Below are 72,089 nucleotides of genomic sequence, written 5' to 3'. Positions count from 1 at the left end.
TCAAGGAATGTTGTGGAGATCACCAACCTGGCTGCCCAGGGTATCCCAATGGTGGTGGTTGGTGACTTTAATTGTATCCAGAGTGCGAGTGAGAAGCGGGGAGGTGCTGCCTTCACGGATAGAGTGGACAGGAGGGAGTTTCGTGATTTTGTATCACGAAACGGCCTGGTAGATTTAGGTTTCTCCGAACCTCAGTTTACCTGGTGTAATAATCAGTAAGGCAGTGCTAAGATTTGGGAGCGGTTAGATAGGACCTTTGCGTCTCCAGATTGGATCCTTCGATTTCCTACCTGTTGTGTCAGTCATTTACCTCGGATTGCATCGGACCACTGTCCTCTGCTGCTGTCCACTTCATCTAGATCTAGACATCATAGCCCCTTCCGCTTCGAAAAGGTCTGGCTATCGTACCCCCAGTCTTGGGATATTGTCCGCGACGCGTGACGCCTCCCGGTGCATGGGGATGCTATGCAGCAGGTCACACGTAAATTAGAATTGACTAAGAGGCGGCTCCGCCGTTGGAACCGCGAGGTAGTGGGCAACATTTTTAGGAGACTGGAGGGCGTAGAGTTTGCTATTGCTGAGTTGCAAAGGAAGGAAGACCTAGGAGGTGTGCTCCTGGTGGACGATATGGTCGACCTTCGAGGGCTGCTAGCGACCCACCACTCGTTGCTACGGCAGCATGAGATCTTCTAGCTACAGAAATCTCGTATACAGTGGGTACGTGAGGGTGATCGTAACACTAGGTTCTTTCACCGGACGACAGTTATTCAGAGACAGCGGAGTATGATCCATTCTCTGCGAGATGGGTCTGGTCATCGGGTGGAAGGTGAGCCTGCCGTCCGACAGGTCTTACTGGACTTTTTCGTGCCCGATGGACGAAGGAGGAGGATGCTGGTGAGGGAGACCACCCGTTGAGGGTGGATATGGTTATTGATGATGATGAGAATGCATCTCTGATCCAGACGGTGTCGGCACAGGAGTGCAGAAGGCAGTCTGGGCTTTGGTAGCGGACAAGGCATCGGGACCTGATGGTTTCCCCCCTTTCTTCTTTCGGTAGTATTGGGGTATCATTTGGGGAGCTGTGGTGGGGACTATTCAGCGTTTCTTCACCCAGGCAGCGATGCCTGAGGACTGGAAGGCCACCTTCATCACGCTCATACCGAAGCGTTAGGATGCGGCTGAGCCTTGTCACTTCAGGCCCATTAGTTTGTGCACAACCTTATACAAGGTTGTGACAAAAATAATGGTGGGCAGGATGAAAGCCCCTATTGCCTGGCATTATCAGCCGTGAGCAGGGGGCTTTTGTAGCCGGCAGGAACATTTCCCACAATGTCATGCTGGCCCAGAAGATGATGTGGGATCTTCAGCGAGCATCGCAGTGGAAAAGCTTGATGGCAGTCCAGCTGGATATGGAGAGGGCTTATGACAGGATCAGGTGGAGTTTTCTTCAGCATGTACTGGAGGCATATGGCTTCCATAGGCAGTGGATTGGATGGGTTATAGGGTGTGTTCGGGGGCCAAGGTTTTCTATCTTGGTCAACGGCTCTCCATCATCTTTCTTCGAGTCCACCATGGGTTTGCGTCAGAGATGTCCATTATCCCCATATTTGTTTATTATTTGTGCTGACACTTTGTCTCGTACCTTGCAGAGAGTGTGCGCCAGCCGAGAGCTGGAGGCCTATGCTCCGGCACCAGGGGCTGGGCCTATTTTCCACTTACTCTTTGTTGATGACTGTCTTCTTCTGACCAGGGCGCGGGTTACTGAGGCACGGGTCCTTCGCAGGGTGTTGGCGGGCTACTGCGCGGCGTCCGGCTAAAGAGTGAACTTCTTGAAGTCAGCAATTTCCTTCAGCCCCAGCACGGAGACCAGAGTCAAACAGGAGATCCGAGGGATATTGCAGATACCGGAGCAGGAGGGGACGCTGACCTACCTAGGAGTCCCTATCACTGACCGGAGGCTACGGGTGGCAGAGTGCTCGGGCCTGGTACAGTGGGTCCAGAGTAGGCTGGAGGGATGGAGGGCGTCCTCCCTATCCATGATGGGGAGATTGACGCTGGTCAGATCGGTATTGGGGTTCATGCTGGTGTATCTCATGGCCAATACTGTGGTACCAAAGACGGTTCTGTTGAGAATTGAGCATCTTCTTCGGAGCTTCTTGTGGGGCTCACACAGTGGAGGTCATGGGGTGCATCTGGTGGCCTGGGAGCAGGTCTGTCTGCCCACCAGCAAGGGCGGCCTAGGGGTGCAGTCCCTCTTGGAGAGGCGTAAGGCATTCATTGCTCCGCATGCAGTTCGGTTCATGTTAGAGCCACACGGATTCTGGAGTCAGGCAATGGCAGCCAGATACGGTCGAGGGGGTTCAGAGGTGCCACGGAGGAGTCGTCGAGTCTCCTTCATATGGCGCAAGATCGGGAGGTACCTGTTGACAGCGTCGGCGAACACCAGGTGGCTGATAGGCGATGGGCAGAGCATTGATGTGACTAGTGATCCATGGGTGGACTCCCTTCCTTTGAAGTGCTGGCCGACCACGGTTGATACAGAGGCAGTGGAGGGGCTGCGGGTGTGCGACTTCCTAGCACCAGGAGGGGCAGAGTGGGACGAGGCCAGACTTCGACAGCTGTTCAGGACACATCTAGCTGACAGGATCTATTCTATTCCGGTACCAAGTTGTGCGGGGCCAGATGTCAGAGCGTGGGATACCTCGTGTCGGGCCAGTGTTAGATTGGGTGATCTCTCCCATGTTATCCAGCAGCAGCATGAGCTGGGGCCGGATTGCACCTGGATTTGGCGGTCCGGGCTTCACCCGAGGGCAACCCTATTCTTATGGAAGGTGATTTGGGATCGCCTTCCGACGAGAGGAGTGCTGAGCAGGCATGGCTTTGGGCTCCCCGCAGAGTGTGGGACATGTGGAGCTGAGGAGTCGGTGGACCATGTGCTCTTCCAGTGCACATGGGCGAGGTCGACATGACAGTGGTCAGGGATCCCACAGGAGGCTTGAAGTGCGAGGACACAGTTTCTACAGGTGATGAGACAATGGCTGGTCAGTTCGCGGACTTGTCAGGAGGCTATTAGAGCAACTTGCACGGCACATCAGATCTGGCTGGCAAGGAACGCTCGTATATTCGGTGAGCGTAGGGTGTCACTGAAGTTTGTTGCGGAGTTTGCTCGGGCACAGGCTATGGAGATCAGGCTCACCCACCCTTCAGATAGACCTTTGTTAGCTTGGGACACCTGGGGTTCCTCCTCTGCTTCGGCAGCTTTCCAGACAGTGTTTTTCACCTGAGAGCCCCCACCCCCGAGCTTATTCAAGGTCAACTTCGATGGGTCGGTTCTCGATGGCGGTATACAGGATGGTGCAGGTTTTGTGATTCGGGATCCGCACTCTAGGATGGTAGCGGCAGGTGGCTGCCAGCTGTTTGACACATCGGTTCCAGGGGCAGAGTTGCGAGCAGCCTGGGCGGGCCTTCGACATGCGCGGGTGGTGCTACAGGCCCGTTCGATCATCTTGGAGGGCGACTCGGCCACAGTCATCGGATGGATTCAGAGGGGGTCGAGAGGTTGAGCACAGACCACCCCCTGATCCGAGATATAGGGATGATGATGAGAGATGGGGGGCCTTCCAAGCCAAGCATGTATTCATAGAAGCCAACGGGGCGGCCGACTGGGTGGCTGCCTATGCGGCCTACCACTCAGAGTATACCCTTTGGTCTGGGGAGGGAGAGTTGCCATTGGCACTCCATGAGCTTTTGTATTTTGACTTTATTGGGTGTATTCGTACACGTACTGTATGAAGCACCCGTTCTAAGCAAAAAGAAAAAAAGAATGTTGTGGACGCAGAATATGACCCAAACCCTCCATCCTCAACGAAAACGAACTTTCCCATTTTTTTTTTCTTCTCTTCTCCTCTATTTTTTTTTTCTCTTCGATCCACTTTCGATTGAATCCCCTTTGCAATACTACTCACCCAAGCCTTATCTTTATGAGGTGAGTCCCACGCGAGGAGGGACCACACCAAGAGATTTAACAACATTGCCAAATGATATGAAAACTTCCTAGAAAATGTTACGGATCAAAATTCAGAGTATTGATCATCTATAAAACTCGCATAAGAAAAAACAATAGAAATGAAAGATTGTCGTACACACCCGACACTTGTTGATGGTTTGAAGTTTTAGGCACTTTTTCTTTATTGAACTTCCTCCTTAAATACTATTCCCACTTGCCGGAACATGAACGCATAACTTGCTTTTGAGAAAAGCAAATTCCAATTCCCTGTAAAGAAAAAACTCCGAGATAAAAAGAGAGAAGCCTGATGCTGTGCTGACATTAACTGCACCGTCCTCGGTCATCACTTACTCTCTTTTCTGGAGTAGATAAAGAAGCCACTTGCAGTTTCCCACAGAGGAATGTTCCTCAATATGGCTCCTGCATCGATATGGTTAACTATGGAGATCAAACGGGAGCAGTGAAGCGACATGCCCACCCCCAACCGCACTGAAACCTCTCTTTTCCATGTGGACACCTGCAAACCACAATACTAAAGTGGATGTTGAGCAAGGCACATAGATAGGGAGAGGAAGAGCCATTTTTGTCGAAATTCTTCTTGTACTTAAGTGTAGGCCACGCGGTTTCCTTGATTCGCCATCCACATCATTTTCAGGAGACATCTTTAGAAGGCGTTTCGTATAGGGCCAGCGTCCCAAAATCAAGGATCATACGTATGGAGGCGGCAAAATGATCATATTTAGTTGCACTATAATGATTCTAAATCATCTCCATTTTTTTAAATTACTATCAAGCCCGATGTGAAAAATCAATCATTGAGGTCGGACATCCAAAGTCACTCTAGGGGATGATCAGGGGCTAAAATTTAGGGATAAGAATGCCACTTAATTCAATGAAAAAAATTGGTATATCGATGCATCATTAATATATAATATCAATATTATATATATATATATATATATATATATATATATATATATATATATGACAGTATATTGTATTAATGATATATATTATATTATAATATATCATTAATTATATTGTTGTTATATTATTATTCGATTGTAATTTCTAATTATATAATAGAAATATATTATTATACTTTATTTTTACATTATAAAATTATTTAGCATATTACTTCTATTTATCTTTTTTCTGATCCAAATATATATTAGTATTAAAATATTAATATATAAATAAAATATTAATTTTGTAATAATTAATATTTTGTAAAATATTAGTATTGAAATACTAATGGCGAGCGTGCCATTATCGTATGTCTCTGAACACCAACTTATTTCAAAAGCAATGGGAGGCAATAAGCAAGACAAGTTCTTCAAGTAAGCATATTAAAAAATTTTAATCTATAAAACTTGGATGAATGATCTCATACTTGGTTTGCAAATGGACTTGGAGTAGCTCCACTAGCCACATGCGGAAGGGATTGCACTAGCTTCTAGATATGGCTCTGTGATTCGCATTAAAGATTCCTTATGGTGTCTTAATTGAAGTCCATTCTTCCCAGCCTACTACTTAGTGGATCTAAACTATTCAAGCCAAGAAAATTTTTAGATTAAATTATACAAACTTTTTTGAAGTTTATTTTATTTATTCTTACATCCAATAGTTTATAAAATCAGAAGCTTGCTCGGCAAGAACATAAGTGGCAAATCTAAATATGCTATTCAATTTAATTTACGAAGATTTAGGAAGGAGGCTCCAGCTGTTAGAAGTATGCCCTAAAAGCCAACGTGGCTGACGCATATTTGTAATCTGGGGCATAAATTTGTAATTTGGCACTTATTAATAAATAAGATTGGGCAATTTATTTTTTATTCATATTTATATGTGTCCATGAATCGTCCAAGAAATTAATAAATGATGACACATAATTTCAAAGAGTTGAGAATTTGAGGTATGTGTCATTAGGGATTAATTTCTAAATGCTCCTGATCGATGGATCCATCACGAGGGACGGTGATCGATCCGTTGAGATTAGTGCACAGATCACTTAGTCAGCTGGACGAGTCTCGAGTCCATGGTGTAGAGACACTGGAGTGATTATGCAAGTACTTGTTAGAGAACAAGGTACTGAGCGTGACCAAAGATAGTAGTCACATGGATGTCTATCCATTCGTCAGTGACTACTTATGCTGCAGTTGTATGACTGGTCCTTTGACCTGCGATGCTTCAGCTATTCACTATGAGGTTGCTGTAGTTTGACGAGCATGTGAACTTGGGCCCTAGCCATTCGGGTCCTTGTAGTGCGAATTGGCTGAAGTAGGTTCATTTTGGAATAGGGTTGCATCTAGATGGGATCTATCGACCTTGATAGATTAGGAGTGATCCTATGTGATTTATGAGACTGAGTTCGATAAATTTCTGGCTAGATATTTTGAAAAAAGAGTTTTCCATATCTCGAACTGAAAGTCGTATAAATTTGACATATGACGGACGATGGGGTTTGACGAGATATCCATAACCTCCGTCACGTCGGGATCCATGATAGAGGCACTGTATCATACGCTAACTGCACCAAGAGGTTCAGATATTCCATTTTGCTGGGTTGCCACCACATACTGCTAGGTGTCACTAGTGGATTGTGAGACTCGAAGGCATTTACTTGGTGATCAGTGAACCCTAAGAGTAGAACTGAAATCGTTTCAGTCCACTGAAAGGAGTTTCAGTGATATTGAGATGAAGATCTCAATATTTCTCACTACCAGTCAGAATAGAACCTACAGTGTCACACACATCGAGAATTTAATTAGTCAGACTATCATAATTATGATTTGGAATCATAATAGAAATCAATCATCAATATGATTGGTGATTGAATTAACCCACTAAGTGTTAGTGAGTTAATGGAAGAAGAATTAAGTGAAATTGATTGCAATTGGATTGCAATTGGGCTGATTTAATGAGCCAAATCAAATTGGGTTTGACCCAAATTGATTTGGGTTCATGATTGGGTCAATTTGATTAAACCAAGATTTGTGCGGATTTTAAAAACTATATATCGTCGTAGGATGAATATGACTTAAGTCATGTTCACACTATGCGGACTTTAAAGTTCACATGGCGTCGTAGGATGCATGCTCCCAAATCAATTAATTCTCCTAATGAGATTAGGAATCCTAATGTGATTAGAAAATTAATCAATTGATTAAATAGACACATGTCATGCATCTATGAGCACAAGGATTGGACACTTGGCATTAATCCAAGGGTGGGTTATAGTCCCATACTCCTAATAAGATTAGGAGGAGCCCTAAACCCAATCTATAAAAGGATAGCAAGGGAAAAGTTATGAATTTAATTTTCTCCTCTTCCTCTCCACGCCTCCTCTTCTTTCTTCCTCCTTCTCCACGGCAGCAAGGGGTCTTCATCCTTCTCTTCTTCTATGGTAGTAAGGCAAGGAAGATCCACATGCAAGGTTCCTCCTTCCTCTTCCTCCATCGCGAGTAAGGTTGAAGAAGAAAGGGCTCTTCTTTAAGGAGGTATGTTGCACATTTTTATCTTCTAATCTATATGATAGTCATGAGAGGTCTTTGCAAGGAGCTAGTACTCCGGTAAGACCCTATCTCAGATGATTAGATCCTCATGTGGATACCTATAGAAGTCGGACAATTGTGTGGCTCAAACAGAAACCTAGATAGATCATCAGGCTGCGGTGTTCTTCACCTGCAGAATTTTTGAAGATGAAATCTTCAAATTAATATCTTCTGATTTTAGTTTCAGTTTTATCAATCTTAATCAACCTTCCTCAGATCCTAATCTCCCCTCCCTAATGAATTCAAAGATCTTCTGAATTTGGATCCAGAAAAATTTTTGAATTCTATGATCCGAGGCGCGTTCATGCGATGAACGACGTCCCGTTCGAATTCCGCTGCGAACGTCGCATCGAACGGGGTGTAACTCAGCAGTGGTATCAAAGCCATTGTTCTAGGGAGCATGATTAAGACCAAAGGATTGATTACCATATTTTTAATCTGATTTTTAAAGGAATTATGCTTGCTGGATTTTCTGCGTGCTGAAATTTCAGGTTGCTGAAATTTTCAGCATGCAGATTTTTATTTGCTATGATCTTGCAAATTATTTTAGAATTGTAATTAGATTACAATATTTGAAATCAAGTAATGCATGATCTGAAATCCAGAGAATAGCATAATAGGTTTAAAATTTCAAATATGAAAATATATATGAGATGCATATGGTAATCATAATGTTCATACTTGTTTAAGGTTATGTTTAAAATAATGTATGCAGGAGATGTATATATTAGTTAAACAAAAATTTATTAGCATGAGATGCAAATAAAATCCTTAAACAATAGGACATTTACATAAGATGTAAACTGAAACAATTATGCCATTTACATAAGATGTAATCACATAATATATGAAAGGATTTCATAATTACATAGGAGGTAAACCTGAACCAATGTGACATTTACATAAGATGTAAATCGAATGACATATGGTATGGGGTAGATGGTTACATTAGATGTAAATCCCAAGAGACCTAAAACCTCCCTAAATCAATCGAGAGTAAACGATACATTGAGCTAGCCATATTTGATTAATTGATCTAATTAGTGTCTAGGCAAGCTCAAAGGTAGTTACTTAATTAGGACCTTACTCTCTGAGTAAAGGGAGCCTCCCACCTGCTTACCTGGTCAATTGATCGATTACCTCCTATGGAAAGCTTAAAGTTGGAATCACTAAGATCTGATTACCCAATATTAAGTCGATTGGTCTTCCACTGTAGTAGAGTTGCTAAGATCTTTCCAGCGTTGATTAGTCTCGGCTGGATATAGTGGGCTAGTTGCATCGGAGGATTGGACCTCTCTATTAACATGAGATGTTGTGGGGTAAAGATGGGGTTGGGCTCCAATAACTGTTTGGTGAGGACCCAATCACAGCTTTATTTTTGCGGAATATACGGTGGGTCTGACTTAACCAAAGAATGGGTCCAATAACTGTTAGGTAAGGTCCTTATGACTTGGAGACCATGTTAGCTCAATATGCTTACGAAACATTATACAAGAGTTGTACACTCATCGTCTATGTGTCTCCAATAACTGTTAGATGAGGTGACATGTAGATTGGTGGGACCGCAGCACCCCACTCGAAACCCTAAGTCGCAGGTTTCCGTATCTTTACCAGGGGAGTGTGAGAGATCCGAAAAATAGTGGGAGGATTTGATCCAATTTTGTTTTAAAAGTTCCTAAAACAAATTAATGTCAAATACAAATTTCTTATTAGAATCTTTACTGTGAAGGCCCACATTTGAGTTGGGCCGGCCCTTGAGCAAGGGCGGCCCAACGCGTGCAAGGGGGAGGGAGTCTCCCGATTGAAACGCCCTCCCTCCCCTGTTTTTCGGAAATCCTCCTCCCCCTCCTCCCGAATCCACCGGAAAGGGGGATCTTAGGGTGATAAAAACCCTAGCAACCGGGCCAAGACCTCCCCTCTTCCTAGGGCATCCGTCAAGAGCCATCCACACACACAAAAAAAAAAAAAAAAAAAAGAAAGAGATTGGGTTTTACCTTGCCGCGGGAGGAATCGACGCGGTCGCCGTCGATCCGGTCGGGAGGACCTCGCCGGAGGCAAGGTGAGCACCTTCTTCTCCTCCTTCTTCGTTTTTGGCCTTTGTTTCTTTGGGAATGTAGCCCGAAAGCCGCTGGGTTGATGGAGAAGCCGATGCCTTGTTCGGCCTTCTCCTCCCTCGTTCCGGCCGGCCGTCGCCGGGCGTGGCACTGCCGGCACCACCACACAGGCCGACGACCAGGGAACGTCGCCGGCCGTGGGCCACCTACGGCCGAGCCCCTTCTCCCCTTTCCGTCGGGAAGAAAGAAGAAGAGGGAAAGAGAGAGGGTCCTTCCACTCCCTTTCTCTCATTATACTTTCCTCTTATTATAATATTTGTTATTGGGTTCTCTTCTTACACATGGATCCGGAGAGATCATGGCTTTGAGGACTCTAGATAGTTTTGGGATGCTAGATTTTAGAGGACCCTTTAGAGGATTAAACATGATCCTAGATCATCATATATCTTTGATAAATTTTAATGATGACTTGGTTCTGTAGGGGAACAATCTATTGGACGAGAGGACGCTGAGCAGAGTCCTGCTTATTCCGGTTCATAGATCGCCGTGAGGGCGGGTGATTAGTTGTTTGAGTTTTCAATAAAGGGTAAGAATCCTTGTACGCCAATCCTACATGATATACATATTTTTGCACTATATATGTTTGATATGCTATGATCCAGACAAAGCAAAATAGTTTTTTATTTAATTATATTTTGATCGTGTTGGCTTGTGGTTGGTAGTGTGATGGATGCATGTATGTGCATAACTTATACCTGCATAATTAAATTTATGGATGTGGTGGTATGGACTAACCATGTTATAGTGATTGCCCTGTCACGGGCTGGAAACGTGACCATGGTTAGTCTAGGTCGGATAAAGTGGAAAAGGGAATGGATGTGTGTTTGTGAATTGATTAAATGAACAGGGACTTTGGGCTTATCTCGTTATTATTGATTGCCCCATCACAGGCTGGAAATGTGATATTATCGATTACCCTGTCACAGGCTGAAAATGTGATACTATCGATTGCCCCGTCACAGGCTCGAAATGTGACACTATCGATTGCCCCGTCACAGGCCGGAAATGTGATACTATCGATTGCCCCGTCACGGGCCGGAAACGTGATCGGGATGTAGCCCAAAGTCGGAAAGATAATTGATCCGGATCAAGTTAACATGAAATGAAAAGAAAAAGCATTGAAAACAGTCATAGTGATTTATAAGCTATATATACTATATCATTCTTATGTGGCTGGACTTTCATTGATGTTTGACGTATAATTATGGGCTTTCATTGATGCTTGATGTACATAATTATATTGATTATTTGAGTCTTTTGGAAACTGCTTATGATTTCATGAAATGTGCATCGATTTGTCGTGGTTTTCAAATTCTTAGTATTATTGTGTTGGTATGGATGTGTAGGGATTCTTACTGGGCTGTAAAGCTCACCCCCCCCTCTTCTTCTTTTTTTTTACCAGAGTTGCAGGATGCATAGATTTGGATGGGATGGGCGCAGAGTGCGAGTACCAGAGTTATTAGTTAGTTTGTTTATCCTTCTTTGATGTCGATGAACATTTGAAGACTTTGTAATTGAACCAATTTGTTTATTTGGACATGTCGGATTTGTCTATTTGAATTATTAAATTAGTTGTGGATTTATTGGAATTTTTGTTAATCATAGGCCTTGCATGATCTTTAGGGCACTGCTCTAGGGCTCATGCGGCCGATCGCGTACCGGACCCGGGTGCTAGGTTCGGGGCGTGACAGAGTGGTATCAGAGCTTAAGGTTTAGGTATCCTAAGGTTTAGGTTCAGACGAGTGTGAGTGGGGGGAAAAATATCTAATGACTTATTAAAGTACCCTCTAGATACATTTTCTTTGCAATCTTAAAATGTTAAAAGTAACTTGTGTAGGTTGATATGGCACGAGGGAGTGGACGTGGGCGTAATAGGAGGCCGACTCACTTTGCCGATGGCTCCGCTGCTTGGACGCCCTCCGAACAACAAGAAGGTGCTCCACCCTCGCCGGCCAGGAGTATGCACCCGCAGGAACAGCACGTCAACCCTATTGGTAGTGCTTTGGAGATGGGAACCCCGGAAACTCCAAGGACAGGAACCTCGGGTGAGCCTAGAATTCAGCCTAATGAACCACTGAGTGCTTCTCAGATGATGCAACAACAAGCTACTTCCCGTTCGGACATGATGAGAATGATGGAGATGCAACAACGCTTCATGGAACAGCAGCAACAATTTATGCAGCAACAGTTACAACATCAGCAGCAACAGGTGACTCCTCAGTACCTACAGGGGGCTACGAGTCGGCAGGAGCATCATGTTAGTTTGGCAGAATTCAAAAAGTTTGCACCTTCAGCTTTTAAAGGCACTTCTGACCCTTTAGAGGCTGAGACTTGGCTGAATGAAATGGAAAAGGTTTTCAATGCTCTGAGATGCCCTGACGAGGATAGGGTTACTTTTGCTACATTTATGCTGCTGGGAGAAGCGGATATTTGGTGGAATGTGGAAAGAGGAAAGATGGGACAGAACGCTACATCTTTGACTTGGGAAGGATTTAAGGAGCTTTTCCGTGACAAATATATTCCTCAAAGCGTGAGACGGTAAAAATTTCGAGAGTTTATCCGATTAGAGCAGGGGAATATGACGGTCGCAGAGTATGCTGCAAAGTTTGAGGAACTGGCCAGGTATGCCCCAGGACAGGTGGAGAATGAAAGAGAACGAGCTGAGAAGTTTGAAAGTGGACTTAGAGCCCGAATCAGACAACAGGTGTCTACCTTCGAGCTATCTTCCTACAAGGATGTGGTTAACAAAGCTTTGGTAGTTGAAAGGGGCTTAAATGATACTCAAGAAGAGAGGGAAAGAATTTTGAAAAAGAGGAATAGACAAGCTGAGCTACAAAATAAACAGGGCAGAAATACTGAATCCAAGCCCAAGAAACAAACTACTGTGAATGATAAAACTCAGCACAAGGATACTGTAAAATGCTATAGATGTGGTGGCCCCCACTATCGAAGAGACTGTCACTGGTTTAATGGGAATTGTTTTTCATGTGGCCAACAGGGCCATAGGGCAGACACTTGTCCTAATCGCAGAGAGCAACAAACTCGACAGGCATCTCAGCCTATTCAGGGAGCTCCAACCAACCAAGCAACTCAGAATGAACAACAACGAGGAGGACAGCAGAGGCCTAGAACCCAGGGGCGAGTCTACGCTCTTACACAACATGATGCCGATGCCTCTAACACCGTGGTGACAGGTACAATTGAAATCTCATCCACGAATGCCTATATTTTGATTGATCCTGGAGCTACTCATTCTTTTGTATCTGCTGATTTTGTTGGAAGAAATAGTACATTGATTTCTTTGCCACTAGAGACTGAACTGTGTGTCTCCATACCTAATGAAGATATAATCTTAGTTAACTCTGTTTGCAAAGATTGTATCTTGAATATTGAAGGCAGGGAAATGAAAGTAGATTTACTAGTCCTAGGGATGAAGGATTTCGACATGATCCTTGGGATGGACTGGTTGGCAGCATATCATGCCACTGTTGACTGCTTCGAGAAAACAGTAAAATTTTAAATTTCGGGTCAGCCAGAGTTTACTTTTAATGGCAACAGAATGTTACCTCCGCCAAAAGTAATTTCAGCCATACAGGCCAAGCGACTCCTTCGGAAAGGTGATGAAGGATTCTTAGCCATGGTAAAGGGCACCCAGCTGGAAGAACTCAAACTAGAAGACATTCCTATTGTGAGAGAATTTTCTGATGTCTTTCCAGAGGATTTGCCAGGATTACCCCCTGATAGAGAGGTTGAATTCTCCATTGATTTGATTCCTGGCACTGGACCGATTTCTAAGGCCCCATACCGGATGGCTCCAGCTGAATTAAAAGTGCTAAAGGAACAACTACAGGAGCTGTTGGATCAGGGTTTCATCAGGCCTAGTGTTTCTCCTTGGGGTGCCCCTGTATTATTTGTGAAAAAGAAAGATGGCAGTTTTCGGCTTTGCATTGATTATCGAGAAATAAATGGAGTAACAGTGCGGAACAAATACCTTTTACCGAGAATTGATGATTTGTTCGATCAGCTGCAAGGGGCACAAATCTTCTCAAAACTTGATCTACGCTCCGGATATCACCAGTTGAGAATAAGGGCTGAAGACATACCGAAGACAGCATTCAGAACTAGATATGGACACTATGAGTTTTTGGTTATGCCCTTCGGGTTAACAAATGCACCAGCGGCCTTTATGGATCTTATGAATCGGGTGTTCAAACCCTACCTGGATCAATTTGTGGTAGTATTTATTGATGACATTCTAGTCTATTCAAAAAGTCCACAAGAGCATGAGGAGCATTTGAGGATAGTGTTACAAACTCTTAGAGAAAACAAGCTTTATGGCAAGTTGCAGAAATGTGAGTTCTGGTTAAACAGTATCACCTTTCTCGGGCACGTGATCTCTAAGGATGGCATCTCTGTCGACCCAAAGAAAGTAGAGGCAGTAGTTGATTGGAGTAGACCTACTAATGTGTCCGAGGTGCGCAGCTTTTTGGGAATGGCGGGATACTATCGGAGATTCGTTGAGGGATTCTCTCGTATTGCCACGCCTCTATCTCGCCTAACCCAAAAGCAAGTAAAATTTGAATGGAAGGAGGATTGTGAGCAGAGTTTTCAGGAGTTGAAAAGACGATTGGTGACAGCTCCGATATTGGCCCTTCCATCTGGATCAGGAGGCTTCAGCATCTATAGTGATGCATCACGCAAGGTGTTGCCCAGATAGACAACCCAAGAGGGGGGGGGGGGGTGAATTGGGTTTTAAAATAATTTTGCAATTAAAACATTTGAGGATGACTAATTAATACTTTTGCAAGATGATTAATTAGTTGCTATGTGCTGTGAGTGAAATGAGAGTGAGAGAGAGAGACACAAGCAATCACAAACACAATGTTTATAGTGGTTCGGAGCTATCCCTTGCTCCTACGTCCACTCCCCAAGTCTCACTTGGGAATTCACTATAACCCCTTGGATTACAGCCGGTTGTTTTACAAGCTCACAACCCAACTTGTTGTTTTACGAGCTCACAACGAACTCGGTCGGTTTTTCCAGGCTCACCGACTAGAACCACCCCGATTGTTTTTCCGGGATCACAATCGAACCCTTACACGTTGGTTTTACCCTCGGCTCACCAACCAACCTCTACACTCTTGATTCAATCCCCTGATTGAATCAAGCAAAGACAAGATGGAAAGAACAAGGACAAACAGAAAAAACAGAGCTTCTAAAAAGCAGATATACAGCAATATAAACTAGAGAGAAGTTAAGAGCCCTCAAACACTTTTGAGTTGGAGTAGAGAAGGGCTTCTTGAACTGTGAGTCTCCTCTTGAATGTCTGGTCGACTTGAAGGCAGGAGGAGACTTCTTTTAAATGCTGGGAAGAGGTAGCTGGATGGAGTTAATGGCGCTCTTCCTTCTTTTCTGTTGAAAACCAGTTGGCAGAGATAGGATGCTTGATTTCTTTGAGTGGAATGGTGCTTGTTTTTCTTGCTACAGTCCTCTGTGGCTATTTAAGCCATCCCCCACGGAAACTAGCCGTTAGACACCTTTTTCTGCCCGTTCTGCACACTCTGCATATCCTGACAATATGTCCGTTGGGGTCGGAGTCGACTCGCGCGATCTAGAGTCGACTCGGCTGTAGCGGGAGTCGACTCATGCTTTTCTGGTGTCGGCTCGGCAACTGTTCCGGATTTGAATTAAAGTGACCTCCACGACTGGGAGTCGACTCGACTTAACCCGGAGTCGACTCGCCAACTTTTGGAGCTGACTTGCCATTTTCGGAGTCGGCTCATCCCATGAAGTCCATGGAGCTAATTTTTCAACTTGGCCCACTCGAGTCGACTCGACAATCCTGGGAGTTGACTCGGCGCTCAGAGCCCGAACTCCCGATCTTCTGTCTTTTGGCTCGTCCAGTCTTGGAGTCGACTCGAACTATTCCGGAGTCGACTCGGCTCTCAGTTTCCGAAACACAGCCTTCTGCCTTTTTGATGTAGCGCTGCCTTGGAGTCGACTCGAGCTATCTGGGAGTCGACTCGGCTCTCAGAGACAATAATTCGGTCTTCTGTCTTTTTGGGGTCGCGCTGTCTCGGAGTCGACTCGCGCATTGCGGGAGTCGACTCGGATCTCAGAGTCCGAAAACTGCTCTCTGACTTTTGCCTTGTGTACCACTGAGAGTCGACTCTCGCTTTCTTTGAGTCGACCTGCCAACCATCGGAGTCGACTCGTGTTCCACAGGAGTCGACTCGAATCTCAGGGTCGAAAATCGCTCTCTGACTTTTCTGTTTGTAACTCCTTGGAGTCGACTCATACTACTCCGGAGTCGACTCGGTACTCATTGGAGTCGACTCGCGCACTTCAGGAGTCGACTCGCTGACAGGTTTTGAGTTGAGTCTTTCTGTTCGTCTGTCAGTTCTCAGTCGGAGTCGACTCGTAATGATCCGGAGTCGACTCGAGCCCGTGCCAGTGATTCTGATACGCTTGGAGTCGACTCGTAATATCCCGGAGTCGACTCGAGTCTCAGACTTTGGTTCAAACTGACTTCTTAACTTATCCAAAATATCTTGAACCAAGTCTAGAAACACTTAGACAAGATTTTCACTGAAACACTCAATTGAATTCATTAGTAAACAAAAGATATACTCAATTGTTTGAGCTCATCAAAATCAAATAGGGTTTTAATCAATCACTCCACAATCTCCCCCTTTTTGATGATGACAAAACATTGAGTATATGTAAAGTGAATTGCTCAATAAACAAGGAAATGAAATCTATAAATGAATTCAAGTGTTTGGTTTTTTAATTTATCCAAACTTGAAAGGTGTGAAACAATAAATTTTGGAGTTAAAGCTCCCCCTTTCATTTGGAATTATATAAGCCTTCATGTCATGCACTCAATTGTTTGGCTTATATATATTTAATGATTTGACTTTCTTAAAAATTCAGATTCTCCCCCTCAACATATGCATTCTACTTTGTTTTGATTCTCTGAATTTTCTTTTAATGCATTGAAGTTTTTGAACTGAAATTTTTGGTTTTTAGAGGGAAAATCTGTCAATTTGTTCTTGAGTAGGATTCAACTAATCTCCGAATATCCTTCGAATAGATTCTGGAGATTACTCCATTAGGAGCCCCAACAGAGAGATAATGATCCTCGAGGTACCAAATCCACTAAGAACAAATTATGTTTTAATTTTTGATTTCTTTTATGTTGATTCCATTTACATATCTATTAAATATTTCTCCCCCTTTTTGTCATCGTATCAAAAAGGAAGTGAGTATAACACGCAATCAATTGGAGAGCAAATTGTACAAAATTGAAGAGAATATGTCTACTCATTGTATTGATGTGTATGTAAATACATTTGTGAATACAATAAGTAAAGCAAAAGGAATACATGTCAAAATACAAAAAGATATCTAAGGCTTCCTCAAGGAGGATGCGGCTCCCCGGGGCGTGCGCTCTGCAAGTAGTGTGACTGCATTGGTGACGTGCTCGAGCTGTCGGATAATGGCCGAGGTGGCCCTGCTATGTGTCGTATCGAGCTCGGTCACCGACTGCTGAAGTGTGTCAAGCTTGGCGATGAGCACATTCGCCAAGCGCTCGGCCCCCTGGGTAGTGGTGCCCATGTCGTGTCGCATGTCATCGCGCATCTTCCGAATGGTGCTCGTGACTTCGCTCATGCTGTGGAACTGGGCTTGGATCAGGAACCTTACATTGTAGATCTCTTCCCGCACATGGGCCGTCATCTCAGCCACGGCTGACAGGGAAGGGACCAACGCTGAAGAAGGTGCAGGAGAAGGAGCAGGCACTGAGCCCTGGAGCTCCCTAAGTAGGTCGTCCCGGAGATCTCTAACTATCTCCTGCCGCAACTCCCGGAGCTGCTCAAGAGCGATCCGGACCTCCATGGGCTGAGTAGGTGGAGCTGAGGAGGAGGGTCCGGCTGAGGTAGTGGGAGCAGAAGTGGAGGGAAAGGTAGGATAGTCTGAGTCTGGGTCAGGACTGGGGGAATGTCTGGTGGTATGTGTGGAGGTGGATGATTTCCTAACCCAGGTTCCCTCAACCTTCCGAAACCCCATCCTGTGTAGGGTTCCCGGACGCATGCGATCTGTCCATCGCAATGCGCGAGAGGGTTCCCCCTCAGGAATGGGAATCTCGGCCTCCCTAAATAGAAAAGGGAACATCATGCCATAGGGGAGGGTGAGCCTAGGTCTATCTAGTGGCTCACATAGGTATCTATACATCATCTTGGGAAAGTTGATTGGGGTGTCCTGGAGGATGTAGAACATAAGAGCTAGGTCTCTCTCAGATATAAAATCGAAGCGGCCAGTCTTCGGAAAGAGGGACCTAGAGATGATACTCAAGAGGAGCCGCATCTCAACTGAAAGTGAGCTAGCGGACACCTCATCTAAGGGGACTGAGGTGGATGTCCTAGAATGGCTGTAAGGGCCTCAGTCCTATCCTCGGGATGTGTGGGAGCCACCCCTACTTGTGGAAGATGGAGGACCTGAGCAATGATATCCTCCGAAATGAACAATGGGACACCGGCTACCGTGCCCTCGATACCCCCATCGCCCCTATGGACGGTACCGTAGAACTCCCTAACTAGGCCAGGGTATGTGGGGAGATCTAGGGAACAAAAATACTCTAAGCCCTGGGCCCGCAGTCTCTCTCCTATAGTAAAGCCCTCCTGGGAGAGATAGTCGAAATCGACGTATCTCCCGGTGGAGACCGCCTTCCCGGCGCACGGCCTCGAGGGAACCTCCCTCGGCGGGGAACGAGCCGGAGGTTGTGGCCTCGCGGGATCGTTCCGAGCCTTGGAACGCCGCTCGGCACCGGTCGCGGGTTGGGGTCTCTTCCGGACAACGGCTTTACGAGGCATTTTGACCTAGGGAAGAGGAAGGAACCTAAAGAAGCGAGGAAGATGGACGGTGTTGCCCAGTAGATACAACCCAAGAGGGGGGGTGAATTGGGTCTTTTAAAACTTTTATGCTACTTCTAAAACTTTTTGATTTACTATGCTAAGTTGTATAGATGCACAGTGAAAGTTAAACTTAGCAAGGGTTTGATGTATAGACTTCGACTTGATTAAATATGCTTGCAACTAAAGGATGCGCGGATAAGAATTAAGCAAGCAATTTATCTAAGTAAGTAAGTGTGTTAGTTAGACAATAACTAAAGGCATTACAAACACAAAGGACATATAGTGGTTCGGTGCACCCCAGCACCTACATCCACTCCCCAAGACCTCTTGGGAATTTCACTATAATCCTACCGATTACAGCCGGTTGTTTTACAAGCTCACAACCCAACTTGTTGTTTTACGAGCGCACAACGAACTCGGTCGGTTTTTCCAGGCTCACCGACTAGAACCTCCCCGATTGTTTTCCCGGGATCACAATCAAACCCTTACACGTTGGTTTTACCCTCGGCTCACCAACAAACCTATCACCGTTGGTTTTCCCTTTGGCTCACCAACAAACCTTAACACCGTTGGTTTTTCTTTGGCTCACCAACAAACCTTAACACCGTTGGTTTTTCTTTGGCTCACCAACAAACCTTAACACCGTTGGTTTTTCTTTGGCTCACCAACAAACCTTAACCCCTTGATTCAATCCCTTGATTGAATCAAGTTACAAGATATTAAAACAAAGTATAAAACAAAACAAAGCTTCTTTAACAAGCAAATATGACAATATAAACAAATAGAGTAAAGAGAAGCCCTCAAACGAGTTTTGAAGATGGAGGAGCTCGGCTTCTTCTTTACTTGATCCTCCTCTGATTTGGCATGAAGTAGAGGATCCCCGAGGCAGCACACGGATGGAGAGGAAGCTTTCGGATTCACTTGGATGCTCTTCTTCTCTCTATTTCGTTTTGGATGGCCCTTTTGTGCTTATGGGAGATTTCCTTTGTAATCTCTTTGAGATCTCTTTCCTAGATGATCTCTCCCACTTCCATGAGTTCTCCCCTAGCTCTCTTCTTGTTTTTATAGCTTTAGATGGCGTGGAAACAAGAATATAGCCGTTAGAGACAAGAAAAAGAGCCGTTGGACACAGTCTGCATTTTCTGACAATGTTACCGTTGGGATCGGAGTCGACTCGCGCGATCAGGAGTCGGCTCGCCTGTTGCAGGAGTCGGCTCGTGTTTTACCGGAGACGACTCGGCCACTGTTCCAAATTTGAATTAATGTGCTTGCCTCGACTGGGAGTCGACTCGTCTTAACCTGGAGTCGACTCGCCAACTTCTGGAGCTGACTTGGCAATTTCGGAGTCGGCTCATCCACTGAAGTCCGTGGATCCAATTTTGAATTTTGTCCTCTCGAGTCGACTCGACTGTCCTGGGAGTCGACTCGAATCTCAGAGCCCGAACTCCCGATCCTTTGTCTTTTGGCTCGTCCAGTCTTGGAGTCGACTCGAACTTCCTTGGAGTCGACTCGGCTCTCAGTTTGCTAAACACAGCCTTCTGCCATCTTGGTGTAGCGCTGCCTTGGAGTCGACTCGAGCTGTCTGGGAGTCGACTCGAATCTCAGAGGCAGTAACTTGGTTTTCTGTCTGTTGATGGTCGCGGAGTCTCGGAGTCGACTCGTGCAATGCGGGAGTCGACTCGAATCTCAGACCCGAAAACTGCTCTCTGACTTTTCTGCCTGTGACTCCTAGGAGTCGACTCATACTTCTCCGGAGTCGACTCATACTTCTCCGGAGTCGACTCGAATTCCACTGGAGTCGACTCGAAGACTGTTCTTTTGAATTTTTCTTTTGATTTTACTCCTCCAATTTGAATCCTTTGAACTTTAAACTTGGGCCAATAAATTGTAGCTTTCTTCCAACTTGAGAGCTTTGGAGGCCTTCTTGTGTTCTTCCAACTTGCTATGTTCCTTGCAAAATAAATATCTTTCTCCTTGCAACATAAACATTAGTATCTATACTTCAAGGTTTTGTGATCATCAAAATCAATCTATGAATCAATCTTTGGGTCATCAATCTCCCCCTTTTTGATGATGACAAAACTTGGAGTATATGCAATATAAAAGATATTGTATTTCTAGAAGTAATACATAGCTAAGTTGCATGAAGTGGAAAAACATATATATTTAAAAACATACTTCATGATAATGCTTTAGATTTAATCAGCTTAACACAATCAACATATTTAAATTTTAAGCTGATTTGTATTCAATTCAAAGTAATAAAGCATTCTGAGTATATAGCATATACTTAGATATTTCTCCCCCTTTTTGACAACATCAAAAAGATAGTGAAACATTAAGTACAAAGATCAGATCAGAACACATCGAGTGTGAATTCAAGAGATTTTCTAATTTGATACCACAGATAGTTTTCTAATCAAGTGTAGGTGGAATCTTCCTTAGGTTAATTCAAGAAGTACCACAAATGATATTCAAGGAAAAACATGAGTGGAAATCTAACCTCTCTTTAATAATAAGTATGAAAGCTTGTTCATTGAAGAACGTTTGCCCAATCTATTAAGTATTTTATCAACATGAGAGCAATTTAATTGATTTTCAGAGTAAAAGATCAAAACTTATATACTTGAAAAACATATCATCATGTTGGATCATGACTTCAAAGTTCTTTTTATGATAATAAGAGCATTGGGGCACAAATACCAAAATATGAATTCATGCAATTTATGATATATCTTAGAGCTCTTTTAAGGACTTTCTTTTATTCCTTTAGAAAATAAGCACGATTTGATACATATATAAAAATATGAATTGGCACAATATTGAAGTTCTAAAGAGCAAGCCAATTAGGACTCATTAGTGAATTCCAAAATAGATTTTCTACGAGATACTCAAGAAAATTTAACACGTTATTCTCCCCTTTTTTCATTAAATTAGAGGCTCTTAAGATCAACTATTTGAATTGCAATTTGGTTCATGATTTGTGCAGAAGATATATTAACCAAATAACATGCCTCAAGGTGTATCATAAAGATTTTCAGATTTAAATTTCAGATGATACATATTGGAGAGTATTAGGATCACTTTTCATTTAGTATTCTTTCCCTCTCCTATAGATTTATGTAATTAAGTTCCGTGAGACCTCTCCTTCTGAAATTTTCTTTCTCCCCCTCTATTGATCATTCCATTTAAGAGTTTAGAATTTGAAGATAATGTTCAATAAAATTGTCAATCTCAAAAATATATTTTCTATAAGTTTCAGCTCATTTTCATAAGACTCAAGGTTTGAGATAAGACAGCCTTTATAGAACTCATCTCAAGGTAATTAAAGCATGTCTTGCAATATAAGGAGGTTCATCAAAATCAATCCATAAAATTCAAGGTATGCATCAAATTAAAGTTTCTTTAGGATAAGATACTGAATATCTAAAGCTCCCCCTCAAAAGATGCATTCTTCTTTAATCATTCTTTTCTTTGGTTGAATTTCAGAATTTAATAATAAACGTGAATAAAACTGAAATTCTATGTTATCGAGAATGTAGAGTGATCTAGAATTATTCAAAATTTATAGTATTCACTCTATATATATATTCTGATGATAGTTTCTAAGAATGTAGGAGAGAAAAACATATAGATGATCATTGAGGTATGTGTATTTATAGAATTCAATTTCTTAATCACAGTTCTTCAGCAATGTATACATGAAGCTCAATAAATTTTTTAAATATTAAAATAAAGTCATATATTTTAAAAATATTTACTTGCAATCAAGATCATCGTAAGACACATCATTTAAATCAAAATTAGTATACTTTGAAGGTAAGAAATGATATGTTTCGGATGCGTATCGGAGCAATCAAAATAAATTCTGTTTTTCTTACATTAACATTTTATTTAGTAATCATATGGAGTTTAAACTTTTATACAAAATCGAATTCTGAATTACATAGGATTTTCAATAGAAGCTTTTTAAGTCATAATATGAGATATGTATCTTTCACAATGTAGCTCATCTTAAATTGTTACGATTGAAAAATACATATTTCAATAACATTAAAGCACTTTCAGAATCTTTGTGTTTAATTTTGAGTTTCGATACAAAATAAAGGATATTTTAACAAGTATTAGGACATTATGTATCAAAGTTAGGCAAGTAGAAAGATAGATCAATATCAGTTTATTTTTCCTAAATAGAGATGTTCTTCTCTTCTCCTTTCTACAATTTTATTTAGCTTTCAGATTTTAACAATGATTGTGAATGACAAATCTGAAATTTCTTTTCAATAAAACTAAACAAAAGATGTTATGTAGCAATTCAAACATTCAATCAAATTGTCCAAGTATGAAACATTACAAAATATTGAGAATCCATAAATCAAGACATCATACCATATGCAAAATATACCATGTGTTAAGTCATGCATTAAAATACTAAGTACAAGAATGTCAAGGATCAAAATCAATTCTTTTCAAATAAACTCCCCCTATTTAAATATAATCTTGCAATGATTTCATCCTTAAAGTGTGTTTTCAAGTGATTAAAAATTTGACTTAATTCTACTTTCATTTACTTTGTTTTTCATTTATAACTTTCTTATGCTCTATACTCTATTTGCTCTCTATCCGGTGGAGTTGGGAAGGGGCACGAGGTACTACCACTAGCCTCCCTCTTGTGCCGTCCCTAATATGCCCTACACCGAATAGTTGGGTCAAATAGTGCCGGGTACTACCACTAGCCTCCCCATTGGCACCATCCCTATGATAAGCAATATAGAAAGGTTAAAATGTTTACTTCAAAACCTCCCTATTTAAGTGTAATTAATTATGGATTTTATCTCTTCCAAAAGAATGCTCACACAAGTCTCACAAATGTGTCGAATATATTAAGTTTGTTTTGCTTTTCCTTAAGGTTGAAGTGTTTGCCTCTACTTGGATTTTATTTCTCTTGAATAATATCCATTTTCTTTTCTTTATCTCTCTCTCTTTTTGTTATTCTCAAGTAATTTTCATGAGAGAGCAGAATAGAGAATTAATCTTACGTATCATATATATGTATATCATGCAAACAACATTTTCATTATGCTCAAGGTTTCATAACTTCTCACAAGTTATTTTACATCAACATTTTAAGCATATACTTGTGTATTTCATGGTTATGACATAGGCAAAGATATATTTTAGTTTGGGCAAACCATGAAATAATTTCTAAAAGTATAAGTCAGTCAATACACATATAGACATGATATCAAAAATTAATAATTAAAGAATTTAATCATGCCATAATAAGATTTAAGTTACTGACTTTGCTCAACTAATTTGTGAGAAAGGTATCTAAATTACCTATTCATTATATGTTCTTCAAGCCAAACTAGATTTCTTATGTGTGAACTTTTGGCTGAAGAAGATCCTCTCTCTTGTTTGCATGTGAATGTTTAGTGTATCTTACATGAAGATATCCTTCAAGTTGAAATTTCTCATTTTTCTTTCTTGAAGGAAGGTCATTAGTTTCTTTAAGATACAAAGCATTCATCCAACATATATATTTTTTTTAACTAGATGACTCAATATAAGATATGACAATAGTTGCATGTTGAGTCACTTTACTCAAGAGATTGTCTAAATATAAGCAAGCACATATCATTTGAACTAAAGAGATAGATTCATTAACCAAGATAGTTTAAGTCAATTTAGTTTAGATTCTATTTGCTTAAGATAATTATCAATAAGATATGTTAACTATGTTTTAATCAATTTATCTTAAACATTTGTTTCTATCAAAATTCAGATTATGATTTATTTGTTATCAATAAAATATGATTAATTAAAGTTAGATTGAAGTCTTGCACAAGGTCACATAATGAGCATACAATCTGGTCTACTAGCAGTAAAATAATTATTCTATCATGCTTCAATACAGCTTTAACACAATAGATCTACTTTGCTCATCCTTTTCAAATTCTACAAGATGGGGTCATAGATATACCTTCTTCATGCCAATCTTCTATAAGAGTTTTCTTGTGGACTAACGTTGGTCAATGAAGATCCCCTTTCCTGTTTGTCTTAATTTGGAGTTTGAGAGAAGATGTTAATTCATTCATCATATTTCAAACTCACTTTGCAATATAACTCTTCATTAGTAGAACCAAAAATGATGTCATCAATGCATACTTTGAGCAAATAAGATATCACAAATTCATCTTTTTGATGCATAGATTTATCACTATTACTTTCTATCAAAAAGGTTGCTTAAGCTTTTATATATCATGCTTTTGATGCTTGTTCTAAATCACATATTGCTTTATCATATATGTAATGTGTATTTTTAAATATGGTGGTTATTTTTCATAGATCTCCTTTTTAATGAAGTAACCACATAGGAGTGACTTCTACACATTCATTTGACAGAATATAAAGCTCATGAAGCAAGCACATGATAATGATGATCTTTACTTCTAATCATGCAAGAATCTTTATCAAGATCTATTTCCTCTTTTCTTGATTTAGTCTTTTAGTAGTCATCAATTTTTCTTCATTAAGTGCATATGTAAAAGATTAACCATATAATTTGATTTTAGTATTTTGATAATAAATCATTAGTCTCATAAAGAATAAAATGAATTGATACTTCTACAACTAGAATTTTTCATGAATGTTCTATATGCATTGCTTGATGAATGATATCCAAGGATAGAAGTATCTTTATCAGATTTGGCATTATTTTCATAATAACATGTACGACTGAAAAATATGAAAGATATGCAATGGTTCATTTTCCATTTTTCAGAAGATCAAAATTTTCATCAAAAATAGAAATCATATGTATGACAAGCAGTGATGATAGTCTTTTAAAAATTATTTAAGTAGATGACTATCATACATAATTGTCTTTTTCATTTCTTCAAGAATTCTATTAATCCTATTTTGCTTATGGTGTCCTTGGTGCTGAAATCATTGGATTTAATATTATTTTCTGTATAACCTTTATCAGGATTTTGGTTTTCAACACTGTGCCATGATACTCTTTATCTTCACAGTTTGGAAACCTTTATCATTTGAACCACTTTTACAAGATTTAGTAAATACAGAAAAATACTTCAGTTTTATTTTTCAAGAATAAATCCAATGTAAGCTTTTGAAAAACTTGGAGATGGAAACAACATCTTTAGATTTAGAAATGATTTTTGTTTGTTTCCTTAGTTAGCATGCATAGCAAAACTTTGACCTTTAAGTAGATAATCTAAGTAAGCCTATGGCAAGGTCTTTTGAGATTAAGTACATACTAGCATGAGTTGATTTTATATGCCAAGGATGGTTTCTTGGTATTCATAGTGCATATATTCAAAAGCATACCAAGTACACATTATCATATCTATGATCAATAAATAATAATGCCATGGATAATAACTCTCAATCAAGCATATAGAGAATTCATAGAGTTATTCTTAATAAATTGATTAATCATTTAGCAACTTATCCAATAGTGAGTAAAGTATACTAAAAAATGAAGAGATTTGATTATATTTCCAAAAGTATTTTCTATATCACAAAATTGATCACTACTAGCAAATCATATCAAATACTAAAGCACAAATAATGATGAGATGCAAGAATTACTGATTTCATTATTATTTTTTTGTTAATAACTTTTTAAGTTTCTTTATGTTCCATAGGTACCTTGGTACACCTATGTGTACATCCTCATTTTCTCATTTTGGGTACCCAAGCTTGCTTGAGTCCTTGAGAGTTAGGACATATGGTTCCTTTTGCAACCCATATCTGTTTAATAGTAATAACTTTACCATTTGATTTAATTATACTAGAACGATAGGTAAAGTTGTTATTCCCATCCTTTTCATTTTTGAAATAAGTTATCTTATTTAATGGTTTGCTTGGTAAATTGATAACCTTTTTCTCTAGAGATTTATGGCTAAGTGAAGGAGTCAAGCTAAATTTTGATTTATCAAAATCAGCATGTTGGCTTTCAAACATCATTTTTAATCTTTCTGAACTCACAGTGAATTTGTTAATAAAACATCTTAATTGGTTAATTTCATTACTTAAGTTTTGATTTTCTTTAATTAAGCTATGATTTTTCTGAATCAATTCTTCTGAAAATGACCTTAAGCTTTCATTTTCAGAATTTAGTTTCTTAAGATTTTTATTCTTTACAGATAATTTTCTACAATCACTATACAACTCATGAAAAGCATTTAATAATTCATCATAAGAGAATTCTTCTTGAAAATCATTTGAGGTAAGAGTAGATTCAGATTTTACCTTGTCTTCTTGTGCCATAAAGCACAAGTCAGTTACCTCTTGTAGTTTCTTGGAGCTAATATCATCATTGTTGCTCCTAACCTTTATTTTTTGGCTTGACTCTTTCTTGGTCAAGGCTTTCTTCCTTTTTATCTCTTTCTTTCTTTCTTCTTGCTTCCTCTTTTTCTTTGTCTTTAGGAAGCTGATTTGCCTCGGAGTCGACTCGGACCTTATTGGAGTCGACTCGACTAACTTGGGAGTCGACTCTGAGCTACTTGGAGTCGACTCGACTGAGGGAGATTCATCACCCTTTTCTGCAGTCTCATTGTTAGTATATAATTGAAGCATATGAGAGCTAATCTGAGATTTATCATAGATATTTTCTAAAGTATCCCAGATCTCCTTAGCAGATAAGCATGCAGAAATTTCATTAAACTTTGTTTCTTGAATAGCACAATATAATATGTTCATAGCATTAGCATTTAATTGTGCTAAGTCCTTCTCATTAATATGAGAGAGTGTGTGAAGGTCATTTGTTATGATTTTCCATAAATAATAGTTTTGTGATTGAATAAAAATGCGCATGCGTATTTTCCAATGTGGGTAGTTTATACCATTAAACAGTGGAGGTGTATCAATTGATTGTCCTTCTCCTAGAAAACTATCTATTTGAGTTGTCATGATCTTTGGCTCTAGTCGGTTAAGACTACAAATAATATTTGAGCACCTGCTCTGATACCACTTATTGCCCAGTAGATACAACCCAAGAGGGGGGGTGAATTGGGTCTTTTAAAACTTTTATGCTACTTCTAAAACTTTTTGATTTACTATGCTAAGTTGTATAGATGCACAGTGAAAGTTAAACTTAGCAAGGGTTTGATGTATAGACTTCGACTTGATTAAATATGCTTGCAACTAAAGGATGTGCGGATAAGAATTAAGCAAGCAATTTATCTAAGTAAGTAAGTGTGTTAGTTAGACAATAACTAAAGGCATTACAAACACAAAGGACATATAGTGGTTCGGTGCACCCCAGCACCTACATCCACTCCCCAAGACCTCTTGGAAATTTCACTATAATCCTACCGATTACAGCCGGTTGTTTTACAAGCTCACAACCCAACTTGTTATTTTACGAGCGCACAACGAACTCGGTCGGTTTTCCCAGGCTCACCGACTGGAACCTCCCCGATTGTTTTTCCGGGATCACAATCAAACCCTTACACGTTGGTTTTACCCTCGGCTCACCAACAAACCTATCACCGTTGGTTTTCCCTCTGGCTCACCAACAAACCTTAACACCGTTGGTTTTTCTTTGGCTCACCAACAAATCTTAACACCGTTGGTTTTTCTTTGGCTCACCAACAAACCTTAACACCGTTGGTTTTTCTTTGGCTCACCAACAAACCTTAACCCCTTGATTCAATCCCTTGATTGAATCAAGTTACAAGATATTAAAACAAAGTATAAAACAAAACAAAGCTTCTTTAACAAGCAAATATGACAATATAAACAAATAGAGTAAAGAGAAGCCCTCAAACGAGTTTTGAAGATGGAGGAGCTCGGCTTCTTCTTTACTTGATCCTCCTCTGATTTGGCATGAAGTAGAGGATCCCCGAGGCAGCACACGGATGGAGAGGAAGCTTTCGGATTCACTTGGATGCTCTTCTTCTCTCTATTTCGTTTTGGATGGCCCTTTTGTGCTTATGGGAGACTTCCTTTGTAATCTCTTTGAGATCTCTTTCCTAGATGATCTCTCCCACTTCCATGAGTTCTCCCCTAGCTCTCTTCTTGTTTTTATAGCTTTAGATGGCGTGGAAACAAGAATATAGCCGTTAGAGACAAGAAAAAGAGCCGTTGGACACAGTCTGCATTTCCTGACAATGTTACCGTTGGGATCGGAGTCGACTCGCGCGATCAGGAGTCGGCTCGCCTGTTGCAGGAGTCGGCTCGTGTTTTACCGGAGACGACTCGGCCACTATTCCAAATTTGAATTAATGTGCTTGCCTCGACTGGGAGTCGACTCGTCTTAACCTGGAGTCGACTCGCCAACTTCTGGAGCTGACTTGGCAATTTCGGAGTCGGCTCATCCACTGAAGTCCGTGGATCCAATTTTGAATTTTGTCCTCTCGAGTCGACTCGACTGTCCTGGGAGTCGACTCGAATCTCAGAGCCCGAACTCCCGATCCTTTGTCTTTTGGCTTGTCCAGTCTTGGAGTCGACTCGAACTTCCTTGGAGTCGACTCGGCTCTCAGTTTGCGAAACACAGCCTTCTGCCATCTTGGTGTAGCGCTGCCTTGGAGTCGACTCGAGCTGTCTGGGAGTCGACTCGAATCTCAGAGGCAGTAACTTGGTTTTCTGTCTGTTGATGGACGCGGAGTCTCGGAGTCGACTCGTGCAATGCGGGAGTCGACTCGAATCTCAGACCCGAAAACTGCTCTCTGACTTTTCTGCCTGTGACTCCTAGGAGTCGACTCATACTTCTCCGGAGTCGACTCATACTTCTCCGGAGTCGACTCGAATTCCACTGGAGTCGACTCGAAGACTGTTCTTTTGAATTTTTCTTTTGATTTTACTCCTCCAATTTGAATCCTTTGAACTTTAAACTTGGGCCAATAAATTGTAGCTTTCTTCCAACTTGAGAGCTTTGGAGGCCTTCTTGTGTTCTTCCAACTTGCTATGTTCCTTGCAAAATAAATATCTTTCTCCTTGCAACATAAACATTAGTATCTATACTTCAAGGTTTTGTGATCATCAAAATCAATCTATGAATCAATCTTTGGGTCATCAGACGGAAAAAACCTTAAGGTCGGCCGGAGACGCTCTAGGAGTCGGCTCTAGGGCTTGTGAACAGTGGCGGCGGTGAATAGAAGTGTTGAGTAAACGATGAAGTTAGGGTTAAAAAAGTCGGATCCCGACTGCGAGTCGACTCCTCTGAGTCGCGAGTCGACTCGACCTCGAGTCGACTTGTTGCCCAGTAGATACAACCCAAGAGGGGGGGTGAATTGGGTCTTTTAAAACTTTTATGCTACTTCTAAAACTTTTTGATTTACTATGCTAAGTTGTATAGATGCACAGTGAAAGTTAAACTTAGCAAGGGTTTGATGTATAGACTTCGACTTGATTAAATATGCTTGCAACTAAAGGATGTGCGGATAAGAATTAAGCAAGCAATTTATCTAAGTAAGTAAGTGTGTTAGTTAGACAATAACTAAAGGCATTACAAACACAAAGGACATATAGTGGTTCGGTGCACCCCAGCACCTACATCCACTCCCCAAGACCTCTTGGGAATTTCACTATAATCCTACCGATTACAGCCGGTTGTTTTACAAGCTCACAACCCAAATTGTTGTTTTACGAGCGCACAACGAACTCGGTCGATTTTCCCAGGCTCACCGACTAGAACCTCCCCGATTGTTTTCTCGGGATCACAATCAAACCCTTACACGTTGGTTTTACCCTCGGCTCACCAACAAACCTTAACACCGTTGGTTTTTCTTTGGCTCACCAACAAACCTTAACACCGTTGGTTTTTCTTTGGCTCACCAACAAACCTTAACCCCTTGATTCAATCCCTTGATTGAATCAAGTTACAAGATATTAAAACAAAGTATAAAACAAAACAAAGCTTCTTTAACAAGCAAATATGACAATATAAACAAATAGAGTAAAGAGAAGCCCTCAAACGAGTTTTGAAGATGGAGGAGCTCGGCTTCTTCTTTACTTGATCCTCCTCTGATTTGGCATGAAGTAGAGGATCCCCGAGGCAGCACACGGATGGAGAGGAAGCTTTCGGATTCACTTGGATGCTCTTCTTCTCTCTATTTCGTTTTGGATGGCCCTTTTGTGCTTATGGGAGATTTCCTTTGTAATCTCTTTGAGATCTCTTTCCTAGATGATCTCTCCCACTTCTATGAGTTCTCCCCTAGCTCTCTTCTTGTTTTTATAGCTTTAGATGGCGTGGAAACAAGAATATAGCCGTTAGAGACAAGAAAAAGAGCCGTTGGACACAGTCTGCATTTCCTGACAATGTTACCGTTGGGATCGGAGTCGACTCGCGCGATCAGGAGTCGGCTCGCCTGTTGCAGGAGTCGGCTCGTGTTTTACCGGAGACGACTCGGCCACTGTTCCAAATTTGAATTAATGTGCTTGCCTCGACTGGGAGTCGACTCGTCTTAACCTGGAGTCGACTCGCCAACTTCTGGAGCTGACTTGGCAATTTCGGAGTCGGCTCATCCACTGAAGTCCGTGGATCCAATTTTGAATTTTGTCCTCTCGAGTCGACTCGACTGTCCTGGGAGTCGACTCGAATCTCAGAGCCCGAACTCCCGATCCTTTGTCTTTTGGCTTGTCCAGTCTTGGAGTCGACTCGAACTTCCTTGGAGTCGACTCGGCTCTCAGTTTGCGAAACACAGCCTTCTGCCATCTTGGTGTAGCGCTGCCTTGGAGTCGACTCGAGCTGTCTGGGAGTCGACTCGAATCTCAGAGGCAGTAACTTGGTTTTCTGTCTGTTGATGGTCGCGGAGTCTCGGAGTCGACTCGTGCAATGCGGGAGTCGACTCGAATCTCAGACCCGAAAACTGCTCTCTGACTTTTCTGCCTGTGACTCCTAGGAGTCGACTCATACTTCTCCGGAGTCGACTCATACTTCTCCGGAGTCGACTCGAATTCCACTGGAGTCGACTCGAAGACTGTTCTTTTGAATTTTTCTTTTGATTTTACTCCTCCAATTTGAATCCTTTGAACTTTAAACTTGGGCCAATAAATTGTAGCTTTCTTCCAACTTGAGAGCTTTGGAGGCCTTCTTGTGTTCTTCCAACTTGCTATGTTCCTTGCAAAATAAATATCTTTCTCCTTGCAACATAAACATTAGTATCTATACTTCAAGGTTTTGTGATCATCAAAATCAATCTATGAATCAATCTTTGGGTCATCAATCTCCCCCTTTTTGATGATGACAAAACTTGGAGTATATGCAATATAAAAGATATTGTATTTCTAGAAGTAATACATAGCTAAGTTGCATGAAGTGGAAAAACATATATATTTAAAAACATACTTCATGATAATGCTTTAGATTTAATCAGCTTAACACAATCAACATATTTAAATTTTAAGCTGATTTGTATTCAATTCAAAGTAATAAAGCATTCTGAGTATATAGCATATACTTAGATATTTCTCCCCCTTTTTGACAACATCAAAAAGATAGTGAAACATTAAGTACAAAGATCAGATCAGAACACATCGAGTGTGAATTCAAGAGATTTTCTAATTTGATACCACAGATAGTTTTCTAATCAAGTGTAGGTGGAATCTTCCTTAGGTTAATTCAAGAAGTACCACAAATGATATTCAAGGAAAAACATGAGTGGAAATCTAACCTCTCTTTAATAATAAGTATGAAAGCTTGTTCATTGAAGAACGTTTGCCCAATCTATTAAGTATTTTATCAACATGAGAGCAATTTAATTGATTTTCAGAGTAAAAGATCAAAACTTATATACTTGAAAAACATATCATCATGTTGGATCATGACTTCAAAGTTCTTTTTATGATAATAAGAGCATTGGGGCACAAATACCAAAATATGAATTCATGCAATTTATGATATATCTTAGAGCTCTTTTAAGGACTTTCTTTTATTCCTTTAGAAAATAAGCACGATTTGATACATATATAAAAATATGAATTGGCACAATATTGAAGTTCTAAAGAGCAAGCCAATTAGGACTCATTAGTGAATTCCAAAATAGATTTTCTACGAGATACTCAAGAAAATTTAACACGTTATTCTCCCCTTTTTTCATTAAATTAGAGGCTCTTAAGATCAACTATTTGAATTGCAATTTGGTTCATGATTTGTGCAGAAGATATATTAACCAAATAACATGCCTCAAGGTGTATCATAAAGATTTTCAGATTTAAATTTCAGATGATACATATTGGAGAGTATTAGGATCACTTTTCATTTAGTATTCTTTCCCTCTTCTATAGATTTATGTAATTAAGTTCCGTGAGACCTCTCCTTCTGAAATTTTCTTTCTCCCCCTCTATTGATCATTCCATTTAAGAGTTTAGAATTTGAAGATAATGTTCATAAAATTGTCAATCTCAAAAATATATTTTCTATAAGTTTCAGCTCATTTTCATAAGACTCAAGGTTTGAGATAAGACAGCCTTTATAGAACTCATCTCAAGGTAATTAAAGCATGTCTTGCAATATAAGGAGGTTCATCAAAATCAATCCATAAAATTCAAGGTATGCATCAAATTAAAGTTTCTTTAGGATAAGATACTGAATATCTAAAGCTCCCCCTCAAAAGATGCATTCTTCTTTAATCATTCTTTTCTTTGGTTGAATTTCAGAATTTAATAATAAACGTGAATAAAACTGAAATTCTATGTTATCGAGAATGTAGAGTGATCTAGAATTATTCAAAATTTATAGTATTCACTCTATATATATATATTCTGATGATAGTTTCTAAGAATGTAGGAGAGAAAAACATATAGATGATCATTGAGGTATGTGTATTTATAGAACTCAATTTCTTAATCACAGTTCTTCAGCAATGTATACATGAAGCTCAATAAATTTTTTAAATATTAAAATAAAGTCATATATTTTAAAAATATTTACTTGCAATCAAGATCATCGTAAGACACATCATTTGAATCAAAATTAGTATACTTTGAAGATAAGAAATGATATGTTTCGGATGCGTATCGGAGCAATCAAAATAAATTCTGTTTTTCTTACATTAACATTTTATTTAGTAATCATATGGAGTTTAAACTTTTATACAAAATCGGATTCTGAATTACATAGGATTTTCAATAGAAGCTTTCTAAGTCATAATATGAGATATGTATCTTTCACAATGTAGCTCATCTTAAATTGTTACGATTGAAAAATACATATTTCAATAACATTAAAGCACTTTCAGAATCTTTGTGTTTAATTTTGAGTTTCGATACAAAATAAAGGATATTTTAACAAGTATTAGGACATTATGTATCAAAGTTAGGCAAGTAGAAAGATAGATCAATATCAGTTTATTTTTCCTAAATAGAGATGTTCTTCTCTTCTCCTTTCTGCAATTTTATTTAGCTTTCAGATTTTAACAATGATTGTGAATGACAAATCTGAAATTTCTTTTCAATAAAACTAAACAAAAGATGTTATGTAGCAATTCAAACATTCAATCAAATTGTCCAAGTATGAAACATTACAAAATATTGAGAATCCATAAATCAAGACATCATACCATATGCAAAATATACCATGTGTTAAGTCATGCATTAAAATACTAAGTACAAGAATGTCAAGGATCAAAATCAATTCTTTTCAAATAAACTCCCCCTATTTAAATATAATCTTGCAATGATTTCATCCTTAAAGTGTGTTTTCAAGTGATTAAAAATTTGACTTAATTCTACTTTCATTTACTTTGTTTTTCATTTATAACTTTCTTATGCTCTATACTCTATTTGCTCCCTATCCGGTGGAGTTGGGAAGGGGCACGAGGTACTACCACTAGCCTCCCTCTTGTGCCGTCCCTAATATGCCCTACACCGAATAGTTGGGTCAAATAGTGCCGGGTACTACCACTAGCCTCCCCATTGGCACCATCCCTATGATAAGCAATATAGAAAGGTTAAAATGTTTACTTCAAAACCTCCCTGTTTAAGTGTAATTAATTATGGATTTTATCTCTTCCAAAAGAATGCTCACACAAGTCTCACAAATGTGTCGAATATATTAAGTTTGTTTTGCTTTTCCTTAAGGTTGAAGTGTTTGCCTCTACTTGGATTTTATTTCTCTTGAATAATATCCATTTTCTTTTCTTTATCTCTCTCTCTTTTTGTTATTCTCAAGTAATTTTCATTAGAGAGCAGAATAGAGAATTAATCTTACGTATCATATATATGTATATCATGCAAACAACATTTTCATTATGCTCAAGGTTTCATAACTTCTCACAAGTTATTTTACATCAACATTTTAAGCATATACTTGTGTATTTCATGGTTATGACATAGGCAAAGATATATTTTAGTTTGGGCAAACCATGAAATAATTTCTAAAAGTATAAGTCAGTCAATACACATATAGACATGATATCAAAAATTAATAATTAAAGAATTTAATCATGCCATAATAAGATTTAAGTTACTGACTTTGCTCAACTAATTTGTGAGAAAGGTATTTAAATTACCTATTCATTATATGTTCTTCAAGCCAAACTAGATTTCTTATGTGTGAACTTTTGGCTGAAGAAGATCCTCTCTCTTGTTTGCATGTGAATGTTTAGTGTATCTTACATGAAGATATCCTTCAAGTTGAAATTTCTCATTTTTCTTTCTTGAAGGAAGGTCATTAGTTTCTTTAAGATACAAAGCATTCATCCAACATATATATTTTTTTAACTAGATGACTCAATATAAGATATGACAATAGTTGCATGTTGAGTCACTTTACTCAAGAGATTGCCTAAATATAAGCAAGCACATATCATTTGAACTAAAGAGATAGATTCATTAACCAAGATAGTTTAAGTCAATTTAGTTTAGATTCTATTTGCTTAAGATAATTATCAATAAGATATGTTAACTATGTTTTAATCAATTTATCTTAAACATTTGTTTCTATCAAAATTCAGATTATGATTTATTTGTTATCAATAAAATATGATTAATTAAAGTTAGATAGAAGTCTTGCACAAGGTCACATAATGAGCATACAATCTGGTCTACTAGCTGTAAAATAATTATTCTATCATGCTTCAATACAGCTTTAACACAATAGATCTACTTTGCTCATCCTTTTCAAATTCTACAAGATGGGGTCATAGATATACCTTCTTCATGCCAATCTTCTATAAGAGTTTTCTTGTGGACTAACGTTGGTCAATGAAGATCCCCTTTCCTGTTTGTCTTAATTTGGAGTTTGAGAGAAGATGTTAATTCATTCATCATATTTCAAACTCACTTTGCAATATAACTCTTCATTAGTAGAACCAAAAATGATGTCATCAATGCATACTTTGAGCAAATAAGATATCACAAATTCATCTTTTTGATGCATAGATTTATTACTATTACTTTCTATCAAAAAGGTTGCTTAAGCTTTTATATATCATGCTTTTGATGCTTGTTCTAAATCACATATTGCTTTATCATATATGTAATGTGTATTTTTAAATATGGTGGTTATTTTTCATAGATCTCCTTTTTAATGAAGTAACCACATAGGAGTGACTTCTACACATTCATTTGACAGAATATAAAGCTCATGAAGCAAGCACATGATAATGATGATCTTTACTTCTAATCATGCAAGAATCTTTATCAAGATCTATTTTCTCTTTTCTTGATTTAGTCTTTTAGTAGTCATCAATTTTTCTTCATTAAGTGCATATGTAAAAGATTAACCATATAATTTGATTTTAGTATTTTGATAATAAATCATTAGTCTCATAAAGAATAAAATGAATTGATACTTCTACAACTAGAATTTTTCATGAATGTTCTATATGCATTGCTTGATGAATGATATCCAAGGATAGAAGTATCTTTATCAGATTTGGCATTATTTTCATAATAACATGTACGACTGAAAAATATGAAAGATATGCAATGGTTCATTTTCCATTTTTCAGAAGATCAAAATTTTCATCAAAAATAGAAATCATATGTATGACAAGCAGTGATGATAGTCTTTTAAAAATTATTTAAGTAGATGACTATCATACATAATTGTCTTTTTCATTTCTTCAAGAATTCTATTAATCCTATTTTGCTTATGGTGTCCTTGGTGCTGAAATCATTGGATTTAATATTATTTTCTGTATAACCTTTATCAGGATTTTGGTTTTCAACACTGTGCCATGATACTCTTTATCTTCACAGTTTGGAAACCTTTATCATTTGAACCACTTTTACAAGATTTAGTAAATACAGAAAAATACTTCAGTTTTATTTTTCAAGAATAAATCCAATGTAAGCTTTTGAAAAACTTGGAGATGGAAACAACATCTTTAGATTTAGAAATGATTTTTGTTTGTTTCCTTAGTTAGCATGCATAGCAAAACTTTGACCTTTAAGTAGATAATCTAAGTAAGCCTATGGCAAGGTCTTTTGAGATTAAGTACATACTAGCATGAGTTGATTTTATATGCCAAGGATGGTTTCTTGGTATTCATAGTGCATATATTCAAAAGCATACCAAGTACACATTATCATATCTATGATCAATAAATAATAATGCCATGGATAATAACTCTCAATCAAGCATATAGAGAATTCATAGAGTTATTCTTAATAAATTGATTAATCATTTAGCAACTTATCCAATAGTGAGTAAAGTATACTAAAAAATGAAGAGATTTGATTATATTTCCAAAAGTATTTTCTATATCACAAAATTGATCACTACTAGCAAATCATATCAAATACTAAAGCACAAATAATGATGAGATGCAAGAATTACTGATTTCATTATTATTTTTTTGTTAATAACTTTTTAAGTTTCTTTATGTTCCATAGGTACCTTGGTACACCTATGTGTACATCCTCATTTTCTCATTTTGGGTACCCAAGCTTGCTTGAGTCCTTGAGAGTTAGGACATATGGTTCCTTTTGCAACCCATATCTGTTTAATAGTAATAACTTTACCATTTGATTTAATTATACTAGAACGATAGGTAAAGTTGTTATTCCCATCCTTTTCATTTTTGAAATAAGTTATCTTATTTAATGGTTTGCTTGGTAAATTGATAACCTTTTTCTCTAGAGATTTATGGCTAAGTGAAGGAGTCAAGCTAAATTTTGATTTATCAAAATCAGCATGTTGGCTTTCAAACATTATTTTTAATCTTTCTGAACTCACAGTGAATTTGTTAATAAAACATCTTAATTGGTTAATTTCATTACTTAAGTTTTGATTTTCTTTAATTAAGCTATGATTTTTCTGAATCAATTCTTCTGAAAATGACCTTAAGCTTTCATTTTCAGAATTTAGTTTCTTAAGATTTTTATTCTTTACAGATAATTTTCTACAATCACTATACAACTCATGAAAAGCATTTAATAATTCATCATAAGAGAATTCTTCTTGAAAATCATTTGAGGTAAGAGTAGATTCAGATTTTACCTTGTCTTCTTGTGCCATAAAGCACAAGTCAGTTACCTCTTGTAGTTTCTTGGAGCTAATATCATCATTGTTGCTCCTAACCTTTATTTTTTGGCTTGACTCTTTCTTGGTCAAGGCTTTCTTCCTTTTTATCTCTTTCTTCCTTTCTTCTTGCTTCCTCTTTTTCTTTGTCTTTAGGAAGCTGATTTGCCTCGGAGTCGACTCGGACCTTATTGGAGTCGACTCGACTAACTTGGGAGTCGACTCTGAGCTACTTGGAGTCGACTCGACTGAGGGAGATTCATCACCCTTTTCTGCAGTCTCATTGTTAGTATATAATTGAAGCATATGAGAGCTAATCTGAGATTTATCATAAATATTTTCTAAAGTATCCCAGATCTCCTTAGCAGATAAGCATGCAGAAATTTCATTAAACTTTGTTTCTTGAATAGCACAATATAATATGTTCATAGCATTAGCATTTAATTGTGCTAAGTCCTTCTCATTAATATGAGAGAGTGTGTGAAGGTCATTTGTTATGATTTTCCATAAATAATAGTTTTGTGATTGAATAAAAATGCGCATGCGTATTTTCCAATGTGGGTAGTTTATACCATTAAACAGTGGAGGTGTATCAATTGATTGTCCTTCTCCTAGAAAACTATCTATTTGAGTTGTCATGATCTTTGGCTCTAGTCGGTTAAGACTACAAATAATATTTGAGCACCTGCTCTGATACCACTTGTTGCCCAGTAGATACAACCCAAGAGGGGGGGTGAATTGGGTCTTTTAAAACTTTTATGCTACTTCTAAAACTTTTTGATTTACTATGCTAAGTTGTATAGATGCACAGTGAAAGTTAAACTTAGCAAGGGTTTGATGTATAGACTTCGACTTGATTAAATATGCTTGCAACTAAAGGATGTGCGGATAAGAATTAAGCAAGCAATTTATCTAAGTAAGTAAGTGTGTTAGTTAGACAATAACTAAAGGCATTACAAACACAAAGGACATATAGTGGTTCGGTGCACCCCAGCACCTACATCCACTCCCCAAGACCTCTTGGAAATTTCACTATAATCCTACCGATTACAGCCGGTTGTTTTACAAGCTCACAACCCAACTTGTTGTTTTACGAGCGCACAACGAACTCGGTCAGTTTTCCCAGGCTCACCGACTAGAACCTCCCCGATTGTTTTCCCGGGATCACAATCAAACCCTTACACGTTGGTTTTACCCTCGGCTCACCAACAAACCTATCACCGTTGGTTTTCCCTTTGGCTCACCAACAAACCTTAACACCGTTGGTTTTTCTTTGGCTCACCAACAAACCTTAACACCGTTGGTTTTTCTTTGGCTCACCAACAAACCTTAACACCGTTGGTTTTTCTTTGGCTCACCAACAAACCTTAACCCCTTGATTCAATCCCTTGATTGAATCAAGTTACAAGATATTAAAACAAAGTATAAAACAAAACAAAGCTTCTTTAACAAGCAAATATGACAATATAAACAAATAGAGTAAAGAGAAGCCCTCAAACGAGTTTTGAAGATGGAGGAGCTCGGCTTCTTCTTTACTTGATCCTCCTCTGATTTGGCATGAAGTAGAGGATCCCCGAGGCAGCACACGGATGGAGAGGAAGCTTTCGGATTCACTTGGATGCTCTTCTTCTCTCTATTTCGTTTTTGATGGCCCTTTTGTGCTTATGGGAGACTTTCTTTGTAATCTCTTTGAGATCTCTTTCCTAGATGATCTCTCCCACTTCCATGAGTTCTCCCCTAGCTCTCTTCTTGTTTTTATAGCTTTAGATGGCGTGGAAACAAGAATATAGCCGTTAGAGACAAGAAAAAGAGCCGTTGGACACAGTCTGCATTTCCTGACAATGTTACCGTTGGGATCGGAGTCGACTCGCGCGATCAGGAGTCGGCTCGCCTGTTGCAGGAGTCGGCTCGTGTTTTACCGGAGACGACTCGGCCACTGTTCCAAATTTGAATTAATGTGCTTGCCTCGACTGGGAGTCGACTCGTCTTAACCTGGAGTCGACTCGCCAACTTCTGGAGCTGACTTGGCAATTTCGGAGTCGGCTCATCCACTGAAGTCCGTGGATCCAATTTTGAATTTTGTCCTCTCGAGTCGACTCGATTGTCCTGGGAGTCGACTCGAATCTCAGAGCCCGAACTTCCGATCCTTTGTCTTTTGGCTCGTCCAGTCTTGGAGTCGACTCGAACTTCCTTGGAGTCGACTCGGCTCTCAGTTTGCGAAACACAGCCTTCTGCCATCTTGGTGTAGCGCTGCCTTGGAGTCGACTCGAGCTGTCTGGGAGTCGACTCGAATCTCAGAGGCAGTAACTTGGTTTTCTGTCTGTTGATGGTCGCAGAGTCTCGGAGTCGACTCGTGCAATGCGGGAGTCGACTCGAATCTCAGACCCGAAAACTGCTCTCTGACTTTTCTGCCTGTGACTCCTAGGAGTCGACTCATACTTCTCCGAAGTCGACTCATACTTCTCCGGAGTCGACTCGAATTCCACTGGAGTCGACTCGAAGACTGTTCTTTTGAATTTTTCTTTTGATTTTACTCCTCCAATTTGAATCCTTTGAACTTTAAACTTGGGCCAATAAATTGTAGCTTTCTTCCAACTTGAGAGCTTTGGAGGCCTTCTTGTGTTCTTCCAACTTGCTATGTTCCTTGCAAAATAAATATCTTTCTCCTTGCAACATAAACATTAGTATCTATACTTCAAGGTTTTGTGATCATCAAAATCAATCTATGAATCAATCTTTGGGTCATCACGACTCCAAAGTATGCGCGAGTCGACTCTCCTTATGCGCCTATTGACCTCGAGTCGACTCTCGACTGAATGCGAGTCGACTCCCCCTCTGCTGCCATCGATCTCGAGTCGACTCCCGTAAATGTACGAGTCGACTCTCCGTTACGAGCCGACTCTGAAACTTGCTCGAGTCGTCTCGAACTCTGGCACGCACCTAAAAATCATGCTATGTTCGTGCCGAATGAGGAAAAATCACTAAGTTATGATCTGATTTGATGATCATTGTAAAGAAACTCTAAATTAGCCACAATCTAATCATCAAAATCAATGAACTAGTGGAAATTACCACTAGGATGGATCAATCACTCCCAATCCCCTCCTAAGCACACTAAATCTCTCTTCACTTAAGGGTTTTATAAAAATGTCAGCTAATTGATCATCAGTGCAAACAAATTGAAGTGTCACATCACCATTTAGTACATGATCTCTTATGAAGTGATGTCTTATCTCAATATGTTTAGTTCTTGAATGCTGAATTAGATTTTTAGTTAGATTAATGGCACTTGTATTATCACAATTAATGGAAATTTTATCTTGTTTAATGCCATAATCTTCTAATTGTTGTTTGATCCACAAGATTTGAGCACAACAACTCCCGGCTGCAACATATTCAGCTTCAGCAGTAGATAATGCCACCGAGTTTTGTTTCCTGCTAAACGATGAGATTAAATTTTCTCCTAGGAATTGACATGACCCGCTGGTGCTTTTTCTATCAAGTTTACATCCAGCAAAGTCTGAATCTGTGTATCCTATTAAGTTTAGGCTAGATTCTTTAGAATACCATAACCCTATATTCTTTGTTCCTATTAGGTATTTAAAGATTCTCTTGACTGCAGTTAGATAAGATTCCTTAGGATTAGACTGATATCTAGCACACATGCAAACACTAAACATGATATCAGGTCTACTTGCAGTAAGATACAATAAAGATCCTATCATATCTCTATATAGTTTCTGATCTACAGATTTACCTGATTCATCTTGGTCTAATTTGCATGATGAGCTCATGGGGGTGCTGATTGACTTGTTCCCCTCCATATCAAACTTCTTAAGCATCTCCTTGATGTATTTAGCTTGATTGATGAAGATGCCTTCTTCAGATTGTTTGATTTGAAGCCCGAGGAAATAATTCAGCTCTCTCATCATGCTCATTTCAAATTCACTCTGCATCAAGTCAGCAAATTCTTCGCAGAGGCGATTGTTAGTAGCACCGAAAATAATATCATCAACATAAATCTGCACTAACAATATATTTTTGTTTTCCTTCTTTAGAAACAATGTTGTATCTACATTACCCCTAGAAAACTCATGTTCTAATAGGAATTTGCTAAGCCTCTCATACCATGCTCTAGGTGCTTGTTTCAAACCATAAAGTGCATTGTTCAATTTGTATACATGATTAGGGTATTGATGATTTTCAAAACCAGGAGGTTGTTCTACATATACCTCCTCATTAATATACCCATTTAAGAATGCACTTTTTACATCCATTTGAAATAATTTGAAGTCCTTAGAGCATGCAAATGCTAGTAAAAGTCTAATTGCCTCAAGTCTAGCTACAGGAGCAAAGGTTTCATCAAAATCTATACCTTCTTCTTGATTATAATCCTTTGCTACTAGTCTAGCCTTATTCCTTATTACAATTCCATTTTCATCAAGTTTATTTTTATAAATCCATTTGGTACCTATAATTGAATATTCAGTAGGTCTTTCAACTAGATTCTATACTTTGTTTCTAGTAAATTGGTTTAATTCTTCTTGCATTGCATTTATTCAATTTACATCTTTTTCAGCTTCTTCTATGTGTTTGGGCTCAAAATGTGAAACGAAAGCTAGATGATTGTTTAAGTTCCTAAGAGATGCTCTAGTCCTAACAGGTTGAGATGGATCATCTAGAATTAATTCCTTAGGATGCCCGTGAGCAAACCTCCAAGCCTTAGTCAGCCCATGATCCATAATAGCCTCTTGGCTTGATGATGCATTTCCAATTAATTTTTGATTATCATCTTGTAATGTCATCTCATCTATCTTCTCTTCAAGAATTTCACCATCATCATCAAAATTAACTCTCTTGCTAGAAGAGATATCACTAAAATCATCAAAAACAACATGTATGGATTCTTCTATAACTAGGGTTCTTTTATTAAAGATTCTATAGGCTTTACTAGTTATGGAGTACCCCAAGAATATACCCTCATCAGATTTAGAGTCAAATTTTTCTAGATTATCTTTCCCATTATTATGAACAAAACACCTACATCCAAAAATATGAAAATAGTTCACTTTTGGTTTTCTGTTTTTCCAAAGTTCATAAGGTGTTTTCTTTATGATGGATCTTAATAAAACTCTATTTAATATATGACAAGAAGTATTGACGGCTTCTCCCCAAAAGTACTTAGGGAGGTTACTTTCACACAACATAGTTCTAGCCATTTCCTCTAGAGTTCTATTTTTCCTCTCCACAACTCCATTTTGTTGTGGTGTCCTAGGTGCAGAAAAATTGTGTGTTATCCCCTTTTTACTACAAAACTCATCAAATAAATGATTTTCAAATTCGGTACCATGGTCACTTCTAATAGCTATTACTGAAGTATCTCTAGCATTTGTTACTTCTTTATGAAATTTCTTGAAAATTGAAAATGCTTGATCCTTATGGCCTAAGAACATGACCCAAGTATATCTAGAGTAATCATCTACGATAACTAGACCATATTTATTTCCACCTAGACTTGTGGTTCTAGTTGGTCCGAATAGGTCCATGTGTAGTAGTTCTAGAGGTCTAGAGGTAGAGACACAATTTATAGATTTAAAGGAGTTTCTTGATTGTTTGCCAAATTGACATGCTTCACATATTTTATTCTTTTCAAACTTTAATTTTGGCAAACCTATCACAGAATCTCTTTTAACTAGTTTAGATATGGTGTCCATGCTTGCATGACCTAACTTACGGTGCCATAACCAACTAGCATCATTATCCTTAGTTTCATTAACAACTAAACATGGGTTGTGTTTGGCAAGATCCTCAAGGTCTACAACATACACATTTTCACGTCTTATTCCTTTAAAAATTAAACTATGGTCATTTGGGTTTGTTATGATGCATAGTGATGGTTTAAACATAACATTATAACCTCTATCACATAATTGACTAATGCTTAATAAATTATGCTTAAGACCATCAACATATCGAACATTATCAATAAAAGTTGAAGGAATAATTTGTACTTTACCTATACCAATGATGTCCTTGGTTATTGTCTCCAAAAGTCACAACACCTCTCTTCTTAGCTTCAAGGGTGAAGAATTGATCCTTGTCACCCGTCATGTGTCTTGAGCAGCCACTATCCAAGTACCAACAATTTTTGTCGATCTTGGCTGCAAGACACTCCTACACAAGCAAATCATATAATCTTAGGTACCCAAGTTTTCTTGGGTCCTTCATGGTTAGTAATGTTGGTTCCTTTTGGAACCCAAACCCTCTTAATTTTTCTTTTAGTTTTCTCTTTCCTATAATTACACACATTTGGTTTATGTCCTAAAGTTCCACAACAAAAGCAGGTTATTTTCTTAGTTTTACTTTCCCCTGCTTTAACAAAGAAGTTACTAAGAAGTTTTTGCTTATGTTTAGGTTTATACCCTAAACCCGCTCTATTGAATACCGCTCGTTGACTATTAAGTATCATATTCAATTTTTCAGAACTATATATAAATTTTTCAACCAAGGGTTTGTATTTTTCAAGTTCTTTAGTTAGTGTTTGTTTTTCTGCTTTTAGATCATTTAGTTCTTTTGTGAGACTCTCATTTATATGTTTATTGTTTTTGGGTTCTAATGTTTCTTTGTTCAGCCTTTCATTTTCTTTAGTTAAGGTATTATTCTTTTGTATCAAGATTTGGTTGCTTGTTTTAAGTTCTGCATTTTTTTTGATAAGAACATCTTTATCCTTAACTAATGAATCATACTTACGGAGATGAGTTTGGTTAGTTACTTTTAGTTCTTTGTTTTTGACGTTTATTGTTTTGTATTCATCCATTAATTCATTGAAAGCATCATATAATTCATCGAAAGTAAAATCTAAATGTGGTGCGGATGTTACCTCATTTTCATTGGCCATGAAGCAGAAATTGGCCTTTTCTCCTTGTTCCTCATCCGATGATGATGATGATGTGTCGGAGTCCGATAGGGTGGTGACAAGGGCTTTCTTCTTCTTGTACTTGCTCCCCTTCTTCAGTAAAGGATACTCAGCTCTAATGTGTCCCAGCTTCTTGCACTCATAACATCCAATCCCCTCATTTTCCCTTTCCTTACCTTTATCCTTTCGATAGAAATTTGAGGGGCCTCTCCTTTAATGAAAGGACTTCTTTTGGTTGATGAATCTTCTGAACTTACGTACGAGAAGAGCCTCATCATCCTCTCCCTCGTGATCTTCTTCTTCACTGCTGCTACTGCAAGACAAGTCTTTGTTAGATGATGTAGATTTGAGAGCTATTACCTTTTTCTTATGGGAGGACTCTTCTTCGCTGTGTTGCTTCATTGTTAGCTCGTGCGTCATTAGGGATCCAAGAAGCTCCTCAAGTGGTAGCTTGTTCAAGTCCTTGGCTTCTTGGATTGCCGTCACCTTGGCTTCCCATGACCTTGGTAGACAGCGAAGAATCTTCCTGACAAGATCACTGTTAGTATAGTTTTTGCCAAGGCTTTTTAGGCCATTGACAATGTCAGTAAATCTAGTGAACATGCAAGTGATTGTTTCATTAGAATCCATCTTAAATAGTTCATACTTATGAACCAATATGTTTATTTTGGATTCTTTGACTTGATTCGTGCCCTCATGGGTCACTTCAAGTCTATCCCAAATCTCTTTTGCAGAATTGCAAGTAGAGACTCTATTGAATTCATTCCTATCTAATGCACAGTAAAGCACATTCATTGCTTTGGAATTGAGTTGTGCCTTTCTCATGTCATGGTCATCCCAATCCTTTTCGAGTTTGGGTACAGTGACACCCTCTATATAGATGGATGGGATGTATGGTCCATTTACTACAATGGTCCACATCTCATAGTCTTGGGCTTGGATAAATATTCTCATCCTAGCCTTCCAATATGAGTAGTCGGATCCATTAAAGAATGGGGGTCTTTGGGTGGACTGACCCTCAACGTGGGAAGATCCAAATGGGGTTGTCATTTTGATCTTTTACTCTTAGGGTAGAAGAGTTTAGGCTCTGATACCACTTGTTGCCCAGATAGACAACCCAAGAGGGGGGGTGAATTGGGTTTTAAAATAATTTTGCAATTAAAACGTTTGAGGATGACTAATTAATACTTTTGCAAGATGATTAATTAGTTGCTATGTGCTGTGAGTGAAATGAGAGTGAGAGAGAGAGACACAAGCAATCACAAACACAATGTTTATAGTGGTTCGGAGCTATCCCTTGCTCCTACGTCCACTCCCCAAGTCTCACTTGGGAATTCACTATAACCCCTTGGATTACAGCCGGTTGTTTTACAAGCTCACAACCCAACTTGTTGTTTTACGAGCTCACAATGAACTCGGTCGGTTTTTCCAGGCTCACCGACTAGAACCACCCCGATTGTTTTTCCGGGATCACAATCGAACCCTTACACGTTGGTTTTACCCTCGGCTCACCAACCAACCTCTACACTCTTGATTCAATCCCCTGATTGAATCAAGCAAAGACAAGATGGAAAGAACAAGGACAAACAGAAAAAACAGAGCTTCTAAAAAGCAGATATACAGCAATATAAACTAGAGAGAAGTTAAGAGCCCTCAAACACTTTTGAGTTGGAGTAGAGAAGGGCTTCTTGAACTGTGAGTCTCCTCTTGAATGTCTGGTCGACTTGAAGCCAGGAGGAGACTTCTTTTAAATGCTGGGAAGAGGTAGCTGGATAGAGTTAATGGCGCTCTTCCTTCTTTTCTGTTGAAAACCAGTTGGCAGAGATAGGATGCTTGATTTCTTTGAGTGGAATGGTGCTTGTTTTTCTTGCTACAGTTCTCTGTGGCTATTTAAGCCATCCCCCACGGAAACTAGCCGTTAGACACCTTTTTCTGCCCGTTCTGCACACTCTGCATATCCTGACAATATGTCCGTTGGGGTCGGAGTCGACTCACGCGATCTGGAGTCGACTCGGCTGTAGCGGGAGTCGACTCATGCTTTTCTGGTGTCGGCTCGGCAACTGTTCCGGATTTGAATTAAAGTGACCTCCGCGACTGGGAGTCGACTCGACTTAACCCGGAGTCGACTCGCCAACTTCTGGAGCTGACTTGCCATTTTCGGAGTCGGCTCATCCCATGAAGTCTATGGAGCTAATTTTTCAACTTGGCCCACTCGAGTCGACTCGACAATCCTGGGAGTTGACTCGGCGCTCAGAGCCCGAACTCCCGATCTTCTGTCTTTTGGCTCGTCCAGTCTTGGAGTCGACTCGAACTGTTCCGGAGTCGACTCGGCTCTCAGTTTCCGAAACATAGCCTTCTGCCTTTTTGATGTAGCGCTGCCTTGGAGTCGACTCGAGCTGTCTGGGAGTCGACTCGGCTCTCAGAGACAATAATTCGGTCTTCTGTCTTTTTGGGGTCGCGCTGTCTCGGAGTCGACTCGCGCATTGCGGGAGTCGACTCGGATCTCAGAGTCCGAAAACTGCTCTCTGACTTTTGTCTTGTGTCCCACTGAGAGTCGACTCTCGCTTTCTTTGGAGTCGACCTGCCAACCATCGGAGTCGACTCGCGTTCCACAGGAGTCGACTCGAATCTCAGGGTCGAAAATCGCTCTCTGACTTTTCTGTTTGTAACTCCTTGGAGTCGACTCATACTACTCCGGAGTCGACTCGGTACTCATCGGAGTCGACTCGCGCACTTCAGGAGTCGACTCGCTGACAGATTTTGAGTTGAGTCTTTCTGTTCGTCTGTCAGTTCTCAGTCGGAGTCGACTCGTAATGATCCGGAGTCGACTCGAGCCCGTGCCAGTGATTCTGATACGCTTGGAGTCGACTCGTAATATCCCGGAGTCGACTCGAGTCTCAGACATTGGTTCAAACTGACTTCTTAACTTATCCAAAATAACTTGAACCAAGTCTAGAAACACTTAGACAAGATTTTCACTGAAACACTCAATTGAATTCATTAGTAAACAAAAGATATACTCAATTATTTGAGCTCATCAAAATCAAATAGGATTTTAATCAATCACTCCACACAAGGGCCTCGGTTGTGTTCTTATGCAGAATGAGAAGGTGATAGCCTATGCTTCTAGACAGTTGAAACCATATGAGCTGAATTACCCTACTCATGATTTGGAGTTAGCAGCTGTGATCTTTGCTTTGAAAATATGGAGGCACTATTTATATGGTGAACATTGTTAAATTTTTACGGACCACAAGAGTTTGAAGTATATCTATACTCAAAAGGAGCTGAATTTGAGGCAAAGAAGATGGTTAGAGCTATTAAAGGATTATGACCTAACTATTAATTACCATCCAGGAAAGGCAAATGTTGTGGCCGATGCTCTAAGCAGGAAATCTTCAAGTAAATTAGCGGCTCTGATCACTACACAAAGAAACATTTTGTTGGACTTGGAGAGATATGAAATTGAAGTACGACTGCATGATCCTCAAGTACGACTTGCTAATCTTATGGTGCAGCCTACCTTGATTGAAAGGATTAAGTCATCTCAAAAAGAGGATTTAGAATTACAGAGGGTAAGGGGAACAGTTGAGTCTGGTGTTCAAAGCGAATTCCATATGCATGAGGATGGTTCCTTAAGATTCGGTAGTAGATTGTGTGTCCCTAAAGTCCCAGAATTAAGAAATGAAATTTTAGAGGAGGCTCATAGCTCGGCTTATACAATGCATCCAGGAAGCACAAAGATGTATCAGAATTTAAAGAAACATTTTTGGTGGAGTGGTATGAAAAAGGATATTGCTCAATTTGTAGTTCAGTGTCTAGTATGTCAGCAGGTAAAAGCAGAACATCAAAGACCTGCGGGACCATTACAGTCTCTACTTATTCCTCAATGGAAGTGGGAGCATATCACCATGGACTTTGTGACTAGCTTGCCAAAAACCCTACAAGGTAATGATGTCGTGTGGGTAATTGTTGACTGGCTAACTAAATGAGTACACTTTTTGCCTTTCAGAGTTGGTTTCTCCTTAGAGAGATTGGCAGGCTTATATATAGAGCATATTGTGAAGTTGCATGGGGTCCCAGTTACCATTGTGTCAGACAGAGACAGTAGATTTGTATCACAGTTTTGGAAGAGTCTTCATAAGGCTCTTGGAACCAAATTGAGCTTTAGCACAGCTTTCCACCCCCAAACCGATGGACAGTCAGAAAGAACCATCCAGATCTTGGAAGACATGTTGAGAGCCTGTGTTATGGATCTAGGAGGAGCGTGGGATAGCCACTTATCACTAGTAGAGTTTGCTTACAATAATAGCTATCAAGCAAGTATACAAATGGCTCCTTTTGAGGCGTTGTATGGCCGGAAGTGCCGATCTCCTATTTGTTGGGATGACGTGGGCGAGAGAAAATTATTAGGCCCAGAGATAGTACAACAGACTGTTGATAAGGTGCAAGTGATCAGAGAACGACTCCGTACAGCTTAGAGTCGCCAAAAGAGTTATGCTGATAATAGAAGGAGAGAACTGGAATTTCAAATTGGAGATCATGTTTTCTTAAGAGTGTCACCTACAAAAGGTGTGATGAGATTTGGGGTTCGTGGCAAATTGAGCCCTAGGTATGTTGGGCCGTTTGAGATTTTGGACAAAGTTGGGGAGGTGGCGTATCGACTGGCTTTACCACCGGCTTTGTCTAGTGTGCACAATATTTTTCATGTGTCAATGTTGAAGAAATATGTCCCAGATCCGAGTCATGTGGTAGCATATGAACCATTACATCTTCAGGAGGATTTAACCTATGAGGAGTTCCCGGTACAAATTGTGGACAGGAAGGATCAAGTACTACGACATCGAACCATTCCTTTTGTGAAGGTACAATGGAATAATCATACGGAAAGAGAGGCTACTTGGGAGCTCGAAGAAGAGATGAAAATCAAGAATTTGCAGCTTTTTCAAACCTCAGGTATGTCAATTTCGAGGACGAAATATTTTTTTTAGGGGGGGAGAATGTGAAGGCCCACATTTGAGTTGGGCCGGCCCTTGAGCAAGGGCGGCCCAACGCGTGCAAGGGGGAGGGAGTCTCCCGATTGAAACGCCCTCCCTCCCCTATTTTTCGGAAATCCTCCTCCCCCTCCTCCCGAATCCACCGGAAAGGGGGATCTTAGGGTGATAAAAACCCTAGCAACCGGGCCAAGACCTCCCCTCTTCCTAGGGCATCCGTCGAGAGCCATCCACACACAAAAAAAAAAAAAAAGAGAAAGAGATTGGGTTTTACCTTGCCGCGGGAGGAATCGACGCGGTCGCCGTCGATCCGGTCGGGAGGACCTCGCCGGAGGCAAGATGAGCACCTTCTTCTCCTTCTTCTTCGTTTTTGGCCTTTGTTTCTTTCGGAATGTAGCCCGAAAGCCGCCGGGTTGATGGAGAAGCCGATGCCTTGTTCGGCCTTCTCCTCCCTCGTTCCGGCCGGCCGTCGCCAAGCGTGGCACCGCCGGCACCACCACATAGGCCGACGACCAGGGAACGTCGCCGGCCGTGGGCCACCTACGGCCGAGCCCCTTCTCCCCTTTCCATCAGGAAGAAAGAAGAAGAGGGAAAGAGAGAAGGTCCTTCCACTCCCTTTCTCTCATTATACTTTCCTCTTATTATAATATTTGTTATTGGGTTCTCTTCTTACACATGGATCCGGGGAGATCATGGCTTTGAGGACTCTAGATAGTTTTGGGATGCTAGATTTTAGAGGACCCTTTAGAGGATTAAACAGGGTCCTAGATCATCATATATCTTTGATAAATTTTAATGATGACTTGGTTCTGTAGGGGAACAATCTATTGGACGAGAGGACGCTGAGCAGAGTCCTGCGCATTCCGGTTTATAGATCGTCGTGAGGGCGGGTGATTAGTTGTTTGAGTTTTCAATAAAGGGTAAGAATCTTTGTACGCCAATCCTACATGATATACATATTTTTGCACTATATATGTTTGATATGCTATGATCCAGACAAAGTGATAAGTGCTAAATAATGCATAAATTAATATCTTTTTCATAGCACTTATCATCATTTTAATACACATATTTTATATTTAAACATGAAAAAACTAAATGTTCCCTTTCATCATTTTATTAAAGTATTAAAAATAATTCAAGTTTGATTTTTTTGGTTGAACCCAAAAATTGATAGTCAACTTTAAAGACCACGCAATAGCACGTATCTGGTAGGATAGTGATTACGGGTATCGATCCACAGGGATTGGGGTACAGTTGTTTTTCTTTAAAAATAAAAATATTTAAAATGATGAATTTGTGAAGACTATTAAACTAAGAAATTTAATAAAAGAAAATGCAATTAAAAGGATATCAGTTTAAGAGAACCTAGGGCAAGGAATTCACCACTAACATCGGAACAAGGGTAATTTATATTTTATTTTGTTCTTGGATTAACATGCAAATTGGCTACAAGCCTAATAAGCATTTAAATAAAAAGTCACAAAAGTAATTTGGGCATAATTCATCTTCAGTTGGCATGAAATGTCTACCCTAATCTAAGGTGGTAGCACACTGCATCTTCCTTAAGCATGGACTATCTTATATTTACCTAGTGATCATAAAGAACAATTGTATAAACGTCATATTTAAAATCACAGAAATTAAATATGAGGACTCCTGCTAAGAAATTGAAAAAAATGCAATAAGAAAAAAAAAAATGCAAAAATGACCTACGAAAATTAATTTCTTCTTCTAATTTGCTCGAGGACTAGCAAAATGTAGGTTGGGGGGTGTGATAAGTGCTAAATAATGCATAAATTAATATCTTTTTCATAGCACTTATCATCATTTTAATACACATATTTTATATTTAAACATGAAAAAACTAAATGTTCCCTTTCATCATTTTATTAAAGTATTAAAAATAATTCAAGTTTGATTTTTTTGGTTGAACCCAAAAATTGATAGTCAACTTTAAAGACCACGCAATAGCACGTATCTGGTAGGATAGTGATTACGGGTATCGATCTACAGGGATTGGGGTACAGTTGTTTTTCTTTAAAAAAAAATATTTAAAACGATGAATTTGTGAAGACTATTAAACTAAGAAATTTAATAAAAGAAAATGCAATTAAAAGGATATCAGTTTAAGAGAACCTAGGGTAAGGAATTCACCACTAACATCGGAACAAGGGTTATTTATATTTTATTTCGTTCTTGGATTAACATGCAAATTGGCTACAAGCCTACACTACAAGAAAATTGCCCTTTCCCGACCCTTTTTTCCCGACGCTAGGGAGAAGCGTCGGGAAAAAAGGGTTCCCCGCCAAAATATGCCGACGCTTTAGTAAAGCGTCGGCAATTCTCAAGAAAAGACGACGCTTATAAGCGTCGTCATAGTCCCAAGATAAAACGACGCTAATAAGCGTCGTCAAAAGCCAAATTAACTACAAAACCAAGCGGCCGGCCCCTTCCTCCTCATTTTACATCCCGATCGAATCAAGCCCTAGCTCCTCTCCTCCTCCCTCCTCTCCTCTCCGGCGCCGAGCGACGTCCGACGGCCACCGCCTTTCTCTCTCCCTCCGTCCCTCGCGCTCTTTCCCCCCTCGCGCGGCCTTCATTCCACCGCCTCTCCTCTCTCCGACCACCCAACACCGGCGCCTCCCATCCCCTCTTTTTCTCTATTTTCTCATTTTCCGCCTCCTCCTTCCGCTGTCTCCCTCTTCTCCTCCTCTCAACGGAGCCTCGTCAGTTGCCGCCTTGTCATCGCTGGTGGGTGCTTTGGAGAAGAAGTAGACGGGGAAAAAGCTAAGTTGTTGAAGCCATCATCAAGGTGAGACCCAATCTTTAATTTAAACTTTATGGAATTCCTTTCCCAACGCGATTCTGCCGTTGAAACATTCCTGTGGCCTGCCGCGGGTTTGCTTTCTTGGACCGATTTCCGGAAAGGGATGGAAAATGATGGTGAAGCCCTTGTGCCGAATTTTTTTTTTTTTTTTTTGTATGACCCTCAGGAATTCGTCTAAACTCTTTTAAAAATAATTATTCCAATTTTGAACCATTCCTTGCAGACATGAGATATGATCCATCAATAGTTCATCTAATGCACTTCGATTTTTGGCTGGTGTTGCATTGGTGGTTAACACGAAGGAGCATTGGAGGGTTGGGTGCCAGTATATATTAAATTCGGCTATGTGCCTAATTGGAGCATTGGAGCATTGTTAACACGAAGGAGCATTGGAGCATTGGAGGATTGTTGACATTTGTTTATAAGCTACCTAATTGTTAGTTTTCAAAATAGGTTCGCTGCAAACTCGGAATATTAAGGCTGGTGAGTTGCATGTGACATATTTTCTTGTTAACACAATATATTCAATTTTAAATTTAGTAATTCATTACAAACATAATTTTATAATGTTGCACAAATTTCAAATTCTCCATTTTTTTTAAATATATCACATACATTCTATAATAATTGCACATGTAGGCATATAGCTTGACTGGAAACATAGGTACTAAAGAAAACAAGAGAAAGTTCGGATTCTTCCCATACATGTTCTGCACCAAAAGGAATTGCATAGTCCTAAATAGTTACAATATCATATATCTCGGAGACAAGCAGTTGTTGTTCATCTTCAGATCCGTATGATATTTAGTTAGCCGTTTGTCTTCAGAACCATGCACGACATGTTTTGTGCTAAACAGGTGTATTGCATGTTGAACGACCATCGTTTATTTTTTAGATAAATTACATGGTGGCTATGCACAATTTTCAACAAATCACGACTCAATAGAGCAAAACCTCACCTCTAAGTATAAAAAGAATCCAAATAGAAATGCATGCGAAACATAGCAAACGCCTGGGCCCAACCACATGAGAATTATAAACTTACTTTATCCATAATTCTTAAAGCACAAGCTTCTAATTTAACTTAACCACACCTCTAAATCCTAACATAATTTTTTTTTTTTGGGTAAAAGCGGCTATAACCAAGAGTCCAACCCATAACGCTGGCTTGTCCAGCATAACCAAAAACTTGTGGGGAGACAACAGAAACAGGGTCCATGTAGCTATAAGGGAATCCCAAACGCCCTCCCTCCTCTTGTACCCAAAAAAAAAAGAACACGCACGCGCGCCCCCTCCTTCCTTCCTCTACTCCACCGGGTTCCATCCCAATTCCCAAATCCTTCCCTCGTCTCCTTCGTTCCCCCCTTTTCGCACCAGATGAAACGAGACAAGGATCATCTCAATATGGAAAATAAAAGCAAAAGATAAAAGAAAAATAAAACCTAGGATCATCTCAATATGGAAAATAAAACCCTAATCTTGTCTGCCTAAATACGAGATAAAAGAAAAATCCAAAGATGAATTGTGCCAATCTCTCTTTGTGCCAATCTCTCTTTCCAGCAATACGAGACAAGGAGAATTAATATAAGGGGTTGGTCTGTATTTATATTTGGTGTGTTGTTACCTTTGTTGTCTTTGCTAGTTTAAAAGATGACCGTAAGTGACAGATGGGAGGCCAACGGGCCATGCAGCATAGTATGTGCTGCCCACTTGCATTTACATATATCCTTCATCTTGAATACAGATATCATTTCTGTATGCTTTCCAACTGTGGTGTCATTTCTGAATACAGATATTTAATACAGATACCAGGTAACAATATGCCCCGAGGGAGGCGATTTAGAGATGTGGAGTTCCAGCATTCTCATGTGGGATCTACTTCTGAGCAGTCCCTGCAGTCCCAGCAGCCATATGAGTACCAGCAGCACGAGTCAGGATCTCAGCGCGAGCCTCCTGCTGATTGTCCGGAGGATGAGCTCCGGATCCAGGGTAATTCGATTTAAAGTTCATATTTTATGTTCATATTTGTCTTCAACTTTTTAAGACATTTTATTTAATTTGAATAGATGGACAAGGGACAGTGAGGACGAGACGGGGACCCACTCAAGCAAAGGATGTGTGGAAGCTTCCTCCGGGTGAGAAGATCATCATCCGATGCAACGAATTGGGGCAGCCCATCAATAGAGCTGGAAGTCTTCTATCAAGCTTTTTAGGATCGGTTGCACGCAAGGGTCAGCTGTGTCCGCTCAACTATACGAAGTGGAATGACATGCTTCCTTCGTATAAGGTTGAGCTTCTTAGACTTATAGAGGTAATGAATTGAATTTATTCTTTTTAATTCGACACCTCCTGTATATTAATTTGCTTAGTATCATAATTTTATTTTAGATGTTTAATATTATTATAACATTCTGAATCTTGTTGTAGGGTAAGTTTGTACTCCCTCCAGAGAGCCATGATTGGGTGCTAAAGTCCCTCAATCGCAAATGGAAAGAATATAAAGCAAAATTTGTGGAGTGATTGATTAAAACCCCATTTGATTTTGATGAGCTCAAAGCATTTGAGTATATCTTGTGATTACTAATGAATTCAATTGAGTGTTTCAGTGAAAATCCTGTCCAAGTGTCTCTAGATTTGGTTCATAGTATTTTGGATAAGGTAAGAAGTCTGCTGAACCAAAGTCTGAGACTCGAGTCGACTCCCGAGTATCACGAGTCGACTCCAAGCGTATCAAGTTCACTGGCATGAGCTCGAGTCGACTCCAGATCAGTACGAGTCGACTCCGACTGAGAACAGACAGAAGGACAGAAAGCTTCAACTCAGAAACTGTCAACGAGTCGACTCCCGAAGTGCGCGAGTCGACTCCAATGTTCAACGAGTCGACTCCAGGGTAGTAAGAGTCGACTCCAAGAGAAACACAAGGAAAAAGTCAGAGAACGATTTTCGGACTCTGAGATTCGAGTCGACTCCCACAGTACGCGAGTCGACTCCGAGACTGAGCGACCATCAACAGACAGAAGACCATGTTACTGCCTCTGAGATTCGAGTCGACTCACAGACAGCTCGAGTCGACTCCGAGACAAGCTTCACGTCAAAAGGCAGAAGACCAACTTTCGGAAACTGAGAGCCGAGTCGACTCCAAGGAAGTTCGAGTCGACTCCAAGACTGGATGAGCCAAAAGACAGAGAATCGGGAGTTCGGGCTCTGAGATTCGAGTCGACTCCCAGGACAGTCGAGTCGACTCGAGTGGACAAAATTCAAAATTGGATCCACGGACTTCAGTGGATGAGCCGACTCCAAAATTGCTAGGTCAGCTCCAGAAGTTGGCGAGTCGACTCCAGGTCAAGACGAGTCGACTTCCAGTCAAGACGGCAACTTTAATTCAAATTTGGAACAGTTGCCGAGTCGACTCCGGAAAAGCGTGAGTCGACTCCTGCTACAGCCGAGTCGACTCCTGATCGCGCGAGTCGACTCCAACCCACCAACGGTCATATTGTCAGGCTGCGCAGAGTGTGCAGAACGGCCAGAAAAAGCAGAGTAACGGCTAGTTTCTGTTGGGGTTGGCTTAAATAGCCACAGAGGACTGTAGCAAGGCAGAGAACAGATATTCCACTCCAAGCATTCAAGTTTTCAAGCTCTCCAAGTGCTCTTAAACGAAAAAGGGAAGATCTGCATTTACTGCTCCAACAACTTCTTCCCAACAATCAAAGCTTCCTCCTCCTGCATTCAAGTCGACCACTCTTTCAAGAGGAGACCGGAGTTCCAGAAGCCATACCTCTTCACCAGCTTAAAAGCGTTTGAGGGCTTCTAACTCCTTTACGATTATATTATTTTAAATCTGCTTTTTGAGAAGCTATTTTCTGTTTTCTTCTATCTCTTGTATTTACTTGATTCAATCGGGGGATTGAATCAAGGGGTTTAAGATTGGTTGGTGAGCCAAGTTAAAACCAACGTGTGTAAGGGTTTGATTGTGAGCCCGGGAAAACAATCGGGGTTGGTTCTAGTCGGTGAGCCTGGGAAAACCGACCGAGTTCATTGTGAGCTCGTAAAACAACAAGTTTGGTTGTGAGCTTGCAAAACAACCGGCTGTAATCCAAGGGGGTTATAGTGAAATTCCCAAGTGAGACTTGGGGAGTGGACGTAGGAGCAAGGGTTAGCTCCGAACCACTATAAAACTTTGTGTTTGTAGTGCATTGTCTCTCATCTTCTTCCCCGCACATTACTCACAGCACTAGGCTTTAATTAAATAACTTGCTATAGTTTTTAATTAATCATCCACAAAGTTTTAATTAGCCAAATTATTTTAAAAACCCAATTCACCCCCCCTCTTGGATTGTCTATCTGGGCAACAAGTGGTATCAGAGCCAAAAACTCTTCCACTCAAGAGTTAAAAGATCAAAATGACAACCCCATTTGGATCTTCTCACATTGAGGGTCAGTCCACCCAAAGACCCCCTTTCTTCAATGGATCTGACTACTCATACTGGAAGGCTAGGATGAGAATATTCATCCAAGCCCAAGACTATGAAATGTGGTCCATTGTAGTAAATGGGCCATACATCCCATCCATTTACGTAGATGGTGTTAAGGTACCTAAACTAGAAATGGACTGGGATGAACATGACATGAGGAAGGCACAATTAAACTCTAAAGCAATGAATGTCTTCTATTGTGCCTTAGACCGTAATGAATTCAATAGGATTTCAACTTGTAATTCAGCAAAAGAAATTTGGGACAGACTTGAAGTGACCCATGAGGGCACGAATCAAGTCAAGGAATCCAAAATAAACATCTTGGTTCATAAATATGAACTATTTAAAATGGATTCAAATGAAACAATCACATCCATGTTCACTAGGTTTACTGATATTGTCAATGGTCTAAAAAGCCTTGGCAAGAACTATACTAACAGTGAGCTTGTCAGAAAAATCCTTCGGTGTCTACCGAGGTCGTGGGAAGCTAAAGTGACAGCAATCCAAGAAGCCAAGGACTTGAACAAGCTACCACTTGAGGAGCTTCTTGGATCTCTCATGACGCACGAGCTCACCATGAAACAACACAACGAGGAAGAGTCCTCCCATAAGAAAAAGGTAATAGCCCTTAAATCTACATCTTCTAACAAGGACTTGTCTTGCAGCAGCAGCAGTGAAGAAGAAGAAGATGAGGAAGATGGTGGTGAGGCTCTTCTTGTGCGCAAGTTCAAGAAATTCATCAACCACAAGAAGTCCTATCATCAAAGGAGAGGCCCCTCAAATTCCTACCGCAAAGACAAAGGTAAGGAAAGGGAAAATGAGGGGATTGGTTGTTACGAGTGCAAGAAGCCGGGTCACATAAGAGCGGAGTGCCCCTTACTGAAGAAGGGGAGTAAGTACAAGAAGAAAAAGGCACTTGTCACTACCCTATCGGACTCCGACTCATCATCCTCCTCATCAGATGATGAACAAGAAGAGAAGGCCAATTTCTGTTTCATGGCCAACGAAAACGAGGTAACTTCCGACACGCATCCTGATTTTTCTTTTGATGAACTTTATGATGCATTTAATGAATTAATGGTAGAATATAAGGCTATAAATCTTAAGAATAAAGAACTGAAAATAACTAATCAATCATACCTACATAAATACGATAAATTAGTTAAGGATAAGGATTTAATCACCAAAGAAAATATAGAACTTAAAACAAGCAACCAACTTTTAACTCAAAAGACCAACACCTTAACTAAAGAAAATGAAAAACTAACTAAGGAATTTTCAGAACTTAAAAAATATAAACAAATCTTAGATAAGGATCTTACTAAAGAACTTAATGATCTAAAAGCCGAAAATCAGACACTAACTAAAGAACTTAACAAATACAAACCCTTAGTTGAAAGATTTACCTATAGTTCTGAAAAATTAAACATGATACTAAATAGTCAACGTGCAGTATTTAATAAAGCCGGTTTAGGATATAAACCAAGGAATAAGCAAAAACTTCTTAGTAACTTCTTTGTTAAAGCTGGGGAAACAAAAACTAAGAAAATAACCTGCTTTTGTTGTGGTACAGTAGGCCATAAAGCAAATGTATGTAATTTTAGGAAAAGTAAAACTAAAAGAAAAATTAAAAGGGTATGGGTTCCAAAAGGAACCAACTTGACTAACCATGAAGGACCCAAGAAAACTTGGGTACCTAAGATGACATGATTTGCTTGTGTAGGAGTGTCTTGCAGCCAAGGTCAACAAAAATTGCTGGTATTTGGATAGTGGCTGCTCAAGGCACATGACGGGTGATAAAGACCAATTTTTCACCCTTGAAGCTAAGAAGGGAGGTGCTGTGACGTTTGGAGACAACAACCAAGGTCACATCATTGGTATTGGTAAAGTTCAAATCACCCCTTCTACTTTTATAGATAATGTTAGATATGTTGATGGTCTTAAGCATAACTTGTTAAGCATCAGTCAATTATGTGATAAAGGATATGATGTTATGTTTAAACCATCACTATGTATTATAACAAATCCTAATGATAATAGCTTAGTTTTTAAAGGGATTAGACGTGGAAATGTATATGTTGTAGACCTAGAAGATCTTGCAAAACATAACCAATGTCTAGTTGTAAATGAAACTAAAGATAATGATGCTAGTTGGTTATGGCACCGTAAGTTAGGTCATGCAAGCATGGACACAATAACTAAATTAGTTAAAAGAGACTCCGTGATAGGTTTGCCAAAATTAAAATTTGAAAAGAACAAAATATGTGAAGCATGTCAATTTGGCAAACAATCTAGGAACTCTTTTAAATCCATAAAATGTGTCTCTACCTCTAGGCCTCTAGAATTATTACACATGGACCTATTTAGTCCAACTAGAACAACAAGCCTAGGTGGAAATAAATATGGTCTAGTCATAGTAGATGATTACTCTAGGTACACATGGGTCATGTTTCTAGCACATAAGGACCAAGCATTTTCAATGTTTAAAAAGTTCCATAAGGAAGTAACAAATGCTAGAGAGTCTTCAGTCATAGCCATTAGAAGTGACCATGGTACCGAATTCGAAAATCAATTATTTGATGAATTTTGTAGTAAAAAGGGGATAACCCATAATTTTTCTGCACCTAGGACACCACAACAAAATGGAGTTGTGGAAAGGAAAAATAGAACTCTAGAGGAAATGGCTAGAACGATGTTATGTGAAAGTAACCTCCCTAAGTACTTTTGGGGAGAAGCCATTAATACTTCTTGCCATATATTAAATAGAGTTTTATTAAGACCCATTATAAAGAAAACACCTTATGAACTGTGGAAAAACAGAAAACCAAAAGTTAACTATTTTCATGTTTTTGGATGTAGGTGTTTTGTACATAATAATGGGAAAGATAATCTAGGGAAATTTGATCCTAAATCTGATGAAGGAATATTCCTAGGTTATTCTACAACTAGTAAAGCCTATAGAATCTTTAATAAAAGAACCCTAGTTATAGAAGAATCTATACATGTTGTTTTTGATGACTCTAGTGACATCTCATCTAGTAAGAAGGTTAATTTTGATGATGATATTGAAATACTTGAAGAAAAGATAGATGAGATGGGATTACAAGATGATAATCAAAAGTTGATTGAAGGAAAATCGTCAAACCAAGAGCCTATAGTGGATCATGGGCTAGCTAAAGCTTGGAGGTATGCTCACGGGCATCCTAAGGAACTAATTCTAGATGATCCATCACAACCGGTTAGGACTAGAGCATCCCTTAGGAATTTGAATAATCATCTAGCTTTTGTTTCACACTTTGAGCCCAAACATATAGAAGAAGCCGAAAATAATGTAAATTGGATAAATGCAATGCAAGAAGAACTAAATCAATTTACTAGAAACAAGGTTTGGGATCTAGTGGAGAGACCTTCTGAATATCCAATTATAGGTACTAAATGGATATATAAAAATAAGCTAGATGAAAATGGAATTGTTATAAGGAATAAGGCTAGACTAGTAGCAAAGGGTTATAATCAAGAAGAAGGCATAGATTTTGATGAAACCTTTGCTCCCGTAGCTAGACTTGAGGCAATTAGACTTCTATTAGCATATGCATGCTCTAAGGACTTCAAACTATATCAAATGGATGTAAAGAGTGCTTTTCTAAATGGGTTTATTAATGAGGAGCTGTATGTAGAACAACCTCCTGGTTTTGAAAATCATCAATACCCTAATCATGTGTATAAACTGAACAAAGCACTTTATGGACTAAAACAAGCACCTAGAGCATGGTATGAGAGACTTAGTAAATTCCTATTAGAACATGAATTCTCTAGGGGAAATGTAGATACAACATTATTTCTGAAAAAGAAAAATAAGGATATGTTATTAGTACAGATTTATGTTGATGATATCATTTTCGGTGCTACTAACAATCGCCTCTGCGAGGAATTTGCTGATTTGATGCAGAGTGAGTTTGAGATGAGCATGATGGGAGAGCTGAACTACTTCCTCGGGCTTCAAATCAAACAATCTGAAGGAGGCATCTTCATCAATCAAGCAAAATATATCAAGGAGATGCTCAAGAAGTTTGATATGGAGGGAAACAAGTCAATCAGCACCCCCATGAGCTCATCATGTAAGTTAGACCAAGATGAATCAGGTAAATCTGTAAATCAAAAACTTTATAGAGGTATGATAGGTTCTTTACTGTATCTTACTGCAAGTAGGCCTGATATTATGTTTAGTGTGTGCATGTGTGCTAGATATCAGGCTAATCCTAAAGAATCACACCTAGCTGCAGTTAAGAGAATCTTTAAATACTTAATTGGAACTAAGAACATAGGGCTGTGGTACTCTAAAGAATCTAGCCTAAACTTAATAGGGTACACAGATTCAGACTTCGCTGGATGTAAGCTTGATAGAAAAAGTACCAGCGGGTCCTGTCAATTTCTAGGAGAAAACCTAATCTCATGGTTTAGCAAGAAACAAAACTCGGTTGCATTATCCACTGCAGAAGCTGAATATGTTGCAGCCGGGAGTTGTTGTGCTCAAATCTTATGGATTAAACAACAATTAGAAGATTATGGCATTAAACAAGATAAAATTCCCATTAATTGTGATAACACAAGTGCCATAAATCTCACTAAAAATCCAATTCAACACTCAAGAACTAAACACATTGAGATAAGACATCACTTCATAAGAGATCATGTATTGAATGGTGATGTGTCACTCCAATTTGTGTGTACTGATAATCAATTAGCAGACATTTTTACAAAACCCCTAAGTGAAGAGAGGTTTAGTGTGCTTAGAAGGGGATTAGGAGTGATTGATCCATCCTAGTGGGATTTTTCACTAGATTAATTGATTTTGATGATTAGAATGAGGTTAAAATAGAGTTTCTATGCAGTGATCATCAAATCAGTCCTTAATTAGGTGATTTTCCCTCATTTGGCACGATTATGGCATGGTTTTTAGGTGCGTGCCAAGGTTAGAGACGACTCGAGTAAGTTTCAGAGCCGGCTCCTAAGGGGGAGTCGACTCGCGCATTTGCGGGAGTCGACTCGCAAAGTTGGCAGCTGAGGGGGAGTCGACTCGCACACTGTCGGGAGTCGACTCGCGCATATTCTGGAGTCGACTCGAGGTCGAGTCGACTCGCGACTCAGGGGAGTCGACTCGCAGTCGGGATCCGACTTTTTAACCCTAGGTTTGTCGTTTCGCAAACACTTTTCCTCAAGCCGCCACTGTTCACAAAGCCCTAGCGCCGACTCCTAGGTCATCCCCGATCGTCTCCAAGCCCTTTTCCCGTCGATTTTTCGCCGGACATTGAGTTTCCGTCCGTTCCTAGGTCATTTTCGGTCCGTCCCGAGCTTCCTCTGTCGGTCCTTCACCGTCCTCTAGGTATTTTTCTTCCCGTTTAGGTCAAGATGCCTCGTAAGACCGTCGTTAGGAAGAGGTCCCGTCCCGAGGCCGGTCCCGAGCGGCGCTCCAAGGCGCGGCACGATCCCGCGAGGCAACCACCTCCGGATCGTTCCCCGCCTAGGGTGGTTCTCGTTAGGCCGTTGGCCGGGAAGGCCGTCACCTCCGGGAGGTTTGTCGATTTCGACTATCTCTCCCGGGAGGGGTTCACCATAGGCGATAGGCTTAGAGCCCAGGGCCTAGAGTACTTCCTCACCTTGGACCTTCCCACCTATCCTGGCCTAGTTCAAGAGTTTTACAGTACCGTCCATCGGGGAGATGGAGGTATCGAGGGCACGGTAGTAGGTGTCCCGTTGCGTGTCACAGAGGACCTCATTGCCCATATCCTTCACCTTCCATTAGTAGGGGTGGCTCCCGCACACCCTGAGGATAGAGTTGCGGCCCTTACGGTCGTCTTAGGGCATCCACCTCAGTCCCCCCTAAATGAGGTATCTGCTAGCTCACTTCCTATTGAAGTGAGAATCCTTTTGAGCATTCTGTCCAGGTCCATCTTTCCTAAGACAGGGAGATTTGATTTTGTGAATGAGAGGGACTTAGCTATTATGTCTTATATCCTTCAGGACACCCCGATCAACTTCCCAAAGCTCATTTATAGGTATATGTGTGAGCCCCTAGATAGACCTAGGCTCTCACTCCCATACGGGATGTTATTCACTCTTCTTTTTAGGCAGTACGAGATTTCCATTCCTGAGAGGGAACCCTCTCGTGCCTTGCGATGGACTGATCGCTTATGTACGGGGACTATGCACAGGATGGGGTTTCGGAAGAGAGAAGGGATCTGGGTTAGGAAGTCCACTCTCACTGCTCAGACCACCAGACCATCATCCAGTCCTGAGCCAGATTCAGACTACCCAGACCTTCCAGACCATCCAGACCTCCCATCCACTCCTCCTGCTCCTACCACCTCTGCCGGACCTTCGTCCTCAGTTCCACCATCTATGGAGGTCCGTATTGATACAGAGCAGCTCCGGGAGCTGCGGCAGGAGATCGTCCGAGATCTGAGGGATGAGCTGCTTCGGGAGCTCCGAGGTGCGGTGCCTGCCCCCACTCCTGCACCCGTATCTTCTCAGTTGGTCCCTTCCTTGACAGCCGTGACTGACATGACGGCTCATGTACGGGAAGAGATCTACAATATCTGGAGTTTGGTCTAGGCCCAGTTCCACAGCATGAGTGAGGTCACGAGCTCCACTCGACAGATGCGAGAGGAGATAGGTCGTGACATGCACACCACCACCGAGGGGGCCGAGCGCTTGGCGAATGTACTCATCGACAAGCTGGACGCACTTCAGACATCGGTGACTGGGCTTCAGGCGTCGGTGACAGAGCTCTCCACTACACATAGCAGAGCCACCACGTCTATTATCACGCAGCTCGGACATGTGACAGATGCAGTCACCCTCCTCATGGAGCAGAGCCGATTGAGAGGAGGAGCACCATCCTCGAGAGGAGGTGCCACATCCTCTAGAGGAGGAGATGCATCCTCGAGAGGGGGAGCTTCATCCTCGAGGAGGACATAGATGTGTTTGAGTTGTGTTTTGTCTTGCTTTGCTTTACTTATTGTATTCTCACATGTATTCACATTCATATCAATACAATGAGTAGACATTTTATCTTCAATTATGTGCTTTGCTTTATGATTGATTGTGTGTGATTACCTCCTTTTTGGTATGATGACAAAAAGGGGGAGAAATATGTATAAAATGTGTAAAAGGGGAGAAATATGAAAAAATATGTAAAAGAAATCAATGGAAATAAATAAAAAGATAAACTCTTAAAAACACACTCAAATTTGTTCTAAGTGGATTCGGTACCTCGAGGCTCATTATCTCTCTTTTGGGGCTCCTAATGGAGTAATCTCCAGAATCTATTCAAGGGATATTCGGAGATTAGCTGAATCCTACTCAAGAACAAATTGACAGATTTTTCCTTTAAAAAGATAAAATTCAGTTCAAAAACTTCAAAGCATTAAAAGGAAATTCAGAGAATCAAAACATAGTTGAATGCATATGTTGAGGGGGAGAATCTGAATCTTAATCAAGCTAAATCATTAATGACATATAAGCCAAACAATTGATTGCATAATATGAAGGCTTATATAATTCCAAATGAAAGGGGGAGCTTTAACTCCGAAATTTAATGTTTCACTCCTTTCAAACTTGGATAAATTAAATTATCAGACATTTGAATTCATTTATGGATTTTACTTCATTGTTTTATGAGCAATTCATTTTACATATACTCAAAGTTTTGTCATCATCAAAAAGGGGGAGATTGTGGAGTGATTGATTAAAACCCCATTTGATTTTGATGAGCTCAAAGCATTTGAGTATATCTTGTGATTACTAATGAATTCAATTGAGTGTTTCAGTGAAAATCCTGTCCAAGTGTCTCTAGATTTGGTTCATAGTATTTTGGATAAGGTAAGAAGTCTGCTGAACCAAAGTCTGAGACTCGAGTCGACTCCCGAGTATCACGAGTCGACTCCAAGCGTATCAAGTTCACTGGCACGAGCTCGAGTCGACTCCAGATCAGTACGAGTCGACTCCGACTGAGAACAGACAGAAGGACAGAAAGCTTCAACTCAGAAACTGTCAACGAGTCGACTCCCGAAGTGCGCGAGTCGACTCCAATGTTCAACGAGTCGACTCCAGGGTAGTAAGAGTCGACTCCAAGAGAAACACAAGGAAAAAGTCAGAGAACGATTTTCGGACTCTGAGATTCGAGTCGACTCCCGCAGTACGCGAGTCGACTCTGAGACTGAGCGACCATCAACAGACAGAAGACCATGTTACTGCCTCTGAGATTCGAGTCGACTCACAGACAGCTCGAGTCGACTCCGAGACAAGCTTCACGTCAAAAGGCAGAAGACCAACTTTCGGAAACTGAGAGCCGAGTCGACTCCAAGGAAGTTCGAGTCGACTCCAAGACTGGATGAGCCAAAAGACAGAGAATCGGGAGTTCGGGCTCTGAGATTCGAGTCGACTCCCAGGACAGTCGAGTCGACTCGAGTGGACAAAATTCAAAATTGGATCCACGGACTTCAGTGGATGAGCCGACTCCAAAATTGCCAGGTCAGCTCCAGAAGTTGGCGAGTCGACTCCAGGTCAAGACGAGTCGACTCCCAGTCAAGACGGCAACTTTAATTCAAATTTGGAACAGTTGCCGAGTCGACTCCGGAAAAGCGTGAGTCGACTCCTGCTACAGCCGAGTCGACTCCTGATCGCGCGAGTCGACTCCAACCCACCAACGGTCATATTGTCAGGCTGCGCAGAGTGTGCAGAACGGCCAGAAAAAGCAGAGTAACGGCTAGTTTCCGTGGGGGTTGGCTTAAATAGCCACAGAGGACTGTAGCAAGGCAGAGAACAGATATTCCACTCCAAGCATTCAAGTTTTCAAGCTCTCCAAGTGCTCTTAAACGAAAAAGGGAAGATCTGCATTTACTGCTCCAACAACTTCTTCCCAACAATCAAAGCTTCCTCCTCCTGCATTCAAGTCGACCACTCTTTCAAGAGGAGACCGGAGTTCCAGAAGCCATACCTCTTCACCAGCTTAAAAGCGTTTGAGGGCTTCTAACTCCTTTACGATTATATTGTTTTAAATCTGCTTTTTGAGAAGCTATTTTCTGTTTTCTTCTATCTCTTGTATTTACTTGATTCAATCGGGGGATTGAATCAAGGGGTTTAAGGTTGGTTGGTGAGCCAAGTTAAAACCAACGTGTGTAAGGGTTTGATTGTGAGCCCGGGAAAACAATCGGGGTTGGTTCTAGTCGGTGAGCCTGGAAAAACCGACCGAGTTCGTTGTGAGCTCGTAAAACAACAAGTTTGGTTGTGAGCTTGCAAAACAACCGGCTGTAATCCAAGGGGGTTATAGTGAAATTCCCGAGTGAGACTTGGGGAGTGGACGTAGGAGCAAGGGTTAGCTCCGAACCACTATAAAACTTTGTGTTTGTAGTGCATTGTCTCTCATCTTCTTCCCCGCACATTACTCACAGCACTAGGCTTTAATTAAATAACTTGCTATAGTTTTTAATTAATCATCCACAAAGTTTTAATTAGCCAAATTATTTTAAAAACCCAATTCACCCCCCCTCTTGGGTTGTCTATCTGGGCAACAAAATTGAAGACGGACTTCAAGCGCGAAGGTATGACAGAGGAGGAGGTTGCTCGTGTGACTCCTCCTGATGTATACCCTCAGCAGTGGAGGGAGCTTGTTCATTACTGGTTTTCTGAAAGAGGACAGGTCACGTATATTGTTTCAATATCTTCTATTATCTTTATTATTAATATAGATTGCAAATATATATATTGAATCATATTATACTGTGTGCTTTTATTTTGGCAGACATATTCTAATATTGGTAGAGCTGCACGAGCATCTCAAGCAGTTCCTCATACTTCAGGCTCGAAGAGTTATGCGAGACGTAGAAATGAATTCGTAAGTTCTTTTGAAACTATTTGAAATTTTACTAACATATAGCACGTATCATGATATATAGTTTGCCAATATACTTTCCGTATGTGTAGATGGTAGAGCATGGAAGGGAGCCTGGTGAGGTAGAGTTTTATAAGATGACCCACACTCACCGAGATGGCATCTTTGTCCGGGACGAGTCGAGAGATATAGTTGTATGTATTCATTTTTTATTTGTTCAGAATTTTCTTATTAATTTTACTTCTTTTAAAATATTAATGTGACTGTTTTTTTTCTTGAGAGAGATATAGGAAAGAGCTACAAATCTCATTTCAGAGCGCGTCGGGGAGTCATCATCATCCGACGCGGCCAGTCGCGTCGAGGCTCAGGTCTATGCAGAATTGATGGGCCCAGAACGTTATGGTCGGGTGAGGGGTTACGGTATTGGAGTTACCCCCACTCAGCTGTCTGCAGTGAGCCGATATACTCAAGATGCCAGACAAGGTACTAGCACTGCAGAGGTTTGTAGTTTGAAGACAGAGATGGCACAGATAAAGCAGTCATATGAGACAAGGATAGAGGAGATGAGGCAGAGTCATATGACTGATATGGCGGAGTTGAAGCAGAGCCAAGAGTTGAAGATACAATCTTTGCAGGATCAGCTTGACCATATTTCATCTTTTTTGCAGAGATTTGCTCCTCCGGTACATAACTAAATATATTTGAATATTTTATATAATTATAATGTATTCTTGTATAAGCGTGATGACTTTTGTATTTTTAGTTTCTAAAGTATTTTTTTTCTTGTAGGTTGCTGATACTTCATCTACTCGTAGAGATGATGATGCCGTCGACTCTTGATACATCGTAGTTTGTGCACTTACGATTTTGAGATGAATGTTTTTAGATTGTTTTAATTTTTTTTTTTGATACTTACCTCAATTTCCAAAATACGATTATGCCAGAACTTTGATAAGTATAGATCTTGGAAAGGACTTTAATTAGTATGTTCTATGTTGACTTGACAGGAACATGGTTTCAGGACAGGCAGTCCGGCTGGACGACTTGACTCCCACGATCTAGATGAGGTAACTGGAATACATCTTCTTCATGAAAGTAAACTATACTAGGTAACTGGACTTCTACATGTCAATTTTTTTGTTGCTTGCTATTTGTATTCTTTAGTAAATTCTATTATTTTTTTCTAGTTTCATTTATGCTGGTGTCTATGCACTTGATACTTATGTGTGGAATACTCCTTGATGGAATGTGGGTGGGAACAAGCGGTGTGAACTAATTCATATCCTGAACTAGTAGCGGTGTTTGAACTTTGAACTGTTGGTTCTCTTAACTATACTAGGCATAGTAGTCATAAGTTGATGGGTTAATTTTTTTTAAGGAAGGCTAGGAATTGTTTATCAAACATTTATTGCCATTACCTGTATGTGGAAGAGGGTGATCTCTTGGTATTCTTTTAAACCATATTCTCCTGGCAATGCTCTAACTTTCAGTCCAAACTGCAGTATTTACCATGTTGCTAACATGAGGCCTATGCTGTTTGATGTGGATTTGAAGGTTCAAGCAAGTTATCAAGGTGAGCATGTTCCTCTGGTTTCTCTGATGAGCAGATTGAATGGCAAAGCAATTATAGGACACCCTGTTCAAATTGAAATACTCAAAGATGGTTCCACTGATCCACTTGTTTCTAGAAATCTTTTTGGTCTGGATGAAAATACAGCATGCCCACCCTGTTAGCCTTGGAGGTTGCAATTCTTCTGGTTCATTTATTCATAGTGGTTTTTCACCTTCTGTTACAGCATCCTCCTCTGCTGGAGTTCTTAGGCAGATACCTTGCAGAGTTGAGCTTACTTGACTATGGCTGTGTTCAGTTCTTGCCATCAGTAGCTGCTGCTTCAGCTCTTTTTTGTTGCAAGATTGACTGTTAATCGAAAATCCAACCCTTGGGTAAGAGCATGTTACTCCAAATGTTTATGGTTTCAGTTACAGGGCTTCTTAGTATATATACTGCCTGTCTTTCTTGGATGTGCCCAATTTTCTTGATGCATTTTTCCAGAACAAAATACTTCAACACTGCAGTGATTATAGGCCGTCTGAGCTAAAGTAGTGCATTCATGCCATACATGATTTGCAATTGAACAAGAAAGGATCCTCTTTGTTGGCTATTAGAGAGAAGTACAAGCAGCATAGGGTAGGTTCCTGTCTTCTACCCTGCCATCAGTTTTACTTAGTAGTTGCAAGATTCAAAACCTTAAGTTCAATTTCATTGGGCTGACGAGCACTCTTTTTGTTGAACAGTTAAAGTGTGTATCTGCATTGCTTCCTCCCTCAGAGATTCCTGCGTCATATTTTGAAGACCTCAAAGAATAATTTTCACAAGGAGAATTGTGATGTGCGACTGAAAGAATTGATGCTCCGTGATTAGATAACCTGAAGCTGGGAAATGGATGATTCAAGCGAGATACCTGAAGCTCCTGCAATGTCTTTGAAATTTTCCATCTTACCTTCATACCTTGCTCCGAGGATGCAGACGAGAAACACAGAGGAGATCTTTTGCTCCAGAAGCCATCAAAACTTGCTGGGCATTGTTCCTTCTAACTTAAAAGAAGTAATCAAACTTTGGCATTGACATCACTAGATTTTATGTATCATAAACCTCGCAACAAGAAGTATTTTAAGGCATCATTTTTGTATGATTTAGAATCTTTCACTCAATCTCCAAGATGGAATTGTACCCAATCAAGATCCTCCTTTTTTATGTTTAAGCATAATAATATGTTAATCCTTGTTCATTGTCTATTTAGATGTTTTATAATTGTCGTCTGAAATTGAGTTGCTGTGTGATAGTTAAGCCTCTTAAGAAGACACCTGTGTCTTTTTCAAGGGACACAGCCTTGGATGGTGAAGATGCTGGTGGTCTTCAATATAGAGACAGAGAAAGCAAACCTCAAGTTCACAACTACCAGAAGTTCGCAACCCATAGGTTTGACTATGCCGACGCTTTTAAGCGTCGGCATAGTCCAAAACAAATTACGGCATGAAGCATGGGTTCGAAGTACGCCGACGCTTTTAAGCGTCGGGTTTGTATAAAATGAACGACGCCTAAAAGCGTCGGCATAGTCAAACACAAAATACGGTGGGAAGCGTGTGTTGAAGTACGCCGACGCTTTTAAGCGTCGAGTTTGTATAACACAAAATACGGAGGGAAGCGTGGGTTGAAGTACGCCGACGCTTTTAAGCGTCGGGTTTGTTCAAAATGAACGACGCTTAAAAGCGTCGGCATAGTCCAACACAATAAGGTGGGAAGCGTCGGTTGAAGTACGCCGACGCTTTTAAGCGTCGGGTTTGTATAAGGTGAACGACGCTTAAAAGCGTCGGCATAGGGCGACGACGCTTTTTTTACGCGTCGGGTTAAACCCGACCCACGCCCACTTGCCCGACGTTTGACCCACGCTTTGTGATGCGTGGCTGGAAATTCGCCGACGCTTTGAAGCGTCGGGAAAGACCAAAAAAAGCGCCGGGAGATATCCTTTCTTTTGTAGTGCTAATAAGCATTTAAATAAAAAGTCACAAAAGTAATTTGGGCATAATCCATCTTCAGTTGGCATGAAATGTCTACCCTAATCTAAGGTGGTAGCACACTGCATCTTCCTTAAGCATGGACTATCTTATATTTACCTAGTGATCATAAAGAACAATTGTATAAACGTCATATTTAAAATCACAGAAATTAAATATGAGATGAAATAAAATATTCATTAGAAGTAAAATAAAGTTTATACAACTCCAAGAATAGAAATCAAAATATAAAACCCTTGGCCCTTTATTAGGGCTGCATCCGGCCCTAGTGAGAAGATCAGCCCTGCATGGAGTTGGAGACGGCAGCAGCAGCACAGCAGCGGGCTCCCATCTCTCCCTCTTGCGATTCCCTTGAGAACGGCTCCTTCTTAACTCTTATGGGAAGTTATTCCCAAAATAACTAAAAATCTTCTCTCCCTTCTTTGTTTCTTTCTTCCCGTGGGAACTTAGCTTCTCCCGGTGGGAAACTTGGCACTTTTCGAGATAGATGGGATCAACCCCCCATGGGGGAAGAGGGAATGCCCCCAGGTGGGGAAGGAGGAATGGCCTTCTCGGTTCACGCCAGGGCCTTTTATAGGCTGCAACTCCTCTCTCTCTCTCTCTTCTCCTGTTTCTTCACAGATAAGGATGGAAGCGGATGGATGGGGTTGATCGGTTGCTGGAAGCTGGAATTCTGTTCCGAAGCAAAAACATGCGAACGAGGGGATTACGTGGGATTGAGTTGGGATCATTTGAGCCGGGGGGAGATGCTGGGATTCGGGTGACGTAGACATGGGTTCAGCTGCAAACACGACCTGCATACATTAGACTCGACCAATAAAAAGAAAATCAATCAAACTTGAATAATTTATTTAAAATGAAATGAGGAAGAAAATACATTTTTTTGGTTAAATTTATAAAATATGTGAATTAAAATAATGATAAGTGCTATGAATAAGATATTAATTTGTACATTATTTAGCACTTATCACACCCCCCAACCTACATTTTACTAGTCTTCAAGCAAAATAAAAAGTAACTCACTTTCGCAGGAATCGCGATTGCATTTACCGTATGCAATAAGGCTTTAAACCCCTAGGTGGCCCTAGTGGACGAGTTTTGTCTCGTGAGGGTTTCCGGCTCAGATACCCACAAACTGCTGTCTCTACCCAAATAATTTATTTTATTGTTTTATAAAATCTAATTTCAAATGCATTAATGCCAAGAATTTCAAAAGCATACAAAGTTTTAATTACTAAGTCAGCCCAAATCATAGGTCAGTATGCAACTTAAGCTGAAGTTATTAAGTTTTCCGTTAGAGAGTTGTAAGGCTAATTTATACTTGGGTGCTCGGTGATATCTGGACCATACACAAGCTAAGACTTTAGATCCCCCAAAATACTGCT

At 40.1% G+C, this 72,089-nt stretch overlaps 3 protein-coding genes and 1 long non-coding RNA gene across 4 annotated transcripts; all 4 read left to right on the top strand.

The window, feature by feature from the left end:
• Positions 1–12,252: 12,252 nt before the first annotated feature.
• Positions 12,253–13,194, top strand: LOC149768433 (uncharacterized). The gene has a single exon (XM_089928504.1). The coding sequence runs from the start codon at positions 12,253–12,255 to the stop codon at positions 13,192–13,194; it is 942 nt and encodes a 313-aa protein (XP_089784630.1).
• Positions 13,195–54,542: 41,348 nt separating this feature from the next.
• On the top strand, positions 54,543–56,070 carry LOC148699635 (uncharacterized). The gene is made up of 3 exons (XM_089929243.1): positions 54,543–54,753; positions 54,831–55,075; positions 55,192–56,070. Exons 1-3 carry the CDS (start codon positions 54,585–54,587, stop codon positions 55,282–55,284), a joined length of 507 nt encoding a protein of 168 aa, XP_089785369.1. The 5' UTR covers positions 54,543–54,584; the 3' UTR covers positions 55,285–56,070.
• A 10,562-nt stretch (positions 56,071–66,632) lies between these two features.
• LOC149768432 (uncharacterized) lies at positions 66,633–67,978 on the top strand. Its single transcript, XM_089929242.1, has 5 exons — positions 66,633–66,936; positions 67,039–67,131; positions 67,221–67,322; positions 67,419–67,811; positions 67,918–67,978. The coding sequence occupies exons 1-5, from the start codon at positions 66,841–66,843 to the stop codon at positions 67,966–67,968; spliced, it is 735 nt and encodes a 244-aa protein (XP_089785368.1). The 5' UTR covers positions 66,633–66,840; the 3' UTR covers positions 67,969–67,978.
• Positions 67,979–68,607: 629 nt separating this feature from the next.
• LOC149768431 (uncharacterized) lies at positions 68,608–69,700 on the top strand. Its single transcript, XR_016399611.1, has 3 exons — positions 68,608–68,701; positions 68,925–69,072; positions 69,182–69,700. It is a non-coding gene; the product is annotated as an uncharacterized LOC149768431 (long non-coding RNA).
• Positions 69,701–72,089: the final 2,389 nt, after the last annotated feature.

The sequence above is a fragment of the Phoenix dactylifera genome, chromosome 2 (genome assembly GCF_051530095.1).
Source record: "Phoenix dactylifera cultivar Ajwa chromosome 2, Ajwa_hap1_PhDact_Kaust_v1.1, whole genome shotgun sequence".
In the NCBI taxonomy this organism is placed as follows: Eukaryota; Viridiplantae; Streptophyta; class Magnoliopsida; order Arecales; family Arecaceae; genus Phoenix; species Phoenix dactylifera.
This window is presented reverse-complemented; position numbering and strand designations above follow the sequence as displayed.

What these genes read in the sequence shown, in the direction of transcription:
- LOC149768433 (XM_089928504.1), top strand. Translation starts at nt 12,253, where the DNA reads ATGACGGTCGCAGAGTATGCTGCAAAGTTTGAGGAACTGGCCAGGTAT.
- LOC148699635 (XM_089929243.1), top strand. Translation starts at nt 54,585, where the DNA reads ATGCCCCGAGGGAGGCGATTTAGAGATGTGGAGTTCCAGCATTCTCAT. An exon ending in GGATGAGCTCCGGATCCAGG is followed by an intron (nt 54,754 to 54,830) that starts GTAATTCGATTT and finishes TAATTTGAATAG; the next exon opens with ATGGACAAGGGACAGTGAGG. An exon ending in AGCTTCTTAGACTTATAGAG is followed by an intron (nt 55,076 to 55,191) that starts GTAATGAATTGA and finishes ATCTTGTTGTAG; the next exon opens with GGTAAGTTTGTACTCCCTCC.
- LOC149768432 (XM_089929242.1), top strand. Translation starts at nt 66,841, where the DNA reads ATGACAGAGGAGGAGGTTGCTCGTGTGACTCCTCCTGATGTATACCCT. An exon ending in GGTTTTCTGAAAGAGGACAG is followed by an intron (nt 66,937 to 67,038) that starts GTCACGTATATT and finishes TTATTTTGGCAG; the next exon opens with ACATATTCTAATATTGGTAG. An exon ending in ACGAGTCGAGAGATATAGTT is followed by an intron (nt 67,323 to 67,418) that starts GTATGTATTCAT and finishes AGAGAGATATAG; the next exon opens with GAAAGAGCTACAAATCTCAT.